Raw genomic sequence first — 72,089 nt, 5'->3', positions numbered from 1 at the left:
CATGTGTAACCTGGGTGACTGAGTACACTCCAGCAAGGGCAACCAGCCTTAGTGAAGCTGAATGTATTTGCATTACTGACTGCAACCTCAAACCCCACTCGGTTGTGAATACTGTGCATGATTCCACAGGATAAGCAGCTGGTTGTGTGCTAAGAGTCTGCTTCTGCATAAAAAAATAACACCCCCTTTCCATCTAATGCAAATGTAAAATCACCAGAGCAATACCAAACAGCTTTCTGAGACCAGCAACATGTGTAACCTGGGTGACTGACTACACTCCAGCAAGGGCAACCAGCCTTAGTGATGCTGAATGTATTTGCATTACTAAGTGCAACCTCAAACCCCACTCGGTTGTGAATACTGTGCATGATTCCACAGGATAAGCAGCTGGGTGTGTGCTAAGAGTCTGCTTCTGCAGAAATAAATAGCTCCCCCTTTCCTACTAATGCAACTGTAAAATTACCACAGTAGTACGCAATAAATCTCTGCCTGTAATTCCTCTTTGCACACAGAGGTGCCGATCACGATCCGGTAAAAAATGTCCCCGTACGACTCGTATCGGGTCTTTTTACCGTACGAATCGTACAAGTGCCGTACGAACTGGCAATCACGATTCGCATGGTAAAAAGTCCATACGAACCGCACTGGGAATCATTCCCCACACGTCCTCGGGTCGGAAAATGTGTCCGACACGTCCTCGGACGATTTACCTTACAAACGTGAAAAGCCAAGTCCGACCGAGGAATCACGATCCATCCCGTGCGTCCGAGCGTACAACCGTATGGAAAAAACACCGTCCGCACCGAACACCTATAGCAACCATGGAGACATGTGCCCGCATACGCGCCCAACACTCCCCCCAGCCCCCGTACGTCCGACACGTACCCCCCGTATATGTATACCCCCACCCGTCTAGGTACACCCCAGTACGTTCCAGTCGTACCCCCACCCCAGTACGTGTCGTACCACCGTCAATGTACACCCCCCCACCCCTGTACGTGTCGTACCACCGTCTATGTACACCCCAGTACGTTCCAGTCGTACCCCCACCCCAGTACGTGTCGTACCACCGTGAACCTACACCCCAGTACGTTCGAGCCCCACCCCCACCCCAGTACGTGTCATACCCCCCGTGTACCTACACCCCAGTACGTTCCAGTCGTACCCCCACCCCTGGATGTGTCGTACCACCGTGAACCTACACCCCAGTACGTTCGAGTCCTACCCCCACCCCAGTACGTGTCATACCCCCCGTGTACCTACACCCCAGTACGTTCCAGTCGTACCCCCCCCAGTACGTGTCGTACCACCGTCAATGTACACCCCCCCACCCCTGTACGTGTCGTACCACCGTCAATGTACACCCCCCCACCCCTGTACGTGTCGTAGCACCGTCTATGTACACCCCAGTATGTTCGAGCCCCACCCCCACCCCAGTACGTGCCATACCCCCCGTGAACCTACACCCCAGTACGTTCCAGTCGTACCGCCACCCCAGTACGTGTCGTACCAACGTCAATGTACACCCCAGTACGTTCCAGTCGCACCCCCACCCCAGTACGTGTCGTACCCCCGTGTACCTACACCCCAGTACGTTCGAGCCCCACCCCCACCCCAGTACGTGTCATACCCCCGTGTACCTACACCCCAGTACGTTCCAGTCGTACCCCCACCCCAGTACGTGTCGTACCACCGTGAACCTACACCCCAGTACGTTCGAGCCCCACCCCCACCCCAGTACGTGTCATACCCCCCGTGTACCTACACCCCAGTACGTTCCAGTCGTACCCCCACCCCTGGACGTGTCGTACCACCGTGAACCTACACCCCAGTACGTTCGAGTCCTACCCCCACCCCAGTACGTGTCATACCCCCCGTGTACCTACACCCCAGTACGTTCCAGTCGTACCCCCCCCCAGTACGTGTCGTACCACCGTCAATGTACACCCCCCACCCCTGTACGTGTCGTACCACCGTCAATGTACACCCCCCCACCCCTGTACGTGTCGTACCACCGTCTATGTACACCCCAGTACGTTCGAGCCCCACCCCCACCCCAGTACGTGTCATACCCCCGTGTACCTACACCCCAGTACGTTCCAGTCGTACCCCCACCCCAGTACGTGTCGTACCACCGTGAACCTACACCCCAGTACGTTCCAGTCGTACCCCCACCCCAGTACGTGTCGTACCAACGTCAATGTACACCCCAGTACGTTCCAGTCGCACCCCCACCCCAGTACGTGTCGTACCCCCCGTGTACCTACACCCCAGTACGTTCGAGCCCCACCCCAGTACGTGTCGTACCACCGTCAATGTACACCCCCCCACCCCTGTACGTGTCGTACCACCGTCAATGTACACCCCCCCACCCCTGTACGTGTCGTACCACCGTCCATGTACACCCCAGTAGTTCCTGGCGCACCCCCAACACAACCTCCTAAGTACGGAGCGCACCCCATGCCCCAACATCACAACCGCATGTACGAGTCGTACAAAGCCACACACAAGGACATAATCGTACAACCAAATGGCCCATGTACACACCGTACACACGCTCAAAACGCACGTACACAACCAGGACATAACAAAACAACACAAGAATACACCATTCGAAAGGCACACAGCCACTAAACATGGCCAACAACCACTAAAATAACACAATCACTGACCTGCAACTGCCAAAAACAAACAGAAGCCCAATACACCACCACTCCTTATAACACACCCACCCAAAATTCAAACACTGCCACACCCACACATGGACCAATAAAAAGGGCCCACACACACAAACCATGAGCCTTTGCAACAGACTCACTGCTGCCAGACACCACAGAACCAGACTACAAGCTACACCACACCTTACACTTGCACACCTTCACACGACCACCCTCACAAACACCCTCTCATCACATTCACACACACACACAACCATCCACACCCCCCCCAACATCCACACACCCCCCACACCCACACCATCCCCACCCACACCCCTCACCATGCCCACTACCAAGAATCCAAAGTTCAGTCACCGAGAGTTGGAGGTCCTTGTTGATCAAATCCTCAGAGTCGAGCCACAGATCTTTGGAACATTGGTCAGAAGCACCAGCCAGGCAGCCAAAACAGCCATGTGGCAGACCATCGTCGATGCTGTGAATGCCGTTGCGGACACCAGGAGGACCAAGCAGGATTGCCAGAACAGGTGGTACGATCTGCGGAGGAGGGTCAGAGCCAAGAGGCAGGAGGAACACGACCAGGCCAACGCCACCGGAGGAGGGCCCTCCCGCAGAGCCGTACAGTACCATCCCTGGGAGGAGAGGGTGATGGCCATACTGCCGGTGGAGGCAGTTGAAGGAGTAGAAGGACTCCGAGACCCGGGTGAGTACACAAACAACGCACCTCACATGGGGGGAACTGCAACCACAACCAAAATTACTAACAGGCACGCAACCACCACAAGCCATCGCATGACTCAACCACACTCCATGAGCAGGCACATGCCACTGCTGCCACCATGCCCCATGCACCCAGCTGGACAATGTCAAGTCACAGGCCACAGAAGACAACAACACATGACACGGTAACCCGGATGGCGGGAGGCTGGGCACCAAAAATCACATAGTGCGACTCCAAAGCAGACAACAATGCCCTCTGCCCATATGGCCTAGGTCACAGCCAGACAAACACTGTGTCCCAACACAGGAATGACTTGCCAGCAAATGCATAAACACATGGGGGTGAAGGCACTGTTTTGCACATGACAGCAGCTAATGAACAGCCAACATTGTGAAAGAGTGGCAGCACACCCCACCACAGCAGCAGCGCACAGACACACAGCAGACAAAATGGGTGCCTGGAGATCAGAAACAAACTCACATCAACAGGCCAAGGGCCACTCAAAGATCTGCTAACAGTGTGTGCCCAGGAAGCTGGGCCAAGGTGACAGAGGGTGACACACGGAGGGAGGGAGAGGGGGACACATAGGGAGGGAGAGGGGGACTGAGAGGGAGGGAGATGGACAGAGGGAGGAGGCTGACACACGGAGGGAGGGAGGAGGCTGACACACAGAGGGAGGGAGAGGGGGACAGAGAGGGAGGGAGAGGGGGACAGAGAGGGAGGGAGACACAGGAAGACGGACAGAGGGAGGAGGCTGACACACAGAGGGAGGGAGAGGGGGACAGAGAGGGAGGGAGAGGGGGACAGAGAGGGAGGGAGAGGGGGACAGAGAGGGAGGGAGAGGGGGACAGAGAGGGAGGGAGAGGGGGACAGAGAAGGAGGGAGACACAGGGAGAGCAAATCAGTCCTTTGGTGTGTGGGAATGTCTGCTCGTCAGCAGGTGGACTGCGTGCATGTAGACAAGGGTGGCCAGTGCCAGAACCCCCCCTCTTCATCATGGCAAAACGCAGGGCCATGTCACAACCTGTACACGAGCACAAGGACAGCCACCTGCATCATATAAGTGTGTGGATCCACTCCAAGTGCACATGTACAGTGCTACAAGGAAGGCGCAAATGCATGGCTCGCCACACCTGCACACTCCACTGCTGACTGCAGTCACACTTGACGCAGCAAGTAAGACTGTGCCACACATAGTTAAAGGGGCCAAATTGGTGCCCAAGGGACACACCCATGCACAAGTGCACTGTGAGTGGAATGCAAGACAGATCCTAATTCCAAGAGGAAATGTGCCAACTTTGAAACGGATGAAACATGGATGTTGCATGGACCAAAATTTACATTTTCTCTCTCACACACAGGTCAACGTCGTGCTGCACCCCCCAACACTGGGGGGGAACACTCACAGGACCCGGATCTGCAGGAGACCGATCCCACCGGCAGCGACCACTCTCACCACTCTGCGGACGACCCCGACCGACCTGGCCCCTCTGGTGTCCAACCACCTGCAGCACCTGCGTCAGGTACAACCGTGCCAACCACCACCCCCACTCCTGCCACATCCCAGGAGACACCCAGGATCCCTGCCCCAACACCACAATGCAGCGAGGCTCGCCAGGAGGGACACAATGTCCCGGGCACCCAGGAGGAGGCAGGCGACAACGCCAATGCCACCCCTCAGGGGTCCCGGAGACCCGATGTGCCCACAAGTGCAGGCCAGACGCAAGTGGGCAGGGGTGGTGGGAGTGGAGGACGGCGGAGGCGCGAGCCTGACCAGTTGGCTGGGGATCCGGTATTTTCCCATGTCCGTAACATCCTGGACTCATACCGGCAGGACACCACGGGCATGGCCCAGGTTGTGTCCGTCCTCGAGGGGATCAAGGTCCAGCAGGCCCAGCAACATGCGGAGCTAATAGCCTGTCTACAGGTACACCAACGGAGGATGGAGGACAGACAGGCTGAGCAAGTGACGGCGTTCCAGGGGATTCACGCTACACTCCGTCGGATGGCCGACACCATGGCCGACCCTCCCTGTGCCAGAAGGCGGAGAACATCACCACCCACAGGGAGGGATCAGGAGGAGGAGGAGGAAACATCCGACGGAGCATCCCAGACGTCGTCACGGCCTGCTGCTGAGGTTCCCCGCAGGAAGCCGGGTCGTCCACGGAAAGGACCGTGAGGGTGGCTGCTACATCACCATCTCCCAGGACACCTGGCCTGGCACCTGGCCCACTGGAGCAACAGCATCACAGCATCAAGAGACATTCTCTGCCACATGGCCCTGCTGGTCACTGGCTGACCAATGTTGACAAAGACTGTGGCATGGACTCTGAGGATTCCCAATGGCAAGGACACCAACTCCCCTACTGAACTTTGGATTCCCTAATCCCGGAAAGCCCCTCACTTTGTCCCCCCCCCCCCAATAATAAATCACACTATTAAGAGTAGATGCCTGCTGGTAGCATTATTACCTAACATGTGTCTTGTACAGTCTAAACATGCCTGAGTCATCTGTTCACTTCAACCATCCACACCCTGGGGCCTGAGTCTGGCACAGGACACATGGGTCACAGTTTATTAGGCAAGACAGACATGGAGCACCATACACACCCGTGATGGGCAGAACCAGCTGAGGGGGTGGCCGAACAACCGTGCTGACAGACACATTGAGTACAGCAACAGTCATGCGCAGAGGTCAGGGATCCTGGCCAGTGTCCTGGGGGGCACCCAGGTATGTGTAGACAGGTGGCAGAACCATGTCCTGCAAGCTTGAGTCCGGTGGATGCAGAGAATGGGGTCATGGACAACGTTGGATGCATGGGGATGGCACATGTCACAATACCCACACAGTCATGGACATCATGCCCAATACACAGTCTCAGCACACACACACAGCTTGCATCTTGCCACTCGACACATTGACACATAGCCACAATCAGGGAATACCATGCCAGACATGCAGGATGCACCGTGCCAACACACCAGCATTGACTGAGAAGAGGCACCTTGGAGGCATAGGGACACCTTTATTAGTCATGTTTTTGGGATTGCAGAGGCAACTTGAAGTACACATGAACACATCATGTGGAGTAACATGTGGGTCCAACACTGGCACCCCCCTTCTGCAGCACAAATGCGTGATAGCCATGGAACTGGCACACAAGTGTCGGCTAACAGCTAAAACCCACAGCTGCACACGGAGAGCCTGACATACACCATAGATCCGCTGATGTGGAAGTCCCACGCCATGTCAAGACAATGTTAACCGTATGTGTCCGAGGGCAGTGTCACACACATTGATGCCATCATCACAATCCACTATCCCATCACTGATGACTGACAACCAGGCAGCCCATCTATTCAGGTGTACCCAGCTGCATGTCGTGTCCCATGGGGATGCCACATGTCTGCAGAGGACCCAAACCCCGACCGGGGCAGTGTGCACACATCGTGAACAACTGCCACACCCAATACACCCCAGATGCATCCCTTACCCCATGGAGACTTCCAAACGTGTCCGTGCCTGTAACGCTGAGTCAGCCCACGATGTCATGTCCATGAGGAATAGCAGTGCCACAACAATGCAACCAGCAAACGGCATGCGCAGGTACCTGGGGAAGAGAGACACACAAGAAGTCAGCCACAAAAAGCACAGCCACTTGCATGTGCATTTACTCGACACATGTATGGATGACAACATGCTAGGTCACAATTATGACTGGGGAAATACTGCCATCACTGCCACCATCACTCCAGTGACACACCCACACACACCTCTGACCCACGTGCCATACATGCAGGTGGAGACACACATCACAACGCATGCCACACGGGGACCAATGCGTGCACACTCAGACCCTGGTACTCACCACTAAGCAAAGAAGTCGCGTATGAGCCGAGTCCGGATGTCCTCTTGCGGCTCCACATCCTCCACATCACTAGCCCCATTGCCAAGCCCTTCGTCCTCCACGGGTGGATGGTCCTCGTCATGTTGATTCAGGATGAGTGGCACAGCTCTTTCAACTGCCATGTTGTGCAGCATGCAGCAGACCATGAAGATCTTGCAGACCTTCGCCGGGGCATAAGGGAGTGCACCGCCGGTCTTGTGGAGGCACCGGAATCGGCTCTTCAGCATGCCAAACGTCCTCTCTATCACTCGCCTTGTCCGGCCATGGGCGGTGTTATAGCGGAGCTGGGCCGGCGTGATGGGGTTGCGGAGAGGTGTCAGCAGCCAAGGCATGTTGGGATAGCCAGCGTCCCCTACATGGGAAGCACATGGACATCGTTAGAACTGGTGAAGCGGTCGTTCTGGTCGGCTATACAGAATACAGGACAGACAGACTGTACCCACCAACAACACATGCCCGTTCGTTGCGCAGCTGCATCATCATATCAGGCATCCCGCTACGCCTCATGATGTAGGCATCGTGTGCTGACCCTGGGAAACGAGCACAGACATGTGAAATCACCATATTGGACAGACACACCACAAGGGCATTGATGGAGTGGTAGTGCTTCCGATTGCGGTACGCCACCTCCCGTGCGTGTGGTGGTACCAAACCTACATGTGTCCCATCTATGGACCCAATGACATGGGGCATCCCTCCCAGGGCATAGAATCCACGCTTGACCTCAGTCATCTGTTCAGGGGTTGGGAACTTGATGAAGTCATCCAGGTGAATCAACATGGCCTCCAAGAAATCATGCAGCACACCGCTGAACATGCTCTGGGACATGCCACCAACATGAGCTATGGTATTTTGGAAGGTACCCGTGGCAAGAAAATGTAGGGCAGCCATTACCTTCAGCTGGGGTGTCAGTGCCGTAGGATACCTGTGCTGCGGTTGCAGGTGTGGTGCCAGTCTCGCCGTCAGCTCCAGAATCAACGGTTGGGTGAAGCGGTAGAGCCGGATCCTGTCATTCTCCTGCATGGTAGCCAAGTCTGGAATTCTTCGTGCAAGAGGCGGCGCTCTGCAGTAATTTGGAAGTGACAAGGAAGAGTGAGTGCACTACGAGAACAACTCATGTCTACTGAGCACATGTAAATCTGGCAATACACACATGCTACATAGGGAGTCAGGTATGTGCTACATGCCCAGGACACGTATGGATGCAAGGTGACACTCCTTCCAAGACCCAGCTACACACGGTGATTGAGAACCTCCCCATGCCACGCCATGGAAATAGCTGTGTCCCAGTGCAAGTGCACAGCCCGGCGCAAGACAGGAGTGACATACACCCACACATCAGCAGAAGTGGGATGCCGATTGCAGAGACTGGTAGCGGAACACTGGAGCCACAGGTCACATGACATTACACTAGTCCAGCCCACACACCTTGCCATGAAGGTGCACATGTCATGACTCACCACACATTCCTTGTGAGGATGCTGACATGGCCTTGTCACGCTACTCCGTGTCCCATGCATACATGTGCACCTCACATCCGATAACACATGTGGCATGTTGTGCGGAACAGTGTGCAATGACAATCTACACACAGCCACATGTTGGTTGCTGCAACGGCTGCAGCTTTTGAGGGTGCTACAACATCAACCTGATGTAAATCCCGGACACATATATGACATAGTCACATTGTGCACTGTGGGTAGTGACAAGTCATGTGTCATGACCCCTGTACCGGGCATCATGGGACACTTCCGTGTGTTGGTGTCCGTGCCATGCCAGTGACGCTCACCCCAAGTGCGCAGTCCCACATGCACACATGTCAAAGGAGTCAAGGGCATGCCTGGCACACATTGCACCCTCACACAGTACACCTGTACACATCTCATCATACATCTGGTGCCTTCTCCACTCAGGAGGCATGTTCCACATCACAGCCTGTGACACCTGTGCCCCACACATGTAGTAATGCACAGACGATGCCTTGATGTCCATTCCTGGACAAGTATGTCCATCCATGGACAAGTATGTCCGCCCTATTCCTACCTGTGTGTCGCCTATCACCACAGTGATGTGTAAAAACCGCCGTACTGCTGCTGAGAGGGCCTGTGCATGTTCCCAAATCACTGTGGGAGTGCTGCCGTATGTGTACCCATCGTGATGGCGAGCGTACAGCCATTTGTACGGTCCGTAGCACTACGAGTACGCATACGCGTGCAGACCCATAGTGATAGTGAGCGTACATGCAAGTGTACGGTCCGTACCACTACGGGTACGCATACGCGTGCAGACCCATAGTGATAGTGAGCGTACATGCGTGTGTACGGCTCTATCACTATGGGTCTGCACGCGTATGCGTACTCGTAGTGGTACGGACCGTACACACGCATCTACGCTCACTATCACTATGGGTCTGCACGCGTATGCGTACTCGTAGTGGTACGGACCGTACACACGCATCTACGCTCACTATCACTATGGGTCTGCACGCGTATGCGTACTCGTAGTGGTACGGACCGTACACACGCATCTACGCTCACTATCACTATGGGTCTGCACGCGTATGCGTACTCGTAGTGATAGTGAGCGTACATGCGAGTGTACGGCCCGTACCACTACGAGTACGCATACGCGTGCAGACCCATAGTGATAGTGAACGTAGGCATGCATGTACGGGCCGTTGCCATGCATTTGGGGTGCCCTAGGGCCCCGAAACGCACCGTACCTGTGTGTGATGCTCCAAATTACATAGGGGACAAGTATTAAGGCCTACATGCATGCTGGTTGTCATGGAGACCAAGTTCAAATTTCGAAATTGTTCTGGAAGGTGCACAGCAGAAGTCAGTTGGAATTCTTCTACTTTGTTGCAATGTGTTTGTGGGGCTGACATCATGCAGGAGAATGAAACCGATAGAGAACCCACAGACTGCTAGGTTTGAAGGGATTGGTGGAAACATAGGATGCAAATGTGAGTGACCAATCACTCTGTACTCCTGTGCATGAGACTGGGCAGAAGGGCACATATAAGGCAGCCAGGTCCCATGAGGGAGCACTTGCCTGCACATCTTTGCATTCGTCGACCCAGCTGCTGCTACTGATTCCCTGGAACCATGTCAAGGGCTGTGGAGAGGACACAGCCATTCACCCTGGAGGAGAACATGGCTCTGCTGGATGTGATCCTCCCACAGTACTCCATGCTGTATGGGCGACCAGGGTATCAGGTGAGTGCATAGGCCACTGCCACAGACTGTCCCTATGTTGTGACTGTGACTTCTGCCATTGCGTCCAGGTGTAACACACATGCCATGTACTGTCGGGGGGGTCCCAGGGGGGGGGTGCCTGATGTCTCCCAGCAGTGCCCTGAGACAGGAGGGGTGGGGGACTATCACTCACAGCAGTGCCCTGAGACAGGAGGGGTGGGGGCCTATCACTCACAGCAGTGCCCTGAGACAGGAGGGGTGGGGGCCTATCACTCACAGCAGTGCCCTGAGACAGGAGGGGTGGGGGCCTATCACTCACAGCAGTGCCCTGAGACAGGAGGGGTGGGTGTGATGCACAGTGTGAGCCTTGATCATTGATTGTGACATTGCCATCATTCCACCTGTGTACCCACTGTGGCACGTACTGCTTTTTCCCTCACCAGGGGATGATGTCCCTATGACAAAGGTGCAATGCGTTGGCTGCATGACATGCCTTGTTGTAACCAGCTAATTTGTACTGTTGCAGGGATTCTGCTTATACACAGAACTATGCGTAGAACCCCAGGACCTCAGTAAGTTGTGGTGTACCAGAAACTCACCTCAGAACCCAGAACCCAGTATCCGGCTAGCATAAGTGTCCCATTCGTTATCCGAGATTTAGCTCGGCGGTCCCAATGAAAAGACAACCCAGAACACGCGACTCAGTACATACTCAGGAATGGTGGGAATCGGAAATACCTGTTCGTATATTATTCTCACATCAGTCCACAACAAGAATCAACAGAGACACGGTGAAAATAAAAAGAGTTTATTTTTATAGACCACGTGTCCTAATATGCAGTACTTTGGCTAATACAAGCAGACAAATGATTACAATCAAAACCATTAACATAGTTACAATTCCATAGAATATAAAAGGGGTGATCATGTTATAATGACAGTGGATACTACCACTTTCCCTTTACTCAGAAGCTAATATTATTATTAGTCTAACAGAAGGTCTCTTAGGCTTGAATAGGGGACCCCATACCTCAAAGATCAGCTTAGTGAAATCACATCACAGGAGCATCAGGAGACTTCTCGCAGGAAGGCTCGTCTTCGGTCTGAATAATAAACATGATGTCCGTGATATTAAAAGCACCAACTTTCAGGTATGTGCAGCTGCTCGTGTGTTATGGCTAAATAGTGGGTCGATCAACCTAGAGTGGAAAACATGCATTGTCTAACAACTAAGACTGTTTGTCACATCGTGTGCAGACCAAGGTCGCTTCGCAGAGCTCGGGATGGTAACAACAGATTGCTCTCGTGTGAGGCAAAACTCGAGTCAGCAGTTCGTTTAAGCAATAACATGTAAATGCAGTGTCGTGTGCAAAAGCAGCAAGATGGCTTTCTAACTACTAACGCGGTTATGCTAACTTAACAATGTATGTACGTATTAAGGGAGTCCTTACTACATGCCCCCTTGATCGAAGCACTACTTAGTATGCAAGAAAAGAGAGAGAACGCAGAGTTCAAGCGCGACAGAGCAGAACAAGGCGTATCCAATCGAAAAAGGAACTGGTCAGTTCAGGCAAAGTTCGAACAGGAAAAAACCTCAAAAATAGAGAGGAAAAACAAAAAAATTCAAACTGGAATCGGGGAGGTGAAAAAAATGAAAAAACGCCTCACCGGGCAGAAGTGCAGACGTACTGGGGCAGTTCAAGACACGTGAGGAAAACACTGTGGACGAAAGTTCACTTAATCCATAAAAGTATATGCAGCATATGTGGCCACTGCTTCCAGCAGAAAATCATTGGCACGGCCACTGAAGGTTTCAGCCATCCAGTTAAGTAAAGAAAAGGAACATACGTGTTCTTCTATCAGCGGAGCCTCTAGCACCATCAGAGGGCAACCAGCATGTACTTCCAAGTAACTCATATTCAAGAAGTCATATGCCGCTCTCACGATGTCCCAATTACCCAGGATACCATGTGCCGCACCGCAGGCCATAATCCGAACTCCAGAACAGGAAGACTCGTGAGACACTAAGGGCCTCATCAGCCGATCAAAATCCGGGTCCGGAGACACCATGTTGGTTAAACACAAATCCATAGGCCATTCAAAGGGACAATCTAGGCAGTGGAAGACAGGTTGCACACAGGTGAAGTAGGAATACCGGAAGGATAATCCATATGCCAGGCTCAAAGTCGCCAACGGCAGGACACCATAGTAATCAAGCATCCTGTCACGAAGAAGCTGCAGACGGGACAGGCTGACTTGTGGCACAGAAAGAGCAGCCATTCCGCAAGATGAAAAGTAAAAGTAGCACACCTGCCACTAGAGCCAGAATTAACGGGATACCTCCAAAGACGCTGGAGAAAATAGAATGAAAAAATGCCGGAATCACACCAAAAATAGTTTGGAAAGAGGTCACGAGGCCCGAGCCCACAAGCTTAAAAAAATGAGCCAGGCCAGTCGTGGACGAGGCATTGAAAATTGTTTGGATCAAAGCACCAAAATGCAGGGGGAGGTCAGTATTCAAAAGCGCCTGTACCTCGGTGCGCGTATTTGCTACGTGAAGGACAAATGTTTCCCGGGAGGAAGTCAATGGCACCTCCTTTTGGGACAATAGCGCTCTTATTCTGCTCATTTTGTCGAACTCTGCTTTCAAGGTTGGAATTGAAGGCCAGATAGAAGCATCCAGCCTCCCATGCGGGGGTGGAAACAGGACGTTATTGCAGCAGACAACCCTCTGTGTTACAGTTACTATATACGGGATCCCTACTAACATCCCGCAGCAAGCTTCATTGTTTAAAATCAAATAACTACCGTTTGCAAGCAGCGTGAAAGATGGCGTAATCACTGGTACCGGGATACCTTTGAGGACGCAGGCCAAATTCGGAGCGTGTACATTACAAGCACCGTGTAATTGAATGTGCCGACATACAACAGAATGATCAGGTGACGTTGTACATTCTTCACCCTTCAGATAAACCTCAGTACCGTCCCTTGTACATCTATACGTAAAGGGGAGGGACCAGACTTCATGTATGAAAGCGGTACCCAGCTGTTCATATCTACCCAGAGCATAGTGTTTCATACAAGAGGTAAACTTAAAAAGCGCAAACGGTAGACTTATCAATCCGTGTAAGAGCCACACAGCGGAATCGACTTCCGCGACAGAAAAAGGTAACGGCTCCAATTTCTCAATATGGAGCAGGGAATATGTAGCATCTTTCATGGACATGAACTGCTGTTTGTCAGTAAGGTTAAAGGGAAGAAATAACGATGTTGTATTCAGATAGTCCCAAGGGACCTTCCCTGCCTTCAATGTTTGTAATGTCCATGCAAACTGCATAACAGAACGCAACTGGTTTTGACCATGATACAAAACAGACATATCATCCTGCACAATATCAACAATTGAAGATACAATATTATCTAAGGTATAAATGCGAGAAGAAAGAGTGTTGATGCTGTTATCAATAACTGCTAATACTTTTTCCATATTAGCCTGATCAAGAGCTCTCAATCTTGAAGCTGCCTCAATTTGCGACAGTTTCCATACTTCGTTGTAAATAGCATACGCCCATCTCTTGGATCTGCCACCCACAGGATCTTTAACAAAATCATTCAAATCTATTTTGTCATGTAACTTTGATAAATGAACTTTGACAGATGCCAAGGTGGAATGTCGCAGCCAGGACTGACATAATTTCCCTACAGAGTATGTAGTTACTGTATGTGACGACTCAAACCGGGGGTCCACTCGATCTTGAGTATACCCCGGTTTCAGTCCTAGAAAACGACGTTGACAGGTATCAGAGCTGCTTTGCCAAATTAACCATACCTCACTATCAAATTTCGAAATGTTGAAGGACGAATTGGAAACCAATAACTGCAAAGCAGGAAGGGACAGATCTGTGTGATTATCCCAATTTGGGTAAGCACCCAGATCCGGCACAGAAGGCGAATTTAGTTTTTTAGAAGTGGCCAATCCGAAACAGGTGGTTTGGAAGATGGTTGCATTTAAAAACAACATATGATTTGGTACTAGACAGGCACGGTGTAAAGCTTCAGTTCCCTGAACCTGCCACGGTTTGGAACCCCAAACCGACTTAAGATCAATAGTAGCCTTCCATAGATCATAACATTTGATTGACAACTCATCCATAAAGGACTTAGAATATAGCAATTTGGTGTGTGTCAGTCTAACCTTGGAGGCAGACTCAGGCTTAACTTTAAAATAAAAGGAAGCCGGGGCCGAAACACTGAAATCAGTAAAATAAGTAAACTTATCAACTAATGTGTGTGAACTGCCAAATGAGGGGGTGGGACAATGTTCCCACTGGGTAAAATTTACAAAATTTCTAAACGAATTTGATTTATGCAAGAAGTGATTGCCATAATGTTGAAAACAATACTGTTCCGCATAATTAGCCGCATTTTCATACAGATCCTCTGCATCAAAGGCGGCATAATATTTCAAATCTGAAAACAGTGCTTCAATGGCGTGTACATCCCAATCATCAGAACGTATGTTCTGTTTAACTACATCATCCATAGAAACACGAAATACATTAGGCACATTAATGACCTCTGTAGGCCCATGAATTTGAAATTTAACAGCATCCCATGCGATTCCATCCAGGACGGGCCAGGCAGTAATATTCACAAAAGTCTGGTCCCTTTTCATGATGTGGGATGAGGAGTGGGGGGCCAAAGTTCCATTGATAAGTCTAATTGTCGATCTCTCTTTGAGATAATGTCCATCCACCAAACGGAAGAACACTACAACAAATCCAATGGACATGAACAAAAAAATACCAAAAAGCATCAACCAGATGTATGTCCAAGGAGCTATCAAAAAATGCTTCCTAAACCAGCCCACAAAAACAGCAATGTTTGATGGGGGAGGTGAGGGCAAAGAGTTAATGTCAAAGGAAAAACGGGACTGGCCAAGTGCTGTAGATTGTAAAACAGGCGAAGGTCCACGTGTAGGATAAGCATACTCAGTCTCATCGGACAAACCACCAGCCGGTCGTATCAGCAAGGGATCAGTAACTGAATGCATCTCGATTGCAACATCAGACAAGGTGGTAGTAGCAGGAACCATCATTGAATTTCTTTGCATTGTCTGGCATGAAACTGCCGGAGTCATACTAAGAAGTATCGGCCACTCGCTGAAGTTTGACATTGTCAATAGAGATGTACCTGTTTTCTTTGCGACCAGGAAGTGGAGGTAAAATGACTGTTCTTGTACCCTGCACTCCAAGCACTGGATCTGGTGCTCGATAAGAGGGGCCGAACTCCTTCTTGTTCTCCACCTTCTCACGGACCAGATCACCAACTCGGGGTAGCCAGCCGACTACCGGAATCTGAACCTCAGCTTCAGACGTGGAGGGCAAATGTTCTTTCGAAAGAGAGTCTCTGGCTTCTTGTAGAGTCTGCAAAACAGCACAGTGATCATCTACGTCAAAGGGTGCGGTCGACGTCGCAATGTCTAGACCATCAAGGTCTGGAACAAACATTCTGATTCCGAAGAGCATCATGTACGGGGTCCGCCCACCCAGAGACCTTCTAGGGAGATTATTTAGTGCACGTTGAACGTTATACAAATGGGCTAGCCAGTTCCGGCCTGTGCCTAAAACACGTGCTGTCAATGATTGCTTTAAGTCACGGTTCATTCGCTCCACCACACTATTACCCTCAGGTCGGTAGGGAGACGAAAATTTGACAAGGACCCCCAAATTTTTCATAGCCTCCTTGTAAGCCTTATAGGCGAACGCAGGGCCCTGATCAGAATGGAAGGTACCACACGCAAAAGTTCCCACAAAGACACGCAAATCCCTGATGACAGTCCGCGAGTCAGCACTCCTTTGTGGCCACACCCATAGAAAACGTGTGCACGAATCCACTGCAACCAAGATGTACTTGTACGCAGTATCAGAAGAAAAAGGACCGCAGTGATCTAAATAAACACAACCAAATGGCTTATTAGAGATGTACAGCTGTGTCTGTGGTGGGCGCGCAACAGTAGAAGGTTTAATCTGTTGGCAAATGTCACAATCAAGAACATAAGCGCGCGCTTGTTTATATAAACCAAACCACCAGTAACGTTGTTGTAGCAGAGATATTGTAGCTGACACACCGGCGTGGGCAGACGCCAACCCCTCATGTGCAGCCAAGATCAGTGCTGGTCTGCAGTCCGCGTTGGGAATTATTCTATCACCAACGTCGTTAATCCTCACTAACGGGACGTTATCAGGACTTAAATGGTAAATATACCGAGAGGGAAAACCCTTCTCTGTAGCAGCAATAGCTGCCAAGATGTCATCATCAATCTTACTTTTGGATCTTGTAACTGCTGCCACTAAGTATGTAGCCACTGCTGTTTTCGCTGCCTCGTCAGCTAAGCTGTTGCCGACAGCATGGACACCAAGCCGCTGGTGACCAAGAGTGTGTATAACACTTACGAGTGGGAGACGGTCTTTAAAGTCTGCCACTCGAACCCAAAGCGTTTTATGCTTAATTGTGCTACCTTTAGTGTCACGGTAATCATTCTGAGACCAGAAGTGTAAATTGTCATTGTAGGACTGGACACAGTAGAAGGAATCACTCACTATAAGAGTAGTGACTCGGGGATCAGCAAACTCCAGTGCAAGCACTAGAGCCCGGAGCTCCGCCAATTGCGCGGTACAATCACCCAATGACTGCGTATGCACTGCATCAGATTGGAATTCACCATTTACGAATGTACCTACGACAATTGCGCAAGCCGCTGAATAAGCGTGCTTCGATCCAATCGCGGGTTGCGCAGACCCGTCAGTGTATATGACACAATGGTATTCTTCGAGCGGGCGCAAAGACAGAGGTGCCGGATGAACGAATTCATACTGCAAGTACTCTTGAGTCTGTAATGAGGCATCAAAGATGTAAGTGACGTCTGGCGACGTCAGTGTTGTAGCCCATTGTATCCACCGTGGATGCAAAGCTTTAGAATTTGGTACACTTGCTTTTGTCACTGCCTCTAAAGCAGGATATGGTGTTACAACCAGAATCTGTTTCCCATGCGACAGTGCGCGTTCCTTGAGGATCGCCATCTGCACAGCAGTCAGAACTTTTTCGACCGTGGAAAAACGTAATTCAGCAGAGGTGTGCAAGTGGGATTTGTACGCAATGGGGACTGTGTCGCCCTCATTAAACGTCAAATACGTGAACCCCACGGCGCCTGGTACTATTCTTATTACCAGGTTAGTGCGGTTATCACGTGTCAGTAAGTATTGTGAAGCAAGAAGGTCAGCCTGTAAAGACTGTAAAATAGCAGAGTGTTCTAGCTGCCAGCTAGACTTCGAAAATGAAGGCTGTACCAAGGCGTAAAGCGGCTTGATACGCTGGGCATAATCAGGAATATACGTACGGCCGAAATTCAGAAAACCCAGCAGAGATTGTAATTTCTTCAGTGTCGTAGGAGCACTCAAGCGTGCACACTTTTCCAGAAAGTGGGGGGCCAACCCCTTACCTTCATTGTTGAGCTCGTAGCCCAAAAACAACACCGTATATTCTGCGATGTGTGACTTCGCAAAATTGAATTTGTAGCCATAGTCTGCAAAACTCACGACTATATTGTCAACGCGTGACAGATGCGGCAACAGCTCATCATCCGTAAGATAGATATCGTCAACATATGAGTATGCTTCGGGGTCTATTCTTTCTAAAAGAGAAACCACGCGAGCAGAAAAGACGCCAGGGCTATTTTTGTAACCCATGGCTAATCTTGTAAACTGTTTTTGTTTTCCGCCCGAAGTGAACGCTGTCCACTGGCTACTCAGTGTGGACAGGTTGTGGCTAAAAAAGCCATTGGAAATGTCAAGTGTCGTTTTAAATCTTTTACGCACGAGACTGTCGACCAAAGCCGAACTATGTGTATTTTGTACCGCGCAGGTCCGGCAGTGGGAGTTTAGGTGCCGGTAATCCAAAACTAAACGGTACGAGCCGTCAGGCTTCGTTACAGTGAATAAAGGGTTATTCATAGGGGACACACATGTTTCAATAACACCCTGATATTCCAATTGTTCAAGGATTGCCGCGACGTGAGGTCTCGCCTCACGACGCATAGGATATTGGGGTTGAGGCTGGGGCATAGACCGCAATGGAATCTCATGGCAGGGGGACAATCTGTCCCATCCCACCTGAGTGCGATACACCGCCGGCGCAAGCGCAAGCGCCCACTCCTCAGCATACACTTCAGCTTGGTCCTTAGGCACTGTGTGCGCAAAGGACGGGAGGATTACTTCCTCCCCTCTAGGAGCCTCTAAAATGAAAGCTGGGGGCCAATCTGCCTCCGCTAGGAGGATATCATAGGTGGTGGTCAGATTATCCCAAAAAATCCCTTTTATTGCACGTTGTATGTCACCCTCAATTAATAAGACTATTTCATAAAGTCTATCAGGGGGAGCCACTCTGGTGTCAGCTGTTTCCACAGTAACCGATATATCAGTTGCTGTCACCGCCAGAAATGGACGCAGAGCTTGACGGACTATGGTAATTTCCGCTGCGCTGTCCAGGAGCGTCAGCGCCCATGTCCGGTTCCGAAGCTGTGTCCGCACTATCTGAGGCATACCTTGCCGTCAGAGCCGCCACTTTCTTCTTCTGAAATGGGGGTCTTTGTCGTGCAAATTCGTCCTGCTTGCCTTTACCCTCAGTCTGTCGGGGCTGGTCACGCTGTTGTGGAGCACCCCGACCTTTGCCACCGCCTCCGCCACCGGACTGTGTAGCCGATGTTTCCTGTGAAGAACGAGGAGAGCGCTGTTCAGAAACCTGAAATCTATCAGGAGACTTTATAGCAGCACGATCGCGCAGATCATAAGTGCGTTCACTACTAGACTGTACGGGAGAGGCAGGCCGAGAGCCCTGTTTCTGCTGCTGCTGCTTCCCCTGTTGTTTAACCTGCCATTTTTGTTTAGGAAAAAAGGGCCGGTCGTCCTTACCAGACGTTTCTGCCTTACCCTGCTGCTTTAGATCGGGATTCTTTATGACAGGCTTAACTCCTAAAGAGCTACGACCCAAATCCCGATATGCCTCTGCGATTATTTTCGCAAATTCCTGCGGTTTGTCCTCATCAGGAATTCGTTTCAGTTCATTACGAACCTGGAAATGCAAAGCATCACCCTTCAGGTTACCAATTATCATGGTAGCCACCAGGTCAAATTGCCCGAGGAGCCGCATCCCTAACTCTATCGCAGACTCCGCACCATGGTTCTCTTGAACTCTTTTGATTACGGAGGGCAGCTGCAACATAGACGGAGTGCCATAGCACTGCGCGTATGTCGCTGCAAAGACCTTGCCCCAATTTGTACAATCGTCAATGTGTGGGACCAAGTCCTTAGGCAAACTAATGGTGAGGATCCTGTGTTTCTCCACAGGTGAAGTATTCGGGTAAACCGCTTCTATTTGGTCAAATTTCTCAGCAAGCCAAAAGGGGAAATCATCCCTAGTAAGGGGGCGCTTGCCCATAACAGAATTGACCATAACAGGACTAATGACCACCGCGTGATGATCAGTAGGCTGTCCCGCAACAGCAGGCGCCCCCGCCTGCATATTGCGCGACACATACTGCACCAACGCCCTATATACCGTAATGAGGGCAGTGTGTAGTACACGCAACTCAGCCACCGTCACCGTGAGGTAACGGGGATGAGGCGTAAATCCGGCTAGTACCGGCCAAGTGGCCCCTGCAATTGACAAAGGGCCCATTCTCGGCGGTATAACCACATGGGGAAAGGCGCCATTAAACCAAATAAGATGCTGCCAAGCAGATATTGGTATTTCCTGTGTCCTATACGGCGTAAAGTTCGCCGTCACTGCAGCGGCAGTGTAAGAATGAAAGGTGTCATCATCCCCCGCCGCTGGAATCGTCACCCAAGAGTAGAACAACTCATATGGATGAGCCGCATCGGCTCCCACCACAAAGATGACGTTCATACCAGTGTCCGGTACCCCATACTGCGTCAAATGACGTTTTAGAGCCGCTCGGCTATGCGCCGCAATATCCACCGACATCAGGACAACACACGTGAAACTATCAGTAGCACAAGGGTTCACTAACCTTTTTAATTATCAAGCTTGAAAGAACCTATATCAATAGACCTAGGTAGGTTTAAATCCGTCAGACTTGTTATCCGGAAACAAGAATGAGGGTGTTGTGGACAAACGCGAGCACTACTAAGGCACTACTAAGGCGTTTCAACTCATAGACCAAACGTTAGGTGCGCCATGTTGCAGGGATTCTGCTTATACACAGAACTATGCGTAGAACCCCAGGACCTCAGTAAGTTGTGGTGTACCAGAAACTCACCTCAGAACCCAGAACCCAGTATCCGGCTAGCATAAGTGTCCCATTCGTTATCCGAGATTTAGCTCGGCGGTCCCAATGAAAAGACAACCCAGAACATGCGACTCAGTACATACTCAGGAACGGTGGGAATCGGAAATACCTGTTCGTATATTATTCTCACATCAGTCCACAACAAGAATCAACAGAGACACGGTGAAAATAAAAAGAGTTTATTTTTATAGACCACGTGTCCTAATATGCAGTACTTTGGCTAATACAAGCAGACAAATGATTAAAATCAAAACCATTAACATAGTTACAATTCCATAGAATATAAAAGGGGTGATCATGTTATAATGACAGTGGATACTACCACTTTCCCTTTACTCAGAAGCTAATATTATTATTAGTCTAACAGAAGGTCTCTTAGGCTTGAATAGGGGACCCCATACCTCAAAGATCAGCTTAGTGAAATCACATCACAGGAGCATCAGGAGACTTCTCGCAGGAAGGCTCGTCTTCGGTCTGAATAATAAACATGATGTCCGTGATATTAAAAGCACCAACTTTCAGGTATGTGCAGCTGCTCGTGTGTTATGGCTAAATAGTGGGTCGATCAACCTAGAGTGGAAAACATGCATTGTCTAACAACTCAGACTGTTTGTCACATCGTGTGCAGACCAAGGTCGCTTCGCAGAGCTCGGGATGGTAACAACAGATTGCTCTCGTGTGAGGCAAAACTCGAGTCAGCAGTTCGTTTAAGCAATAACATGTAAATGCAGTGTCGTGTGCAAAAGCAGCAAGATGGCTTTCTAACTACTAACGCGGTTATGCTAACTTAACAATGTATGTACGTATTAAGGGAGTCCTTACTACAGTACCCATATGTCTCTCTGTGACATGTGGCTGGTGTATTGATGTGGTGTCACTTGTTCCTCCTCACAGGTAGGCGCCACTGCCAAGGAGCAGATCTGGCTGACCGCCGTCAGTGCCGTGAGGGGTGTGGATGGTCGGAGGCGGAGCCTGCCCCAGGTGAGGAAACGCTGGCAGGATATCTGGTGCTGGACGCGGAGGATTGCACGGCTCCTGCTGGGGGACTCACCTGAGAGCCACAAGAACCGCGGCCGCCGCCGTCTGAGCCACCTCCACAGGCGTGTGCTGCCGGTGGTCTTTCCAGACCTGGAGAGGCGCTTACAGGCGATGCAGCAGCCGGAAGGGGGTAGGTACATGTGTGTTTGTTGTGTGTCACCGGCATTTGTAAGGGCACAGTAGCATGAATTCACTGGCAGGGTTTAAAGGTGCTGTGCAGATCCTGTTTGCCCCAGTATAGCGCTGTGCCCCTGCCACCCTTCCCCTCCTTGCAATGTGTTCCCTGGTCTGTGTGTAGTCACTCCTTCACAAGGTAATGTAGGCTGGCGCTTTGTCCACGAGAACAATGACTGTAGCATCATGTGTGGGGGTGGTGTGTAACAGGTTGTGGGACCTTGCCTGTGCACTGTCAAGTTCACTGCATGTGGGTTCCATGTCAGTTGGCACTGATGCTGACTCCAGACATGGGAGTTGGTCTCTCATGTGTCATGCCTTACAGCGCGCATGTCCTATGTAGTGGCCTGTGACATGATGTGCATGAGTGTGCTCTGTGCCATTGTCCCCTGTCACCATGTATATAGACGTGCTATTTTGTACAGGTGTCCACTGTGCAGCCTGACCTGATTGTCCTTCTTCATACTCACAGTTGCCAGTGCCTGTGTGTCTTGTTATACTCATCTGAGGATGGGCACTGGTACCTCATTATTTGTACAGGCGCACCTTGGCTGTTTGGCGTCCAATCTTGCTTTTTGCCTGCCCCTGTGTGTATCACCCAGACTATGAGATGTTGGTGCCACCTGTGTCTCAACAATTTGCCTCGTGTAGGGTCTTGTTGGGGCGGGCAATGCCTATGTGTTAAATCCTGATTTCCACTTGCTGGGTCTGGGCAGTGTGTGATGTGTCTGGACACACACGCAATGTGCAGTGACCGAGTCATGTTGTGCATGTTTTCAGCATTACCTATGCAGCATGTGTCTCAAGTTCATGGATATGGTCCCTGGTCATCGGTATTTTCGCCAACGCTGTGTGGTGCAGATGCAGTGCTGGATTGTCCCCAGGGCCTGGGTGCTATGTCAGACTCCGTTTCCTGTGTTTAGCTATTGTCTCATGCTCTCCATGGTATTTCAGTGGCATGGTGGCTCAACCAACTGTGTGTTTCATGCCCTACATCGGTACCCTGTTCAGTAGATGTTAGGGATCTTCCTTTTCAGGCCATGCAATGTTACCTATGTAGATTGGACTCATGTGACAGATGTGTACAGGTGTCTGATTAATTTCTGTCTCTCCACCCTGCCCACAGCATCGTCGGGGGACACAGAGGGAGACATGGACACAGACCAGGCGGAGGGACCGAGCACCAGTGCCAGCCGTGACATCGGGTCTGGCACATCGAGTGGGACAGAGGCGGAGGAGAGTGTGGCCGAGGACCTGTCGACTGGCACATCAGACTACGAAGCTGACAGGTCCGAGGAGGATGTCTCCGAGTGGGCGGAGGCTGCACCAGCAGCTGACAGCGGAACAACACCTCGCACCGCCCCCTCAGTTTCCACCAGCCGCCTCCCACTTGCTCGTGTCCCTTCCCAGCGTGCCCGGTCACAGCATGTCTCCTTCCCGCCAGGCACCGCACCCCCTGCCCCTGTCTCCACTGCTGCCGCCAATGCAGAGTCTGTGGACATCCAGCGGCAACTGCAGGTTGGTCAGGCTGCGATCCTTAATGTCCTCCATGCCCACGGCAAAACCCTCACCAACATCGAGGCTTTCTTGGAGGGCATTCATTCATCGCAGGCTGACCAACGCAACTTGCTGAGGTCCATAGACTCCACACTGACTGCAGCAGTGGGTCTCCTGCAGCGCGACCTCCCCCCACCTACCCCTGCCCCATCCACACTTCCCACTCCCATGCCTGTCCCACGTACACCCAGACGTCGGCATGCACCCACATCAACGGACACGGGCACCACACCAGCAGGGAAGTTCCACCGCACTCCTCCTGACACGCACACACAGGGTGAGGTAGGCACACCCACTGGGTCGGGGGGCAAACGTGTGACACGCAGCCATAGTGGGAGTCCGCATTCCACCCAGTCCACTCCCTCCAAATCCCCTCCCCTCAGCTCTCCTGGCCACATCTCCCCCAAGGACTCCTTCATGGCCGCTCTGTCCCTGAGCCCCACAGTTACACCACCACGCAAGCGGTCAAGGAGGTCCCCGGTCAGGGTGGTTGAGTCTCCCCCCCTGTCTCCACCCTCCCCCGGTGGCGCTGCGACCCATCCCTCTGACCCCCCCCCCTCCTTGGGGCCTGAGGTCCCTTCGGGTGCAGGGGACTCCCTGGCGGACCTTGCAAAGGTGTGTAGTGCCATCCTGGCCTCCGCCTTTGGCACTGACCCACCCCCTGTGGTGGAGTCCTCCATCCCTGCACCCACAACGCCGCCCCTTTGCCCTGATGTCCCGGCGGTGCCTGTTGCTTCCCCCCCCCCTGATGCCCTCACCAGTGTGGAAGACGATGCCATTTGACTGTGCAGGCAAGGTAGGGGACACGCATCCCACTGTGTACCCCATCCAGCTGAGAATCATTGACTGCCCTATGGGCTTTGTGAAGATTGAACTGCCTGCGATCCACGGACATTGTGCTCATGCTGAATAAAGCTTAATTTTGTTTTCATTATCACACTACTGCTATGCTGGTATTGGTGTTGGTGGGGCTGCTACATGTTTTTGGGTGGTGTGTAAGGGTTTGGGTGTGTGGGATATGTAGTAGTGTACTGCTCATTGGTGGGACCCTGTGATCTGTGTGCCATCACAAGGTGTTGGCTAACTTTCTTTGTTCATGTAAGCAGTTACTGCATGGTGCACTTGTCCCAGGGTGTATTCCTTCCTCTGTGTACCCAGCTTTCTACCCTGCAGGGTGTTCCCAATGTTTAGCGCAGAGCTGTGTCTACATGAGCTGTGTGTGTGACGGAGCCCTTCTACTTTGGCCATGCATGCAGGGCCATGTCTCCACCTGCAACAATCGTGGCATCCTTGGTGATCACTGTACTTGTGTGTGGAGTCTGTTGACATGAGTTCATGGGGACATGTTCCCTTGTAGCCAGTATGCATGTGGATAATTCTAGCCTCACACACATGTGTTACACCCCTCCTGTCTCAGGGCACTGCTGGGAGTGATAGGCACCCACCCCTCCTGTCTCAGGGCACTGCTGGGAGGACTCCACACCCACCCCTCCTGTCTCAGGGCACTGCTGGGAGGACTCCACACCCACCCCTCCTGTCTCAGGGCACTGCTGGGAGTGATAGGCACCCACCCCTCCTGTCTCAGGGCACTGCTGGGAGGACTCTGCACACACCCCTCCTGTCTCAGGGCACTGCTGGGAGTGATAGGCACCCACCCCTCCTGTCTCAGGGCACTGCTGGGTGGACTCTGCACACACACCTCCGATTTCAGGATATGTACGCTTGAAACATACACGGTGGGGGTACGCTCAATGCATTCGAGGTGAGGGTACGAGTCTACTTACACTGGTGTGGTGGGGGTACGCTCCATGCATACGCGGGTGAGGGTACGGGTCGAACTTACACTGTTGGGCCGGGGGGTACGCTACTTGCATACACGGGTGGGGGTACGGGTCGTACTTACACTGTTGGGGTGGGGGTACGCTCCGTACGTCCGCGGGTGGGGGTACGGGTCGTACTTACACTGTTGGGCTGGGGGCTACGCTCCATGCATACGCGGGTGGGGGTACGGGTCGTACTTACACTGTTGGCATGGGGGGTACGCTCCATGCATACGCGGGTGGGGGTACGGGTCGTACTTACACTGTTGTGCTGGGGGGTACGCTCCATGCATACGCGGGTGGGGGTATGGGTCGTACTTACACTGTTGTGCTGGGGGGTACGCTCCTTGCAAACGCGGGTGAGGGTTCGAGTCGTACTTACACTGTTGGCATGGGGGGTACGCTCCATGCATACGCGGGTGGGGGTACGGGTCGTACTTACACTGTTGGGCTGGGGGGTATGCTCCTTGCATACGCGGGTGGGGGTACGGGTCGTACTTACACTGTTGGGGTGGGGGGTACGCTCCTTGCATACGCGGGTGAGGGTTCGAGTCGTACTTACACTGTTGGGCTGGGGGGTACGCTCCTTGCATACGCGGGTGGGGGTACGGGTCGTACTTACACTGTTGGGCTGGGGGGTACGCTCCTTGCATACGTGGGTGGGGGTACGGGTCGTACTTACACTGTTGGGGTGGGGGTACGGTCCGTGAGTCCGCGGGTGGGGGTAGGAGTCGTACTTACACTGGTGGGGGTGGGGGTACGCTCCGTACGTCCGCGGGTGGGGGTACGGGTCGTACTTACACTGTTGGCATGGGGGGTACGCTCCATGCATACGCGGGTGGGGGTACGGGTCGTACTTACACTGTTGGGGTGGGGGGTACGCTCCATGCATACGCGGGTGGGGGTACGGGTCGTACTTACACTGTTGTGCTGGGGGGTACGCTCCTTGCAAACGCGGGTGAGGGTTCGAGTCGTACTTACACTGTTGGCATGGGGGGTACGCTCCATGCATACGCGGGTGGGGGTACGGGTCGTACTTACACTGTTGGGCTGGGGGTACGCTCCATGCATACGCGGGTGGGGGTACGGGTCGTACTTTCACTGTTGGGCTGGGGGGTACGCTCCTTGCATACGGGTTGGGGGTAGGGTCCGTACATATCCGTCCCCACGCTATGTGATGTTTGTGCGGCCCGTACCCAGGCCTTTGCCACGTGGGTGCGATCTGTCCTGCCATTGTTGGGGTGACGTGTGTGGGCGTGGTCCGACTCGTACCCACGCTCTTCAGGCGTGGGTACGGGACGTACCTGTCTGGTGTGTTGCCGGTTCGCGTGGTGACGGACTTCCGTTGTGGCGGTCGCTGGCTTATCAGGACACGCCCCCACCCCCTCGTGGTGACCAGGGCATGGGAGTCAGGTATGTCCAGGCCATGTGTGGTGTGTGACTTATGTGGTTGTTTTGTGGCCTGCCCTGGTCCTGCCACCCCAACCCCACCCCACTTTCCCCCCTCCCTTAGTTATTCTGACCTTCTGCGGCGTCTGCGTCGTAACCTGTAGAGGAGGTGGACTGCTATGAGGGCAGGGATGACTCGTAGGTTCGGGTCCATGTCTGTCCGTCGCGTACTGGTACTCCTTGCTCGCGTCGTCCTGTCGCGTACGGGTCCTCCTTGATCGCGTCGTCCTGTCGCGTATGGGTCCTCCTTGGTGGCGTCGTCCTGTGTGTCCGTCACGTACTGGTCCTCCTTGTTCGCGTCGTCGTCTGTCCGTCGCGTACTGGTGGTCCTTGTTCGCGTCGTCCTGATTTCCCGGCAGTTTTTGGCTGCCGCAAAATATTCACCGTGCGGGGTGACGTCGGTGCGAATCATGATTCCTGGGTCGTGAATGGCTGGCTGCGAGCGTCCCGACGTCAGGTCGGCGCTTTCCCGGATCGCATTGGTAGGTGTTTTTTGGTTCGGTCGGGCTTTTTTACGATTCGTACGGTAATGGTGTACCCGTGCGAATCGTAATTCCTTGTTTGTAAAAATTGACGACCGGGTACGCGTCGGGCGGAGATTGTGCTCCGTCCGACGGTTTTTGCCGGATCGTGATCGGCACCAGAGTCATGTTTTCATATTAGTCTGAAAACGTAATTTCTTTGCCAATTTGAAACCACACTTACTACTCTTTTTTTTGGCAAGTGATAAATACTTTTACAGTCTGACACATTTTAAATCCACTTTTCAGATTCTTAAAAAAGCACATGTCCAAACTGCTTTTTCAGACCAGCAACATGTGTAACCTGGGTGGCTGAGTACACTCCAGCAAGGGCAACCAGCCTTAGTGATGCTTAATGTATTTGCATTACTGACTGCAACCTCAAACCCCACTCGGTTGTGAATACTGTGCATGATTCCACAGGATAAGCAGCTGGCTGTGTGCTAAGAGTCTGCTTCTGCACAAAAAAATAGCTCCCCCTTTACATCTAATGCAAATGTAAAATCACCAGAGCAATACGCAATAAATCTCTGCCTGTAATTCCTATTTGCACACAGAGTCATGTTTTCATATTAGTCACAAAACGAAATTTCTTTGCCAATTTGAAAGCACACTTACTACTCTTTTTTTTGGCAAGTGATAAGTACTTTTACAGACTGACACATTATGAATCCACTTTTCAGATTCTTAAAAAAGCACATGTCCAAACAACATTTTCAGACCAGCAACATGTGTAACCTGGGTGACTGACTACACTCCAGCAAGGGCAACCAGACTTAGTGATGCTGAATGTATTTGCATTACTGACTGAAACCTCAAACCCCACTCGGTTGTGAATACTGTGCATGATTCCACAGGATATGCAGCTGGCTGTGTGCTAAGAGTCTGCTTCTGCAGAAAAAAATACCTCCCCCTTTCCATCTAATGCAAATGTAAAATCACCAGAGCAATACCAAACAGCTTTCTGAGACCAGCAATATGTGTAACCTGGGTGACTGACTACACTCCAGCAAGGGCAACCAGCCTTACTGATGCTGAATGTATTTGCATTACTGAGTGCAACCTCAAACCCTTAAAGTACTCCTTATTTATACCAGTACACCTTAATTTATCGTGAAAACATAGACCATATTATTTTACATGTTCCTCACATTTAAATTTCTCCAAAAACAGAAAATGATAAACACAACTTCAACAAAAGGAATTCCAATTCTATTATTCATTTCTTAATTTACCATATACATCCCCTCTCAAACTCTAAACTCACCTTTAAAATTAGTTAGTTGTGAAAGAAATGTGGCACTCAAACAGCAGATTATCAGAGCCAGGATCTCTGTTCTGTACACCTCTCTCCTCTCAGCAGAACCAGATAATGGCAATGTTTCCCTCTTTTTTTCCACACATATACATGTTAATTTCAAATCTCAGTGCTTCCCCCTTTTTTCAAATGTAATCACACATTTCTATTGGTTGAAAACCAACCCTTTTCCAAAAGTACCCTTCCCCCAACTTGACTTCAGCCTAGTACCCTTCCCCCAACTTGACTTCTGCCTGCTAACATAGCAACAGCTCTTGAAACACTGCTGTTTAGAGTTAGGTCAGAAGTTCACCACACAATGTTTCATTTCCAAAGAGCAGGAGTGCTTGACTTTTCAAACCTAACAGCAAATCCATAGTACTGTTCTTTGATAACACATTTTTCTGTACCAATACAAAACATGCTTCTATAAATTTACACATACAGCCTAGTTTTTATTGTAGAATGGTATGAAACAGCCAATCAGTTCTTTTTTTTATAAAAAAAATATGTATGCCTCCATTTCCAAACTGTCTTTCATTTCTTTTTACCATTCTACTGAATTACACCTCCTGAGTGCATCCAGTTCTCCTTTGAAGATGTTCACAGTGTGGATTGTAGGGCACAGCTATGTCTTCTGGAGTGAAAAGTATGCAGAGAAAACAGGTATGGTGAGAGACCTTGCTTTGCCAAATGTAGACATTAAATGGATTGGTCAGAGAGGGTTAAAGTGGCACCAATTGATGCCATTGGTGAAATCCTTCATGCAAATCCAACACCCTGACCTCATAATAGTGCACTGTGGTGGCAATGACCTAGGCACTTTGACTGGGGTAGGTCTGGAAATGCTTATGAAGGAGACCTTTGCACAACTGTTTTCACTTTTCCCTAAAACTGCCTTTGTGTTTTCTAACATATGCCAAAGGCAAAAATGGAACTGGTCCAATCATTTTTGTCCACAGATTGACAAAGCAAGAAAGCACGTCAACAAATCTGTTTCTGCTTTCCTCCGTGACTATGGTATGGGTTCCATTTACCACAACAACTTGCGTTACAACATGCAAGACATTTATAGAGGAGATGGTGTACACTTCACTGATGAAGGGAACAGAGTCTTCCTCTTGAACCTTAGACTCTGCATCGGTACTTACTTGTAGGTACCACTAAAAAATCACTTATTAAACACAACGGCTCTTTTTAGAGCCCCCTAATATCTAAACACTTAAATCTGCATTACATTTCTTTTTTTTTTTTTTTTTTTACCGTACGCTTACGGTGAGCTTACCGTACGCGTACCCCGCGATTTTTTTAAAAATTAATAAATTTTTTTTTGTACTTTTCTGTCCTTCTTTGACCCCCTTTCAAATGTTATGGGGTCTGTAACTCTCTTCCTTGCCCCCTTTTCTAGTTATCACCCTTTTTTTCTGAGTGAAACACACAAAATGGCGGCCGCCGCTTCCTGGTTATGACCGATTCGAATGTTTACTAAGATCTAACAGCCAATCAGAATCGCGCTCGCGCACGTCACCATACGCGTACGGTAAGCGCACCGTAAGCGCACCGTAAGCTGGCTCAGATATATATATTGATTTAAAGGCTATTTTCTCAGAATCTACTGAACAGATTTACACCAAACCTACAAAAGGCACTTCCTTGACCTGAGGACTACCTCTCTGCCAAATTTCAAGTAACTCTGTTCAGCCGTTGGGCTGTAGCTGTGTCTAAAGGTCCTATGGAAAAATGCATGGGAAAAACACATTTTGGGACCCCCCGTTTATCTCAGCCCCCGCTTGACGAATCCCCCCGAGACTTTCAGGGTAGGAGCGGAGCGTAGCGCCCCACCTCTTTTGAAAATTTCGCGAGGATTCGTCGACCGGCGCAAAAATTATTCAAAATAGAATGTTGCGGTTTTCCTATGGTAAGAGGGTCCTAACTATAACTACCTACTGGCGACCGCCAGTAGGTAATAAATATGCAAACATATATATATTCACTGAAAAAAACATAGGTTTCACACACGTTATAGTTAGGAATTAGCATTTAAAAAACCTTGCAAATTCACTTAAAAAACCATAGGTTTCACACGTTATAGTTAGGTGGATATTTCACTCGTAAAAAACCAATGAAATTCCCCCGTTATAGTTAGTTCAGATAACTATAACTCGCGCGCCCGCAATCCTGCTCATGACGTCACATATTACATCACTCATGACAAGGTCAGTGGCATCACTGATGACATCACTGATGACATCATCCTTGTGATAGAGTGGCAGTCGCGCGAGTTATAGTTATCTGAACTAACTATAACGGGGGAATTTCATTGGTTTTTTACTAGTGAAATATCCACCTAACTATAACATGTGTGAAACCTATGGTTTTTTAAGTGAATTTGCAAGGTTTTTTTAAATGCTAATTCCTAACTATAACGAGTGTGAAACCTATATATTTTTTAGTGAATTTGTACGGTTTTTTAAATGCTAAGTTATGTTTGTATTATTTTTTTTTTAATATATTTATTTAACAATAAACTACGTGTTAACATTTTTATTTTATTTCTTATTGTTTTTCACCATGCGCGCACCCCTGCGATTTAAAAAAAAAAAAAATTAAAATGTTTTTTTCTGCCTTCGGGGTCCTTCAGGGACCCCCTGACAAAGGCTAGGGGGTCAGGAACTCTCTACCCTGCCCCCTTTTCACATTCGCCACCTTCCTTTTTCACTCTCGAACTGAAAACAAACAAAATGGCGGCCGACACTTCCTGATTTCGACCGATTCGAACGTTGACTGACATGTAACCACCAATCAGAATTACGCTCGCGCACGTTAGGGTGCGCGCACGGTGCGCGCACGGTGCGCGGCTATAGTAATGTATGTGCTTTTAAATGCAATTTTCTCAGGAACTACTGAACAGATTGACTCCATATATGCAAAAGGCACATCCCTGACATGAGGACTACCTCTTTGCCAAATTTCAAGTAATTCTGTTCAGCCGTTCGGGCTGTACCTTCGACTAAAGGTCCTATGGGAAAATACATGGGGAAAACGCGTTTTGGGACCCCCCTTTTTTCTCGGCCCCCGCTTGACGAATCCCCCCGAGACTTTCAGGGTAGGAGCTGAGCAGAGGGCCCCATTAGTTTTGAAAATTTCGTGAGGATTCGTCAACCGGCGCCAAAGTTATTCAAAATAGAATTTTGAGATTTCCTATGGAAAAACGGTCCTAACTATAACTATCTACCGGCGACCGCCAGTAGATAATATGTATATTTATGTGTGTATGTTTATGAAAGTCTATATTTATATATAGTATAAAGTTGTACTTAAATTTATGTATTTTACGTTATAGTTATGTTATATATGAAATTATTTCATATCTATTATTTTAATCTATACATTTCTATTAAAAATCAATATTATTGTTTTTTTAATGATATTAATGTGAAACAATACTTTTTAATGATATTCTTGTACTTACCTTTATATGTATAGAAAAACAATATTTTTATTATCAAACTTTTTGACGTGATATTTATATATTACAATATTTACATTCTCGATATTAGGTCAGTGAACTATATCTTTCAGTAGGGTTGTATAGTTGTGTGGAATGGTATGTGTTTGGATCAAGATGCGCAAGGGGTGAACATGTGTTTCCAAATACATGTGCCTTGGTGAATGGCTGTATCGATTTGTGAGTAAATGGATAGAGTAGTGGATGGTGGTGGGAGTTGGAGGACTATTGGGTAAGTGGGGGCTGGAGGGGTCGTAGATTTATGTTTTGAATAATGCTGAATTTGTGTGGACAGATAGAAGTGTAGATGCATGGAGCATGGAGATGGAAAACGCATGTGAAAGGAAAATGTGAATTAATATTTATTTTGCTATTTACAAGGATATTTGATGGTTGGTATGGATGGATTAAAGGTCATTTTGTGAATATGGTAATTATGTATGCCTCTTGTGTATACATGGATTTGTCTATATACTGATGGGTCTTATGTGTGAGTGTGCTCAAATGGGAGTACATGAGGATGTAAGTATGTAAATCACCTTAATGCTGCTGCATTTGAGAACTGGCCCCTTTATGCATGAGTTGAGCTGTAAAAAGAGGCTAATGACTTAGAAAGGAATGCACCTGCTAGTCATTGAGGCATGCGTAATTTCTTGATGGGGAAGCACTGTTCTCATTGTTCTCATCAAGAATCATGATACTGCACAGTGGCTGGTAGTTGTCTTCTGTGCACTTAGATGTCAGTAATAGAAGCTACCATATTGACAAACATGCATTCTTTGATATGGCACTGTGGTTTGGCTACTGCTGGCTGTAAGAGCAGCTAATAACAGAAAGAATAGCAGTGAGTCATCTAAAGTGATATATAATATGCTGTTGACATGTACGTTCCAGTTCTAAGGTCACACATGCAACTTTGACTTCAGCAATTGTGTTGACTATATGTTCCAATACATCTGAACATTCCATATGTACAGCACTTCAGAATGGCACAACATAAGAACTAACCCCCATAAGAAATAGTTGTTGGGATGCTAATGAACAATCGGTAATAATGTGTACCTATTTGTGCTGCTATTTTCAGGGTAGATATCAAACCATTACAAACACTGGACTTGTAACACCCTGTCACATTGCAAAGATAGTCTGCAGAACCTAAGGAAATCTGGCGATGCAGCGCTAAGGGCTTTGAAGACCCAACTTGAACCTTTTGACAATGAACAAAGAGGGATTTTGTTAGGACCGAACAGGGCATGAAGATCCTAATTGAGATACTTCTCACTCACACAAGGGGATTGACTAGAGGGAAACTGAGGCTGCATCGTGGAAAAAACATAATTTACCAGCTGATTTCAATTTCTGAAGCACTCTATTCCCAGCAGGCACTGCCTTCCAACTCATCTCCAGAGCTCTCAACCGTGTCCCATCATGAACACTCACCCACAGCTGAAACACACCCAGATGCCTAGAGGTGATTTAGTTCACATAAAAGAGTCATATGAAGCATGAAAAAAATCACAGAAGCACAACATATGGAAAACGTTTCATACTCTTAGGGAACGCAGGATTAATTAAAATGTAATGTAAATAGGGACCTAATCACTGGTACGGATTATCTCAAGGTTTTCTATATTCAATGTTGGGAATTTAAGAATTGTTTTTTTCCTGCAAAATACATAAATTTAGGACTCAATTGGGACCCATTTAAATTTTTGTTGGACAGGGGTCCAATTAGATCCGTGCCCTCAACTCTACCTGTGTATCACACACATATTCATAAATCAGTCTGCAATCCCAGTTTCAGTCTTAAATGTGGGCAAGCTACTGAAATCTCAACCCAGATGCTTGGATCTGGCCCATATTTAGGTCATCTTGGACCCTCAAGGACAAAACAAACTAAGCTTCTACGTGACCTCTGTCTGTCTCCATGTTCTAACCTCATGCACCATGAATTAGCATAAAAACAGTGACTTTTGATATAAAATAGATAGAGATATGGATAACCATCTAGTAGATGTACTGCACATTGAGAAAGGAGAACATTTGGGGCAAATCCCAGCTTCCTCACTTGAACAAATTCTGCTACTATAGGCACATATTTTATTTCACAGATCCTCCTTATTCTTTATTATCACAAAATAGTATAGTCAAATGTGTGAGTTCAGGAAGCGTACTGCACAAAAACCACTTGTTTGATTTAACTGTATGTTATGTTGCTTAATCTATTATAAGAATCTAGGAAATACATGACACTTGACTAAGCCTGGGCAAAGCATTACGCTACGCTCGCGTAGTTTGCGAAGTTTGCGCTACTTCGCACTACGCGAATTGCACGTCGCACAGTGCGAACACGCGTAGCGTAGTGTTGCGTAGTGCAGCGGTCATTTTTTGCTTGCTCGCGGTCCTCAATGTCAAGTTGGCGACCGCGAGCAAGCAAAATGACATCCCGGCGAGACTTTTTCCTCGTTCGCGATCAGCAACATCAAGTTGGCGATCGCGAGCGTGGAAAATAAACCTCCCGGCAAGATTCTCAACGCGAGGAGGTCAGGTTTCTCATTGCGAGTGGTCGCGTATGCTCGCGACCGCTCGCGATGAGAAACTACCAGTCCGCGTTGAGAAAGCTGCCGCTCGAGTAAAAATCTACTCGAGCGGCAGAAAACTACAGCTCGCACTGTGCAAGATGCCGTTTTCAATGACTGCACAGTGCCGGTTGCTTGTCCGCACTGTGCAATCATTGAAAATAACATCTTGCACAGTGCGAACAGGGTACTATGCAGTTCGCGAAGTGCTACGCCTGGCTCGCGTAGTGCGAAGTGCACTTTGCGTAGCTTCGCATAGTGCTACTTCGCGAACTATGCCCAGGGTTACACTTGACTTGCCTCCTATTTCATTAGCGGCATTGCAGTCAAGGCAGGGGAGGGCATCCACATGTAAAAGAAATATACTTTTTTTAAAGCAACTGCATCATGTTTTTAAATTATGTGTGTTGCATGGTTTACATGTTACAACATGTGCAGCAGCAGCTAAACATTACCCAACACACAGAATAAGGAAAGGGACAGTTGGAGAAGCAGTAGGGATATTGCATGGCCCTTTCAAACATACAGTGCAGGCAAAATACAAGTGGCAAATACCTTAGAGAAGAAGTGGGAGGAGTTAAAAGACTATTGTGTGCTTTCTGAAAACATATAGTAACATACAACAATTATAATAGTCCTGGAGGAAACAGGCAAACCTCTTATGAAATTACCATAACTTTCATGCACTCTCAGAGGATGATGAGCCCTCACCTAGTGTGGGATGCTAGTAATAATTGATATGTACCTCGTCCAGTACTTGGAACCATCCAAGAGTACTACTATTGGCTGGTTGTACAGCTTCCTACTTATTGGTTCCCTAGTTTGCATGAGGTTCTGTCCTTCAAGTCAACGTTTTTGTTCTCCCCTTGTTACACTCAGATCTAAAGTTAAAGTTGTGTGTGATTGACCTGAAAGTATTTTTACTGGTATATCGTAACTACAAGATTAAAAACAGAAGGGTTAAAGAATTGACTATGATTCTCTTTTCTATCTCCATGTTTTGCAACTCAAATATTGCCCTGTAGGGAAAGGTGCCTTTTTTCAAGGCAAAAGGTCTTGGTATCTCACATCAAATATTTTGAAACAGTCCCTGGCTCATGGGCCATGATATGCTAGTATATTTAGAATGTTATTTATCTGTGTTCGTAAGATGTAGCTACCGGAATTGATAGGAAGCTTCTTCATTGAACATGGATATCTTGTCCAAAAACAGTGTAAGCTTCACTGCACAGTTAGAGCAGTGGCCACTGCAGTTAGAGCAGTGGCAGTGCAACCTTTTCCCATCACAAGACACATGCACATCCAGCAGTGGCAATTCAAGCTTTGTTTCCTCACAGAACAGGTACTGTATTGCAGCAGCAAAATGAGCTTCCTTCTCCCTTAGGAGGAAGCAAGTACAATCTTCCATTTCTTGCGGAGCAGTTTCAGCAGAACAAACTAGTAATAGTGTACATCGCTCACAAAACATACACAGTGAAAGCATGAGTGACATGTATGTCACAGACAGATCTCTAGAGCAGGTGCTTAACTCATTGAGAGGAATGTATTTGTGGATGAGTGAGGTACTATGTGAGTGCCAACACCATTCTCACTTAGGCAATATTCCACCTCAGCATCCAGAAAGTCCTGCCACTGTCAGTCACCGTGCTGCTATCACTGCTGTAACTCTTAGTGCCATAGCCTAATGTCCTGTAGCTGTCAATTTCTTTAGATCCAACTGCTGCCAGTCACATGCACATTTGTCAATGAACCTTAGATCTCAAAGGCTGGGTTCTTACCAAACCAATACAAAGACCTTCCCTACTTGTGTTGTGAAAAGGGATGGGGGGGCGACATGTGTCCAGTATTCTCTGTCACTCCCTTTTTATCTCATGTACACCTCTTTGCTTGAATTTTTATTTCCTCTCAGTCTGTTCTTGTTCTCTCTTGTTTCATCTTCATTTCTTTTTTATCCTTTTCAGTTAAGCTCTACACTCTAAAACTCTTCATTCATACCGGTATTTCCCTCACACTCTTCTATCCCAATGTAATCTATTATATACCTCTGTCACATTCTTTTCATTTTTATCACTCTCTCACCACTCTGTCTATCACATCACTCATCTCTTTCTTACTTGTTTTTACTACTTCCATCACTGTCTGCATTTCTTAGAGCCACAACAAGGATTTTTGCCATCACTAATTCAAGGTCTATATTTCTGAACAACCCATTCTAACAGGTGTCTCATTTGTAGCTTGTTCTGGAAATATGATAACCCCAACTTTCTTCGAAAGTGCCCCTTCTCTCAGGTGTCTCATAGTATCGTGTCTTCTTGCTGTGTCTTGAAATTTCAGTAATCAATACCCTCCATCTATTTCTTAAATGCATGCACCTCACACTTTCTCTTCTCAACCCTCCCCCTCCCTTTCTCTAGATGACATACTGTTCTCATTCACACTTGTTGCTTGAATCTGATTTTACCTTAAATAAATGAAAACAACAAGAGGCGTTTGGCAAAACAGGAACAAGTTGGTTTAATTCAACACAGCAGCCGGGAGAGTATTGACAGAGGCGCTTCTAAAAACAGCCTTGCAGTGCAGACGTTTTGGCCGCACATATATACATTTTGTGGGTACAATAAAACATTTCGACATTCTTTGAAAAGCATCCTAGTCATAAATAACAAGTCAAACCTTCTGATAAGGGGAACACAGATGGCTCTCGACCTCATGGAGAGCTAGTGTGGGCCAGTGTGTGCGTGTCCAGATTTCTGGAGTGGTGAGCTTATTGTGTCTTGATTGGCTGGGTGTTCCTAACTATATATGGCATCTAACTATGGGGTATTTTGGGAATGCACACCTTTGGCCAAACATACTTTATTGGAGCCAATCTCCCTATAAAATGTTGCCTTACTCGTGTGGGAGGCCCAAGTACCCGTGACAGGCAAGGGCCCAAAACGTATTGAGGCAACATCAAATTTGCCTATTTCAAAACAACCTGGTTTTGCAAAGGGGGTAACCTGGGTTTTTGACCCCGTGCTCGGCGGCCATCTAGGGAAACCCACCAAACCCACACATTTCTGAAAACAAGACACCCGGGGGATTCTAGGAAGGTATGGCTTGCATGGATCCCCCAAAGTTTCCTTAACCAGAATCCCCTGCAAACCTCAATTATGATGTTGCCTCAATACATTTTGGGCCCTTGTCTGCCGCGTGTACTTGGGCCTCCCAAACGAGTGAGGCACCATTTTTATCGGGAGACCCAGGGAAACGCTGGGGGGTAGGAAATTTATGTCAGCCTGGTGATGTCACAACTTTCCCACACAAAAATGTGCAAAAAAGTGATTTATTCAGATAAATTTGAGATTTGCAGGGGATTCTGGGTAAAGAAACGTTGGAGGATCCACGCAAGCCATACCTCCTTGGAATCCCCCGGGTGTCTAGTTTTCAGAAATGTGTGGGATTGGTAGGTTTCCCTAGATGGCCGCCGAGCACGGGGCCAAAAACCCAGGTGACCCCCCTTGCAAAACCAGGTTGTTTTGTGATAGGCAATTTTGATGTCGCCTCACTTCATTTTGGGACCTTGCCTGTCGCGGGAACTTGGGCCTCCCACGCGTGTGAGGTGCAATTTCGATTGGAATACTTGAAGAAAGGCGGGGGATAGGAAAGTTGTTGTTTCTTTCTGCAGCATGTACATTTTGGCACAATAATGCAAGGAAAATGTGACAGACATTTTGAGGTTTGCAGGACATTGTGGGTAAGATAACGTGTGGGGATCCACAAGAGAGACATCACCATGTACTCCCATGGGTGTTTAGTTCACGACAATATCTACAGTTGGTAGGTTACTCTTAGATGGAATGTACACCTTGGCAGAGAGACTAAAAAGACAAAGATTCCTGCACAGCCATGTATTCCTCAAGCACACACACAAAAATGAAATGCACTGTCAATAATTAAAAGGACAAAAAATGAACCAGTAACTCACAGCTCGTGAGCTGTAAAGCCACGGCAAGGCACCAACCGCTTTACAGGCCGTTCAGACACCTTTCATATGTGATACACACAACACCATTCACACCACCAGGCACGAAACCAACACATTACAACACTAACAAAAGGGGACAAGGTACACCCTGCTTGAGAAAGACAGAAAAGACAAATATTTCTGCACAACCCCCTATTCTTCAAGCACACAGACATACTGGTTGGATTTGGCATGAGGGTGAGTGATGGTTCAGTATATACAGTTGTATTAACCAGAGATTTCACAAAAATGAAATGCACTGTTAATAATTGAAAGGACGAGAAACTGAACCATTGACTCACAGCTTGTGAGCTGTAAAGCCATGACAAGGCACCAACCGCTTTACAGGCCATTCAAACACCTTTCATACGTGTGACACATACAAAACCATTCAATCCACCAGCCGCGGGCCCAGCACATTACAACACTCACACCAGCAGACAGCACCATTCAAGGGCCCATCACTTTCACATGCCCACATTCCTGACACAGCAACCACACCAGCTCCCGGATTGCGTGGAGTGGCGTTTAGCTAGCAGTGTGTGTAGTGACCAGCAGCAAGTCACTACTCACACACCACCAGCCAAGCGCCTGCCCACGCACACTGCCAGCCAAGTGCCCATCCACGGACACTGCCAGCCAAGCGCCCGTCCACGCACACCGCCAGCCAAGCCCCAATACACGCACACTGCCAGCCAAGCACCAATACACGCACACCTCCAGCCAAATGCCAGTCCACTCACCGCCAGCCAAGCACCAGTCCACGCACACCGCCAGCCAAGCACCAATACATGCACTCCACCAGCCAAGCACCAATCCACACACACTGACAGCCAAGGGCAAATCTACACACACCGCCAGCCAAGTGCCAATCCACTCACCACCAGCCAAGCTCCAGTCCATTCACTGCAAGACAAACGCCAGTCCACGCACACCACCAGCCAAGCGCCAGTCCACACACACCGTCATAAATCTTTTTTAAACAAGAAAGAAAACACAAACAAATTGCAACTAAATACAAAACTATAACTACAAAAACAACAGCAGTAACTGAAGACATCATTCTATTGCCAAACATTAAACTGAACTATATAAAACCATACAGACCAGGCAGTACACTATTAGACTCATGGTTGCTCCCAAAAACTCTTTTGAGTGTGATACAATCTGAAACATGTGGGCACACACAGCCCAGGATTAGAAGGACAATCGGCACAGTGTATATGACTCTCCTTCTGCACACCTCTTCGCAAGCATCTCTTACAGGGATTGTTTTTTTTTGGGCGTGGGAGGAATTAAATCAGGAAAGTGGTGATCTTTCAATATAGCCACTCCTCCATTACTGCAACTCTAGGAACACTTGCCTGTTCCACAACAACAAGGCTGCCTATCACAGACTCCTGAAACTGAACAAAAGTCTACTTTGACGCAGGAGAACACTCCTTGAACACAACAAAAGTATTGAAAGTTGCTAAATTGAAGAGATGGATGGCCAACTTCTTATACCAATTGTAAGCCTTACGAATAGCAGTGTAAGGTTCCAACCTCTGATCTACTCTGTCAACACCACCCATGTGATTATTGTAGTCTAAAATGCACACAGGTTTGCGCACTTCAGCAATCTGACCCCAAACAGCCACAGGTGAAGTACTCTCATCATGGATGGTAGTCAGCATGTACACATCCCTCTCGTCTACAAATTTCACAGCTAGTAGTTCATCACTACACAAGGAACTGCACAGTCCCCTCTGAAGTTTTTTGCAAACAAGCTCTTTTGGATAATCATTACGGTTAGAGCGGATTGTGCCACAAGCAAAAGTGTCCACTTTGAACAATTCCTTAAACAATTGCACAGCAGTGTAGAAGTTATGAAGGTACAAATGGTGGCCTCTGTTAAACAGTCCTCTAGCAAGATCCCACACAATTTTCTCTGAAACTCCAAAAATGTACGGACAAACAGGGGGGTCAATGGTGGAATCCCTACCAGTGTACACACGGAAATTAAAAACATATCCTGTCCTACTCTCAGACAACATATACAGCTTAATTCCATAACGTGCCCTCTTGCTAGGTATGTACTGCCTAAAAACCAAACGGCCCTTGAACAGGACTAAAGACTCATCAATAGATATTTCTTTCCCTGGAGTAGAGATCTCTGAAAATCTATCTACAATGTGATCAAGAACAGGCCGAATCTTAAAAAGACGGTCACAGTCAGGGTGATCTTGTGCCAACGCCAAAGTATTATCAACAACATGCAGCATCCGAAGCAAAAGTAAATACCGATCACGAGTCATAATTGCAGGAAATATGGCCTTTGCCATCAAGGGACTGGTAGACCAATATGAAGCCATGGACGTCTTCCTTATCAAACCCATAAATAAAGTCAATCCCCAAAACTTCTTAATCTCTTCCAGATTTGAGGGAGTCCACCGGGTAGCTCTAGAGTGGGGCCTAAGTCTGGCACTGGTGTCCCTCAAAAACTATTCAGCATACAAATTAGTCTGCTCAACAATCTTACCCAAAAATACATCATCCATAAACAACTTAGAAAACTGTATAGGCAAAAAAAAATCACAGTCCACTCTACACCCTGCGTCACCACTAAAGGCAGGCAATACCGGCAGCAACCTGTTTGGATCAACCCAGAGTCCAGCAATTCCAGTAAGAAGCCTAGCAGCCTCAGGCTGCAATCCAGATGCCTCTTGCACCATCGGCACAACAGTGTCCTCCTCTAAAACAGGCAGCTTCATCCACATCGAGAGTAGCTTCATCCGCACTGAGAGTAGCTTCATCATCCGATGATTCCATGTGGAGAGAAAACTCACTGCCTGAATCTTCCCCTCCCTCCTCTCCCTCAGACGCACTGTCAGTCTCATAATCCTGCTCAGAGGAAGATTCAAGAAGCATACCAACCACCTTCTGAGCAGTCATTCTACAGCTAGCCATAATGCTTACTAATAAAGGTAACTTGTCAAACAAGTCAACAACAACAAACCATTTGTAAAAAAAGAAATAAACAAAATGTAGCTTTATTACAAAAGCCTATATACTCCAACACTATACCACTCACTTGTCAGAAGGAGCTAGACTCACCACCACCTACTCTGCACAGATACAGTAAGGATCAACAATATCCCACTAAAAAAGAAAAAGAAAACAAAAATTACACATAAGACAATGCAAAATACATCGCAAAGAATTTCATGCTCTGAACACTAACAAATATGCTGCCATTATGACACCACTTACAAAAAAAATCATTCATGCATGGCAATAATACTCATTTGGAGTAAACACAACAAAAATGTTTTTCTTACCAAATAAATGCAATTAAACAAAACTGCAGAACTACCACTGCCGTAACCGCAAACAGGAATCAAAAGCTTTACACTAGAATACAAAGGAAAAAAAAAAACATTACAATCACATACTCAAATAATGCCCCAGTCCACACACAATCCACCAGCTAAGCTAAGGGGTAGGTGGGCCTAAGAGTATAAATAAAATATTCACCGCTGTAAAAGGGGAGCATTCCTTGTCCTTGAGGACACTCCCCAATTCAAAAAATTAAAAACCCCTGTTGTCTAGTGGCTTCTGCCCCCCTTGGGGGCAGATGGGCCTAAAAAACATACTGCTGCTCTGCCACCCAAAGAGAACAGAAATGGCCACAATCATCCTCCCATAAAGGAGAGCGACCATTGCCCAAGGGGCCACTCCCCACAAACTAATCCCTGGTGGTCTAGTGGCCCCAAACATGACAAGCCCTAGTCCACAAAGGAGAGCGACCCTTGCCCAAGGCGTCACTCTCCCCCCCAAAAATCCCTGGTGGCCTAGTGGGCCCTAGATTTAAAAAAAAAGACGAGATCTACCCCACCCCCCCAATGGGGGCAGACAGCCAAAAACATAGCCCCCGAAGGGGAGTGACCCTTGCCCAAGGGCCAACTCCCCACAAATTATTCCCTGGTGGTCCAGTGGGCCACTTTAAAACAAATGGCGAAATCTGCATCCCGGGGGGGCAGACAAAGCCAAAAAATATTGCCCACATAAGGGGAGCGACCCTTGCCCAAGGGGCCACTACCCACAAACAAATCCCCGATGGTCTAGGGGGCCAAACATGGGGTGACACAGCCCCCAAAGGAGAGCGACCCTTGCCCAAGGGGTCACTCTCCCAAAAACAATTCCCTGGTGGCCTAGTGGGCCCATGTGGGCAGACAACCATAAACATACCCCCAAAGGAGAGTGACCCTTACCCCAGGGGCCACTCCCCACTCATAATGGACTCGTGGTCCAGTGGGCCAATTTTTAAAATAAATATGCAAAAATCCGCCCCTCCAGGAGGCAGACAAAGCCAAATACTCATGCCCCCATAAACGGAGCAACCCTTGCATAAGGGGCCGCTCCCCCAAACAATAAATCAATTTAAGTAAAAAATAAAAACATATCCCTGGCTCTAGTGGGCATTCCTGCTGCACGATCGCACAAGGGCTTCCCATGCCTTCCCCGGTGGAATCGTGAAGATCGACGTCCCAAGGGGGAGCACCAGCGCTTCCCCCGTGGGTGGGTGCCATGACGGTTAGGAGCCGTCAAGAGCACACGCCCACTGTGTGTCATGACGGCTCCCGGCCATCATGAGCATGGTAGGGGTTAAAGATTTGAACACCAACAGTTCAATCCTACTGGTAAATGTTTATAATAGGTTCACTTCACAACATCAAGACTCACATTGCACATCTAGATGCATTCCTTGAGAAGGACAGGGCATACCATCATCTAGTCTTAGCCGGGGACTTAAACGTAACATTTGAGTCTCTCGAAGCAACTAAAAGTATCACTGACGAGGAAGATTCTGAACTAGTTATCCCATTGCTGAGTCATGATAAACCAGCGAAGCATGTGAAAGTAGCTCTCCAAATAGCATCCTTCACCTACAAACAGGGGTTGAGGGCTGTGAATGGCCGTTCCACTTCCGATTTTTAACTACATCACACATATAAGAGGGCAAACAGTAAAATTAGAATATATTACTTCTTGATTGATGTCTATTTATGGTCAATACTAGTGGACATGTTGGTGATAGAAAGACAAGACAGCGATCATAATGCTCTCTCTCTAGAACTAAAAGAAGCATTATGCTCACCTCAGCCACCAATGGAACCCAAATCACTCAATTGTATTATTACTAATAACAATAGGAAGAGGGTTAAATGGCCACAAATAGAGAACAGTGCAGAGACCCTGGCACATATCTACAGCATAGTTAGTGACTCCTTGGAGGCCCTAGAGATTGATAAAGTGGAAGAGCAAGGTAAGGTAGACACATTCAAAACCCTAGTCTGGCCAGGGAGATATTATAGCCATGAAAAGGAAGGCCTATAAAAAGGAACAAAATTAGGTTAATAGGAACTGGCATATAGGGCTATGGCAAGATCTACTAGCCGCAGCACACACTAAAAATAGTAGAGAATTCTGGCATTTAATTGCGAAAGGATCAAGACTTCAGGTTGTGGAAGAAAATTTCCAGAATTCTCCCACAGACTTGGGATGCACTCTTCTCCAACCTATATGTATGCCCAGTGGACAATGGAGTAATGCCCATAGAGTCCTTTGTTCCGGGACCAGTTAATGATTGCTTATTTTTCTCCCATAGATGAAACCTTGGATGCAATTGTAACCGTGCAGAGGGGGAAAGCCCAAGGTTTAGATCTGATCCCGGGGGATCTCTATCTATCAGAACCCCAAATATGGAGTGTTGTTCTTTACTACACATACAATGCCATATTAAAAGGGGCAGAAATACCAGATTCCTGGCGAGGTGCGGAGGTCGACCCCATATACAAAAAGGGAGATAAAAGTGACCCGCCAAACTACAGGCCCATAAGCGTTATAGATATCACCCCAAAAATATTCTTCCGTCAATTGCTGGGGGGAAAAAGCAATTGGATAAGGGAGGGGGATCTACTTTCACCGCTGCAGGCAGGTTTCAGAGGGAAGACTAGCACCTTAGATCAGCTAATTTGCTTCCTCCTGATACTATGAAAATATGTAACAATCAGGAAGGGCCCCTTATACATGGTATTTGAGATCTCTGCTCTGCATTCGACCTAGTGCCACAGGAGTTTGGGCAGCTTTGAATAAACTAGGGATCCCAACCAATCTCCTTCAAATCACCATCAGATTACATACAAACAACTATGCTCAAATCAGATGGGGGAAGGAAGGAGGGCTAACAAATCGGATAGGTACCAACGTTCTTTACACTTTACATAAACGGTATAATTTCTACACTAATAGGCTGTAAGGGCGATCCACCCAAGCTCACAGGTCAAGAGGTGCCTGCATTACTCTTTGCGGATGACACCCTGCTCATCTAACGAACGCCAATTGGCCTCCAAAACCTAGTAGATAAGTTTGGGAGGGCCTGTACAGATCATGGATTGGAAATTACCACCCAAAAAACTAAATTCATGGTATTTAACTACCACAAGTCTTTTAAGCTCAAGATAATATTGGTCTCAACCACATTAGAAGAGGTGAATCAATTTGATTACCTAGGGTTGCGGCTCTCAAACACACTATCATGGTCACCACAACTAGTGAAAAGCCAGTTGTCACTGCAACATGTGGGAATAGCTTTAAATAAAAAACTAAGAAAGTCAATCTATAGACCACTGACCCACGCAATTCAAGTATATCAAGCAAAGGGACTAGGGGCTGCACTTTATGGTGAGGAACTGTGGGCACACATCAATGCAACCACTATCGAAAAAACTGAAAATAATTTTATTAGATCTGTTCTGGAGCTTCCCTAAAATCCCCCACTAACACCAATGCGCTTAGCTTTGGGTATGAAGAGTGTTGCCCATGCAATTGACTTATGGCCTTTAACCTTTTGGATGCACATATGGGTAAACGAGTCCCCATTGCCAATTAATGAATCGTACAAGAAATATTATTGCTGGACACTAAAGGTAGTGTCCAATGTCTCAAACATATTAAGCAATGGTTGGGCAAACTCGGCATGAGTGACCTATGGCTATTCCCTCGAAACATAAAAAAACTTGGTAAATCTCCTCAAAAATAATACTGGAGCCAAGTAGAGGACACCTAGTTAAAAGGGAATAAAAAAGGGCCATTAACAATTTCATTCTTAAATATAAAAGATAAAATGCAGCAAGAAGAATTCTTTAACAGAATAGAGCCACCACTCGCAAGATCACTCTATTGTATGTATGGCATGCTTCCGGTTAACAGTTTTGCTGGCAGCTGGAGGGGTGTCGACATCTCACCCAGTTGCCCAGGGTGCTAAGGTGTTCTTGAATCAGAAGTCCACTTCTTGTTTTTCTGCCCTATGTACAAGCAAACAAGAATGACCTGGTTAATTCCAATCTTTCGCATTTTGACAGCCAACCGCTTTGCAGAGATTGTTAGAATCTTGAAAAGCAACAGTACAGAATATCTAGTCTTTGGCCTGTCCAGATATTTGCTCTACGCGTGGACGACATGAAGCAGAGCATTAAAAAACACCGAACAACCAGGGTCAGGGGAGTGATTTTGCTGATTGCAGAGATGACCTAATCTGTGTAGGGATGAGCAACATTCAAGGGATGGCAATATAAAGAACTATGGGATATATTAGGCCCCTACTATCCAGATTATACATCCCAGATACTTTTTCCTCTTTTTCCATCTAATGCATCCCTGTACAAATGCCATGATGTGATTTTAGCATGTGACGGCTCAAATAATGATGCTGCTATTTTTATGATTATCTTGATGTTTTTATGTACTTGTTATGGAAATATTAATTAAACTATGATTTTATTTTATATACTCTAATTTTAACATGACTGCTTATAGTTGTGTTATTGTAAAGGCACCCGGCACTTTATTAATAACTCTTTAAGTTCTATAGCTAATACATGGCCCACAGTTACATATAAAGAAATAGATAGTGGGGATAGCTATCATGAATGATGGATAATGGAAAGGTGTCAATTATAATGTATCTGACATCCCATCATTCTAGAAACACCTGTTGGGGAACTTGCTTCTCTTTTTCCTCTCCCCACTACCTGCCTGAAAATGTATTGCCTAAATGCTTATAAACGGTGTGCTTTTATGGTTTTGATAAAGAAAATCGAATAAAGATATGTACTTACTTAGTTACTTATTGAAAGTTAGCTGTTACATTGTAGTTCATTGTTATTTGGAGCAGATCAGACACTGCCTAAGTAACTATGGGTCAAATTCTTGGCAGAGAGAGAACTACATCCCAAAGGCAATGGAGTTCCCTCCCCACCAAGACGATGGTCCGTCCACCTGATTTTGATGCTGGCAGACCATTGTTTGACAGTGGTGGAGACTATTACGTTTCACCCCTGGGCAGAATTCTCCAACAGCCCGATGGAGCAAGGGTCGGTGAAGATTTGGCTATTTGTCGACCCCCCTAATTTAGATGGGTGGACATATAGTTGTTTTTCAATTCCTGTCACAGCCAGCAAACGCCTGGCAGTAATGGACACTAAAAGGTGTTCAATGCCCGCCTCCCCATGAGAGGAACCTCCCAAGCCAAAGAGAATTTTATTTTTTAAAGAAAATGCAGCTTTGGGATTTTCATTTAGAAAATAAAAAAATTGAACTTTGCAGGACAGCTCCATCATGTTTGATGGAGATGCCAAGCTACAACACCAGGAACCTCCTTGATAGTGGCTCCTGTCAATGCTTGAAATATCAATCGGATCGATGGACATTTCAAAATTTGGTGGTCGAATCTTCCGTCAGGACAATGGAGTAATTTCCTATGTCACCCTGGCAGAAGACAGGCTGACAGTCGAAATATGAATATGTCTCTATGTTCTAGACAAATGCAAAAAGAACAGATAATGGACGGAATGCTGAATCAATCAAACATTCACCCCCAGTCAAATATCTGGGTTAAATTAATCGTTTTTTTAACACCACACCATTCTAGTTTAGACCTAGTCATATGCAATTCAGTCTTCACCCTGGTCCCCATGGGAACAGTCCAGCCCGGACTGCCAGGCCAGGTCCTCCCTGCACCAGAAACAATCATCCAAGACCGCTTTTGGGGTTTCACCCCTCATCAGCCAGGATAGCTTGAATCTGGTGGTGTAGCGAGAACGGGACTCATGACTGGCATACCCAACCCACTTAGGGTGTGTTAGAAATGGGATTTCTGGCTGGCTAAGGTGTGCGCCAAAGTCAGGCAGAAACCACCACTCTAGTCAGGGCAAGGAAGTTAAACGCCAAAGATAACCCCTGCTCACCCCCTTAGTAGCTTGGCATGAGCAGTCAGGCCTATCCCGGAGGCAATGTGTAAAGCATTTGCGCACGCACACAGCAACAACATCTTAGGCCCACCACAAAAGAAGCTCCACACAAGGTTATATATACAAATAGTCTTTGTATTATCATAACACATTAGAATTTGTAAGCACATATTATACAGGGTGCCACATGGCACTAGGTCATATTTACAAGGGATTACTTACACATGACAGGGCCACCTGGACCACTGTCGGAATCATCACAAAGTGAACTTAGTAAATGTAGAACTTATCATAAACATAGACCACAACCAGTAACTACTGGTAACCACTGTACTTAGCATCAGCCTGTAACATAAACCACATTATGCACAGTATCACTTTAGGCGCCAAACGCATTGTACGCCAACCTCATCAGCATAAAGACATTATGCTATTCTCTCACAAGTCTAAACACATTAGACCCTAACCTCCTAAGTATAACTACATTTAGGGAATAAATCTCACTAGCATAAACCATAATATGTGAACCAACCTCATAACCATAAAACACATTGAGAAGTATCAACACAGGTGCGCAAATCATTCTACATGAATCACATTGCCTAGCACCCAAAATCACAGTAGGGCCTTGCGCCCTATAAATCTAACAATCCCCCCTGGCCAACGGGCCATCCGAAAAAGGGGCTCAAATGCCCTATGTCCCAAGAGTCAGGGCTGCTGCCTAGGCAGCGAAAGTCAAGGGTGCGCCACTGCGCAAACCTAAACTTTGCAGCTGCCAACTACTTGCTGGGCAGCTCAGAAAGATGGGGTGAAGGAGTGCGTCTCACTCCTGTCTTCAGACCTGCCCCTAAAAAGAAAGACCTAAACGGTGCAGCTGCCCACTACTTGCTGGGCAGCTGTGAAAGTTAAAATGCGGCATGGGCTCTCACTGGCCATTGAAATAAATGTGCCAAACTTTGGAGCAATCAGGCTCTGAAAATAAACATGTCCCCATAGCACTGGGGAAAGAACATGGGCCCCTCTGGCCCTGTAAATAAGTATAGCCAAATGTTGGAGCCATCTGGGCTCTGGAATTAAGTATGGCCCAAATGTTGGAAAGAACATGGGCCCTTCTGGCCCCCACGGGACCTTCCAAATAACTTTGCCCCGGGTTGGAGTGGCCCACTCCCTGGTGGGACCACTCAACACCACTTATCTACAGTGCCACAGTCGGCAGGAACACAGCACCTATGGAGCCCCCCAGCCCTTCCTAACTTACCGGGCTGCTCTCTGGGGACTCCTCCGTCTGAGGGCAGGGCTCTGTCTCCTGGGCTCCCCTCACTCATGGGAGGCCATCATAGGCTGCTTCTGGGGAGCGACATGCACTGGAGAGCCCCCGCTCCTCAGGGACTCTCTCTGTCCAGTGGGACACGGAGGTCTCTTCCTCACCCGCGGTGGGGGCAGGCACCGTCAATGTGCCTCGAGCCCCCTCCGCCTTCACGCTTTACTTGCTGGTGCCCGCGGGGCTCTCCCTCAGCCATGGGAGCCCCACACAGGCAGGTGCCAGGTTCCTCCCTCCGGGCAGTTTCTTCTCGGCGGGCGAGACTTCCCGCCGTACTCCTCTTCCTGCTTCCGTCCGCAGGCCCTGCCCACAAGCAGGCGGGCCACGGTTCGCGGCAGCAGGGATTCGATCACCAAGGGGTAGGCTCCCTCTAATTTAAGGATAAAATAGCAAGCGGGGTGGGCACCCGCTCAATCCAGGAGGGCAAAGTCGGGGGTGGGCACCCGTGCATCAATTAAAAATACACGCCATGACGCAGGGTGGGCACCTGCTTAACTGAAGAGAAATAAGCGGGGTGTACACCCACAAAAGCCCCCAAGGAGGGGGGAATACCTATGAGGGGGATTTCCTCGGCAAGGGCAGCAGCGCTGTGCTGCTCAGCCCCCAGGCTCTCCCTCACAGGACAGGCCAGGGACATCAGACGCACCACAGGAGGCGGAGCCAGCATTGTGAAGGGAAGGCCCAGCCCCATTCAAGTCCCGGGTGCAACTCCTTCCTCCCATCTACATGCAGATCTCTCCATTAACCACCGGGCAGACTCACCCTTGCTCCTGGAATTCCCCAGCCCTCCCAGCTCCTGTCAATCACAAGCCAGACAGGCAATTCACATCACACAGCACACAGACATGCCAACTTCTAGAAGGGGCACTTCTCCACCAGTCACAATAAATCTGCGCACACCATTGCGCAGCATTTATTCTCACGAGTTCGCACATACCAAACTCACCCCTGCACTCCTCTCACATCAGGAACTACCATGGACACACATATCCCCCATGCATTCCTATGGGAGGGCAGGCCAGTCTCACTAAATGTAACACAGAGCGCACGCACTTTACACTGGGACACAGTGCTAACGTGCCTAGAGGCCTAAAACTACTAACACTACATAGGGAAAAAGGCCAGGATAAATGCAAAACGTTTAGGGGTGAACCTGCCAAAAAGGGCCAGGTCCAACACAGTGACAAATGCAAAAAGAACAGAAAAGGGATGGAATTCTGAATCAATCAAACATTCACCCCTAGTCAAAGATCTGGGTTAAATCCATAGTATTTTTGCATGCCACGCCATTCCTGTTTGGACCCAACCATATGCAAATCAGTCTTGATCCTGTTCCCTATGGAATAGTCCAGCCCGAACAGTCAGGGCAGGGCCTCCCTGGACCAGAAACAAGCATCCTAGGACCGGTTTCGGGGTTTCACCCCTCATCAGCCAGGATAGCTTGAATCTGGTGGTGTAGCAAGCACTGGACCCATGCCCGGGCATACCCAACCAACTTAGGGTGCCAAATGCAAAAAGGACAGATGATGGACAGAATTCTGAATCAATCAAATATTCACTCCCAGTAAAAGATCTGGGTTACATCCATAAATTATTTGCATGCCATGCCATTCAATTACCCTGAAACCGGTCCCAAGATGCTTGTTTCGGTCCAAAGAAGACCTGGCTTGGCAGTTTGGGTGGACTGTTCCCATTTGGCACAGGGTCAAGACTGATTTGCATATGGCTGGGTCGGAACTGGGGTGGCGAAGTGAGCTAAAGAACGATGATGGATTCAACCTAGATCTGTGACTTGGGGCGAGTGTCAGAAAAGTTTCAGCACTCCATCCATCATCTCCTTGTGTTTCCTATGTTCTAGACAGGCACACAGGTGCCAAGCCCTTCAAAATTGTTCAAGTGTGCACACCCCAGGCACCATGCAATCCCAGCATCAGTGATACACCTGTTCTAATTGTTGAGGGCTTCCAGTGCCCATATCCATAATATGGACCGAGAGCAAAGGCAAAGGGTTTCCCTCATTTGCATAAGCCAATGCTCCATGCAAATGACAGAACATTGCTTTAAGATGGCACTGGTGCTGTATGTGTACCAGTACTGTCTGTATTACAGAAGGAGCAGCTCAAGCATCTACTGCTCCTTCTGTAACACTACACTGTCCCCGGATTTTCAGAAAATGGGTATACGTCTGTTGTCCCTCACTGCAACAGTGTGTAATATGAGTGCAGAAGTCTAAAAGGTTGGCAGCCATTGTAATGCAGTTCGTGCTGATTTGAGAGCGTGAGACATGATCCCATTGCTAAAAAAAGGTGAGCAGAGCGATGGACCACAACTTTGCCACTCGTGGAACTCTGCTGAATCTGGCAGAGTTTTTGGGTAACTGTGTGGAACTCCAGGGAGTGAGCAGGCCTCATATTCAGCTCACTTTCTGGACAAGTGGAAGGACACTTAGAAGACTGCCTGCTGATATGGCCTGCTGTGTACTTCACAAGACTGCTTTGCTGGACCTGGAAGGAGTGTTTTGATGCCTGCAGCCTGTCTTTAACTCTCAGAAGCCTGCCCTGCTGCTTGAGCCCTGTTTCGTCACCTGCACCCAGGACTACCAGAGTGACTCCAAGGCCAAGTTGGTTTGCCTCCTGTTCAGAGCCTCAGGGACAGAAAAGACTCCCTCCATCTTGAACCCACACCTCGACCCAGCGTTAGTCAAGTCGTGGGCCCATGTAGGTGGCTCTAAAGGTGCCCAGATAGACAAAATTCAAAACTTGGGACTTAAAGCACTTTGGCTAAAAACTGGTCTGAGAACTGAGCATAGACAGGACCAACCTGATCTTCTATTCTTATTGTAATAACCCAGTAGCACTTTGTGGTGTCTCATAAACCTTTCAATGTGACTTTCAGGAATCATTCCCACCCTTATTTTTCAGCACTCCCTTCTCTTTATGGCACAGGATATCTCAGGAATGACTGTTTCACGATGGCAATAAGGTCACTCTGACCTTCTCTGCTATCTGGACTCTCTAAGCCCATTCATAGGCTTGTCCATTCTAATAATGTGCAAATCTTACTCATCAAAGCCAGATTAAACCTATGAACTTATCTATTGTCTCTCTTTCACCTGGGAAGAAGGAACCAGCGTATGGTGTCCTGCACCATAAGCTCTTTCTCACTAAAAGTTTTCATTGGCAAACCAACACCCACAAACTCCAACATAGTCCAGCTCAAAACATTTGGTGCCAAAAGCAATGGAATCACCAGGAATTCAATGACAACTTATCCAACTTTGAAGCGTCCCCAATAGCTATCATGAATGATGGATAATGGAAAGGTGTCAATTATAATGTATCTGACATCCCATCATTCTAGAAACACCTGTTGGGGAACTTGCTTCTCTTTTTCCTCTCCCCACTACCTGCCTGAAAATGTATTGCCTAAATGCTTATAAACGGTGTGCTTTTATGGTTTTGATAAAGAAAATCGAATAAAGATATGTACTTACTTAGTTACTTATTGAAAGTTAGCTGTTACATTGTAGTTCATTGTTATTTGGAGCAGATCAGACACTGCCTAAGTAACTATGGGTCAAATTTAAGTCTTGGCAGAGAGAGAACTACATCCCAAAGGCAATGGAGTTCCCTCCCCACCAAGACGATGGTCCGTCCACCTGATTTTGATGCTGGCAGACCATTGTTTGACAGTGGTGGAGACTATTACGTTTCACCCCTGGGCAGAATTCTCCAACAGCCCGATGGAGCAAGGGTCGGTGAAGATTTGGCTATTTGTCGACCCCCCTAATTTAGATGGGTGGACATATAGTTGTTTTTCAATTCCTGTCACAGCCAGCAAACGCCTGGCAGTAATGGACACTAAAAGGTGTTCAATGCCCGCCTCCCCATGAGAGGAACCTCCCAAGCCAAAGAAGATTTTATTTTTTAAAGAAAATGCAGCTTTGGGATTTTCATTTAGAAAATAAAAAAATTGAACTTTGCAGGACAGCTCCATCATGTTTGATGGAGATGTCAAGCCAAGCTACAACACCAGGAACCTCCTTGATAGTGGCTCCTGTCAATGCTTGAAATATCAATCGGATCGATGGACATTTCAAAATTTGGTGGTCGAATCTTCCGTCAGGACAATGGAGTAATTTCCTATGTCACCCTGGCAGAAGACAGGCTGACAGTCGAAATATGAATATGTCTCTATGTTCTAGACAAATGCAAAAAGAACAGATAATGGACGGAATGCTGAATCAATCAAACATTCACCCCCAGTCAAATATCTGGGTTAAATTAATCGTTTTTTTAACACCACACCATTCTAGTTTAGACCTAGTCATATGCAATTCAGTCTTCACCCTGGTCCCCATGGGAACAGTCCAGCCCGGACTGCCAGGCCAGGTCCTCCCTGCACCAGAAACAATCATCCAAGACCGCTTTTGGGGTTTCACCCCTCATCAGCCAGGATAGCTTGAATCTGGTGGTGTAGCGAGCACGGGACTCATGACTGGCATACCCAACCCACTTAGGGTGTGTTAGAAATGGGATTTCTGGCTGGCTAAGGTGTGCGCCAAAGTCAGGCAGAAACCACCACTCTAGTCAGGGCAAGGAAGTTAAACGCCAAAGATAACCCCTGCTCACCCCCTTAGTAGCTTGGCATGAGCAGTCAGGCCTATCCCGGAGGCAATGTGTAAAGCATTTGCGCACGCACACAGCAACAACATCTTAGGCCCACCACAAAAGAAGCTCCACACAAGGTTATATATAAAAATAGTCTTTGTATTATCATAACACATTAGAATTTGTAAGCACATATTATACAGGGTGCCACATGGCACTAGGTCATATTTACAAGGGATTACTTACACATGACAGGGCCACCTGGACCACTGTCGGAATCATCACAAAGTGAACTTAGTAAATGTAGAACTTATCATAAACATAGACCACAACCAGTAACTACTGGTAACCACTGTACTTAGCATCAGCCTGTAACATAAACCACATTATGCACAGTATCACTTTAGGCGCCAAACGCATTGTACGCCAACCTCATCAGCATAAAGACATTATGCTATTCTCTCACAAGTCTAAACACATTAGACCCTAACCTCCTAAGTATAACTACATTTAGGGAATAAATCTCACTAGCATAAACCATAATATGTGAACCAACCTCATAACCATAAAACACATTGAGAAGTATCAACACAGGTGCGCAAATCATTCTACATGAATCACATTGCCTAGCACCCAAAATCACAGTAGGGCCTTGCGCCCTATAAATCTAACAATCCCCCCTGGCCAACGGGCCATCCGAAAAAGGGGCTCAAATGCCCTATGTCCCAAGAGTCAGGGCTGCTGCCTAGGCAGCGAAAGTCAAGGGTGCGCCACTGCGCAAACCTAAACTTTGCAGCTGCCAACTACTTGCTGGGCAGCTCAGAAAGATGGGGTGAAGGAGTGCGTCTCACTCCTTTCTTCAGACCTGCCCCTAAAAAGAAAGACCTAAACGGTGCAGCTGCCCACTACTTGCTGGGCAGCTGTGAAAGTTAAAATGCGGCATGGGCTCTCACTGGCCATTGAAATAAATGTGCCAAACTTTGGAGCCATCGGGCTCTGAAAATAAACATGTCCCCATAGCACTGGGGAAAGAACATGGGCCCCTCTGGCCCTGTAAATAAGTATAGCCAAATGTTGGAGCCATCTGGGCTCTGGAATTAAGTATGGCCCAAATGTTGGAAAGAACATGGGCCCTTCTGGCCCCCACGGGACCTTCCAAATAACTTTGCCCCGGGTTGGAGTGGCCCACTCCCTGGTGGGACCACTCAACACCACTTATCTACAGTGCCACAGCCGGCAGGAACACAGCACCTATGGAGCCCCCCAGCCCTTCCTAACTTACCGGGCTGCTCTCTGGGGACTCCTCCGTCTGAGGGCAGGGCTCTGTCTCCTGGGCTCCCCTCACTCATGGGAGGCCATCATAGGCTGCTTCTGGGGAGCGACATGCACTGGAGAGCCCCCGCTCCTCAGGGACTCTCTCTGTCCAGTGGGACACGGAGGTCTCTTCCTCACCCGCGGTGGGGGCAGGCACCGTCAATGTGCCTCGAGCCCCCTCCGCCTTCACGCTTTACTTGCTGGTGCCCGCGGGGCTCTCCCTCAGCCATGGGAGCCCCACACAGGCAGGTGCCAGGTTCCTCCCTCCGGGCAGTTTCTTCTCGGCGGGCGAGACTTCCCGCCGTACTCCTCTTCCTGCTTCCGTCCGCAGGCCCTGCCCACAAGCAGGCGGGCCACGGTTCGCGGCAGCAGGGATTCGATCACCAAGGGGTAGGCTCCCTCTAATTTAAGGATAAAATAGCAAGCGGGGTGGGCACCCGCTCAATCCAGGAGGGCAAAGTCGGGGGCGGGCACCCGTGCATCAATTAAAAATACACGCCATGACGCAGGGTGGGCACCTGCTTAACTGAAGAGAAATAAGCGGGGTGTACACCCACAAAAGCCCCCAAGGAGGGGGGAATCCCTATGAGGGGGATTTCCTCGGCAAGGGCAGCAGCGCTGTGCTGCTCAGCCCCCAGGCTCTCCGTCACAGGACAGGCCAGGGACATCAGACGCACCACAGGAGGCGGAGCCAGCATTGTGAAGGGAAGGCCCAGCCCCATTCAAGTCCCGGGTGCAACTCCTTCCTCCCATCTACATGCAGATCTCTCCATTAACCACCGGGCAGACTCACCCTTGCTCCTGGAATTCCCCAGCCCTCCCAGCTCCTGTCAATCACAAGCCAGACAGGCAATTCACATCACACAGCACACAGACATGCCAACTTCTAGAAGTGGCACTTCTCCACCAGTCACAATAAATCTGCGCACACCATTGCGCAGCATTTATTCTCACGAGTTCGCACATACCAAACTCACCCCTGCACTCCTCTCACATCAGGAACTACCATGGACACACATATCCCCCATGCATTCCTATGGGAGGGCAGGCCAGTCTCACTAAATGTAACACAGAGCGCACGCACTTTACACTGGGACACAGTGCTAAAGTGCCTAGAGGCCTAAAACTACTAACACTACATAGGGAAAAAGGCCAGGATAAATGCAAAACGTTTAGGGGTGAACCTGCCAAAAAGGGCCAGGTCCAACACAGTGACAAATGCAAAAAGAACAGAAAAGGGATGGAATTCTGAATCAATCAAACATTCACCCCTAGTCAAAGATCTGGGTTAAATCCATAGTATTTTTGCATGCCACGCCATTCCTGTTTAGACCCAACCATATGCAAATCAGTCTTGATCCTGTTCCCTATGGAATAGTCCAGCCCGAACAGTCAGGGCAGGGCCTCCCTGGACCAGAAACAAGCATCCTAGGACCGGTTTCGGGGTTTCACCCCTCATCAGCCAGGATAGCTTGAATCTGGTGGTGTAGCAAGCACTGGACCCATGCCCGGGCATACCCAACCAACTTAGGGTGACAAATGCAAAAAGGACAGATGATGGACAGAATTCTGAATCAATCAAATATTCACTCCCAGTAAAAGATCTGGGTTACATCCATAAATTATTTGCATGCCATGCCATTCAATTACCCTGAAACCGGTCCCAAGATGCTTGTTTCGGTCCAAAGAAGACCTGGCTTGGCAGTTTGGGTGGACTGTTCCCATTTGGCACAGGGTCAAGACTGATTTGCATATGGCTGGGTCGGAACTGGGGTGGCGAAGTGAGCTAAAGAACGATGATGGATTCAACCTAGATCTGTGACTTGGGGCGAGTGTCAGAAAAGTTTCAGCACTCCATCCATCATCTCCTTGTGTTTCCTATGTTCTAGACAGGCACACAGGTGCCAAGCCCTTCAAAATTGTTCAAGTGTGCACACCCCAGGCACCATGCAATCCCAGCATCAGTGATACACCTGTTCTAATTGTTGAGGGCTTCCAGTGCCCATATCCATAATATGGACCGAGAGCAAAGGCAAAGGGTTTCCCTCATTTGCATAAGCCAATGCTCCATGCAAATGACAGAACATTGCTTTAAGATGGCACTGGTGCTGTATGTGTACCAGTACTGTCTGTATTACAGAAGGAGCAGCTCAAGCATCTACTGCTCCTTCTGTAACACTACACTGTCCCCGGATTTTCAGAAAATGGGTATACGTCTGTTGTCCCTCACTGCAACAGTGTGTAATATGAGTGCAGAAGTCTAAAAGGTTGGCAGCCATTGTGTTGCAGTTCGTGCTGATTTGAGAGCGTGAGACATGATCCCATTGCTAAAAAAAGGTGAGCAGAGCGATGGACCACAACTTTGCCACTCGTGGAACTCTGCTGAATCTGGCAGAGTTTTTGGGTAACTGTGTGGAACTCCAGGGAGTGAGCAGGCCTCATATTCAGCTCACTTTCTGGACAAGTGGAAGGACACTTAGAAGACTGCCTGCTGATATGGCCTGCTGTGTACTTCACAAGACTGCTTTGCTGGACCTGGAAGGAGTCTTTTGATGCCTGCAGCCTGTCTTTAACTCTCAGAAGCCTGCCCTGCTGCTTGAGCCCTGTTTCGTCACCTGCACCCAGGACTACCAGAGTGACTCCAAGGCCAAGTTGGTTTGCCTCCTGTTCAGAGCCTCAGGGACAGAAAAGACTCCCTCCATCTTGAACCCACACCTCGACCCAGCGTTAGTCAAGTCGTGGGCCCATGTAGGTGGCTCTAAAGGTGCCCAGATAGCCAAAATTCAAAACTTGGGACTTAAAGCACTTTGGCTAAAAACTGGTCTGAGAACTGAGCATAGACAGGACCAACATGATCTTCTATTCTTATTGTAATAACCCAGTAGCACTTTGTGGTGTCTCATAAACCTTTCAATGTGACTTTCAGGAATCATTCCCACCCTTATTTTTCAGCACTCCCTTCTCTTTATGGCACAGGATATCTCAGGAATGACTGTTTCACGATGGCAATAAGGTCACTCTGACCTTCTCTGCTATCTGGACTCTCTAAGCCCATTCATAGGCTTGTCCATTCTAATAATGTGCAAATCTTACTCATCAAAGCCAGATTAAACCTATGAACTTATCTATTGTCTCTCTTTCACCTGGGAAGAAGGAACCAGCGTATGGTGTCCTGCACCATAAGCTCTTTCTCACTAAAAGTTTTCATTGGCAAACCAACACCCACAAACTCCAACATAGTCCAGCTCAAAACATTTGGTGCCAAAAGCAATGGAATCACCAGGAATTCAATGACAACTTATCCAACTTTGAAGCGTCCCCAATGGATTCCGGCGTGTACCTTGTGGTACTGGAAGATGTTGACCTCTAAAAAGTAGACTAAATCAGAAGGTAAATATTTTTATCTGGACAACCTAGACCAACAGTAATAGACTAATAGGGTTGGTCTGAAATCGTATCTGGGTCCTGGTTAACCACAAACTAAAATATTACATTTTGTACGTGCTGTTTGCCTTAAACATTTATAAAATCTTATTTCTGGTTCCCATTATCTGACTTTGATGTTGTTTCGCTTATTAATTTTTTTCTGTTTTTCTAAATTCATTTGGGTGTATTATTGTGTTGTTTTCTTGATTTGAAATTGTTGGAACTCTTTGGACTTAACATGCGTTTGTCTGGGAATTACCTGTGGGTTTTGTGAAATTCTCTTAGAACTGTATTTCGACTTCTGCACCTTTTGTTTGTAAGTTAGTAGCAGCAACCCCTCCAAGATAAATAACCTAGTTTATGACATCAGTGATTAGTGGTGGGCTAGGATTTTGTCTTGCAGTTATGTAAGACCTGGGGTCTCCAGGCCCTAAGGGGGTAATGTGACACGAGCGGCTGGGCACCCAAAGGCTTGTGTGTAAAGCGACCATACAACACACGCATCCTCTGAAGCAAGGAACGCACACAATAAGGGACGCCACACTGTAGAGATTTATGCAAATAACTCAAGTTTATCCAAGCAGTTCGAGATAAATGCAGTTCATGAGATAACAATGCAACTCATAAGATATAAATGCACTTCATGAGATGTAAATGCAGTTAATGAGATATAAATGCAGTTAATGAGATATAAATGCAGTTAATGAGATATAAATGCAGTTAATGAGATGACAATGGCAAGCTTCACTTATATTAGCATGGGGTTCGCCAGCACCATATTCACCATCATGATATTCACCAGTAGGATATTCACCAGTATGATATTCACCAGTAGGAAATTCACCAGCATGATATTCACCAGTATGTTGCCTGAAGGCTCTAGGCCACCCTCGTGTTTCTCACTCCCCGTGGTAGGGTTTGGGAAGCGCAGCGCCACTCCTGGGGGCGTGCAGGGACCCAGGGCAGACCTCGCGGGCCTACGGCTACCTTGGTTGCCTGTAGCGCCTCAGTGGCGATCACTGCGCTCTACGCGCTAAGCGGGCCTTGTACACCTCGGGACAAATCTGACGAACACAGTACTACTCGTAACCTTTAAGCAGGAAATACTTCAGAACGGAGCATTTAGAACAGAGCGCTACTCATAATCAATAGCAATGAATACTTCAGAACGGAGCATTTAGAACAGAGCGCTACTCGTAATTAATAGCAATGAATACTTCAGAACGGAGCATTTAGAACAGAGCCCTACTCGTAATCAGTAGCAGTGGATACTTCAGAACGGAGCACAACGAGTCTTATGGCGCGAGCCTCTCGTACTCCGGTGCAGTTCGTGAGACACAAAGTTTCTGAATAGTCAGTGGGGAACAAGGGGCGAATCCCTCGGAGGGGTCTCTCTGTCGTGGTGACCAGGGGACTCCCACGGAGAGGAAACCCGGGCTCGGGGTGCGGTGTGGCTCCCTGCCGGTAGGGGGCGCACCGGGATCAGTCCCAAGCCTCCGGGCTTACGTTGCTCAACGTTGGGAGGCATCCACACCGGCTCCGAAGTCCGCAGGCGATCCTGTTGCGACGGGGGCCGGCCACGGCCTCACGCACCTTCACCACAGCTGCGATGGCAGCGACGGAGGCCCGGGCTTCTCCTCGGGCCTCGCGACGATGAGGGGCACTCTTCCGGCCTTTGGGCCGTAGCGCTGAGCACGCTTCAGCCTCCACGCCACAGGGGGGGCTCAAATTAAGCTGGGGAGCTACGCGCTCAACAGAGCACGCTGCCGGGGATCCCAGGCCAGGTCAGGGAGCGCAGGGGTCACAGCGCTAAGACCTGGTTGATCCTCAGCGATACCACAATCGGTTAGGCATGTAGTTTCAAGGTTCTGTCTGGACACGCAGTCTCAGCATTCAGTTCCTGCAATCAGTTGCTCTAGAAAGTCTTGATGGCGCAGATGTATCTGGCGCCCTTAAGGGGTTCTGTTACAGGGGGGTAGGGAGTGAGTTGGCGACTAGGTCCTTCCTAGTCAGGCTGGGCAGAGGTTCCCTGGGTCCTCCTACTGCAGGGCAAGATCAGTGGGCTTTACAGGATCCCTCACTCACTTAAGAGGCAGCACCTAAATCCTGTCACTCTCAGAGGCATAAGTCCCTGGCTAGGCCCTACCGCCTACACTCCTGCATGGATTCTCCAGCTCTGCTTTACCCCACTGGCCAACTGACTAGAAAAAGTTCCCTCCCTCACTTAAGTAGCCCTAGGTCAGGTGACCTCTAGCCAAGGCGGCAAAAGTAAAACCACACCTCCCTTCTAGAAGGTTCCAGCACATTCCAGGAGCTTCCCCATTCTACCTATGGGACAAAAAAGGCGGGTTGGTGTCACAACATTGTTGTGGGGTCTCAGCCAGCTCCTGGCAGCTAGGGTGCTAATAAAGACCACTCTGCAGTAGCAGGGGTCTGTGGCAGCCATCTTGGGAGAAGGGAGCACCTGCACCTTAACACTGATTGGCAATGAAAAGGCGCCCGGAGACCTAAGTCCAACATCAAAATGAGGGTGGAAAAAATGAGGCACGATCAAAAATAGATGGGGAGACCACCCTAGGGCTGACAGGTCCAACACGCGTACCCCCAGCCAAAAGAGGGGAGAGCTACCCAACCTCTAGGGAGTTCTCATCGCTAAGGCGGAAAAACCTGGAGAGACCGTCAGCATTGGCGTGGTCAACTCTGGGCCGATGTTCCACCCGAAAGTCCATCCCCTGTAGAGAAATGGACCACCTCAACAACTTGGGGTTTTCGCCTCTCATCTGCATGAGCCAGCGAAGAGGGCGGTGGTCGGTGGTCGGTCTGAATGAGGAAGTGAGTTCCAAAGAGATATGGCCTCAACTTCTTCAGAGCCCAGACCACCGCGAAGGCTTCTCTCTCAATGGTGCTCCATCGCCGTTCCCGAGGGAGGAGTCTTCTGGATATGAAGGCCACTGGTTGATCTTCGCCCTCGGTGTTGAGTTGCGAGAGCACCGCACCTATGCCGTGCTCTGAGGCGTCGGTCTGCACAATAAATTCCTTGCTGAAATCTGGTGTTGCTAGTACTGGAGCGGTACACATCGCATGTTTCAGCGTGTCAAAGGCTTCTTGGCATGCAGCTGTCTATATGACCTTGCGAGGTTGCTTCTTCGAGGTCAATTCCGTCAAGGGGGTTACGATGGTACCATATCCCTTGACCAACCGGTGGTAATATCCAGTGAGGCCGAGGAAAGCTCGGACCTCTGTTTGGGTCTTGGGGGGCTCCCAATCCAAGATGGTCTCTATTTTGGCCTGGAGGGGTTGCACCTTACCTCCGCCCACCAGGTGTCCCAGGTACACGACAGATCCCTGTCCAATCTGGCACTTGCTGGCTTTAATTGTTAGGCCAGCACGTTGCAGCGCCTGCAATACCTCCTGGAGGTGTTGCAGATGGTCCTCCCAGGTGCCACTGAAGACAGCTATGTCATCCAGGTAGGCCGCTGAGAAGGACTCCAGACCAGATAGTACCTGATTAACTAACCGCTGGAATGTGGGCGGAGCATTTTTGAGCCCAAAGGGCATCACTCGAAACTGGTAGTGGCCCTCGGGGGTTGAGAATGCTGTTTTCTCCCTTGCTCCATCGGCCATGGAAATCTGCCAATATCCGGATGTCAGATCAATGGTGCTGAGGTACCGGGCTGCTCCCAGCCGGTCCACCAGCTCGTCTGCACGTGGGATGGGGTGAGCATCTGCCTTCGTGACAGAGTTCAACCCCCGGTAGTCCACACAGAACCGAAGCTCCGGTGTCGTACCCGGTGGGGCCGCTTTCGGCACCAACACCACTGGACTAGCCCACGGGCTGCTGGAAGGTTCTATCACCCCCAGCTCCAACATTTTGGCTACCTCACGCTGGATGCTATCCCTCACTCGGTCAGAGAGCCGGTAAGACTTGTTTTTCACCGGGGGGCTGTCCCCTGTGTCCACATCATGGGTACACAGATGAGTGATTCCAGGCGTGAGGGAGAACAACGAGGCGAACCGTCCCAGGACATGGCGGCAGTCCCTCTGTTGCTCTGGGGTCAAGTATGGGGAGAGGACTACACCTTCCACCGAACCATCCTTCTCTTGTACCGCTAGAAGGTCAGGAAGAGCTTCACTCTCTTCCTCTTTGCTCCCATCCGTCACCATCAGGAGAGCAAGCTCTGATCGCTCATGGTGCGGCTTCAGGCGGTTGACGTGGAACACCCTGAGGGGCTGCCGGGGGGTCTTCAAGTCCACTACGTATGTGGTCTGGCCTCGTCGCTCCACAATGTCGTACGGACCAGTCCACCGGTCCTAGAGGGCACAAAGCTCCCCAGGTTCCATGACCCACACCTTCTGTCCAACGTCCAACTCGACCGTCCGAGCGTTGCGGTCATACCATTCCTTCATCACGGTCTGGCTAGCCTCCAGGTTCTCTGAGGCCGCCTTCCACAGCTTGGCCATCTGGCTGTGGAACGCCAGCATGTAGCTGACAATGTCACGGGGAAGCTTCTGCGAAGTCTTCTCCCACCGCTCTTTCACTAAACTGAGGGGACCCCTAACGGGATGGCCATAGAGCAACTCAAACGGGCTGAACCCGACTCCCTTCTGCGGTACCTCCCGGTAGGAGAATAACAAGCAGGGGAGGAGGACGTCCCATTTATGCCTCAAGCCCTCTGGCAGGCTCCGGATCATTCCCTTCAATGTCTTATTGAAGCGCTCTACAAGTCCGTTAGTCTGGGGGTGGTAAGGAGTGGAGAACCGGTAGGTCACTCCACACTCCTTCCACATGGCCTGCATGTAGGCCGACATGAAATTCGTGCCCCTGTCCGACACCACGACCTTGGGGAATCCCACTCGGGTAAAAATCCCCAATAGTGCCCGCGCCACCACCGGTGCAGTGACGGTCCTCAGAGGAATAGCCTCTGGGTACCTAGTGGCGTGGTCCACCAAAACCAGAATGAACCGGTGTCCCGCTGAGGTCGGAGGGTTCAAGGGCCCAACAATATCAATACTGACCCTCTCAAAAGGGGTCCCGACCACGGGGAGTGGTTCCAATGGGACTTTCAATTTAGTCCCAGTCTTGCCACTTGCCTGACAAGACTTACAGGTCTTACAAAAGGTGTCTGAGGCAATCCTCATCCTGGGCCAATAAAAATGAGGGACCAACCGTGCAAAGGTTTTGTCCTGACCCAGATGTCCGGCTAAGGGTATCTCGTGCGCTAACTCCAGCAGGAAGGCCCGGTAACATTGGGGGCCCACTATGGCCCTCGAAGATCCATGTACCGGCACCCTGGGCTCACTGTATAGGAGACCATCCTCCCAATACACATGATATCCTCCCATCTCCTGACTGGCCACTTGGGCTTCGGCCTGTCGCCGCATGCCTTCAAGCGCGGGGCACGCCCTTTGTGCCTGACAAAATTTCTCCCGGGTAGGCCCTCCTCCCACATGCCACTCAGCAAGGGTCGCAAGTCCTCCACGGGAACAACATCCACCTCCACGGACTCCGGGGGCACCTCTGCGGCCTCCCCATCCATCTCACGGGGCGTGTCCTCTACCACCTTCTTCTTTCCTCTTCTGGTGTTGGGTTGGTCCATGATTCCAGGCTCCAACCCAGGGTGAGTTCCATGCTGGGCAGCCATGGACCGCGTGACTACGCAAGTCCACCCTGGTAATCCCAGCATCTCGGTGTGAGCTCGAAACTCGACATCTTTCCACTTGGTGTGCTCCAGGTCGTTCCCTAGCAAGCACCCCACAGGCAAGGCAGGGCTCACCGCAACTCTTAGTAGGCCTTTGACTCCTCCCCACTCAAATGGAACACGAGCCACTGGATAGTGACCCACACTGCCATCAGCCAATACGGCCGGATGGTACTCCTCGGGGACTACTTGGTCTGGGGACACCAGCCGCCTCACTACGGTGGTCATGCTGGCACCTGTGTCCCTCAGAGCCTCCACCTCCTCCCCGTTAATTCTCACCCTCTGCTGATATTTAGCAGTGTTCGGGGGCAGGGACACTACGTGGACCACCTCTCTATCCCCGAGTGAAACCAGGGTCAGGCCTGTCCACTCTCCTTCCCTATCTAGGGGCAGCTCCACCCCAAGCGCTATACTACTCACCCCGGGACTTTTCCCGCCTGTTGGGGCTGGGGGTTGCTTGCGACACTTGGGATCTCCCTTGTAGTGTCCAATCTCCCCACATTCGTAGCACCGCACAATCCTTGGCTGCTGACTCCTGTCAGGGTAAGTGGGTCTTGTGGAATTGGACGGGGGTGGGGTTCCTACTCCCTTCCCAAACTTATTTTGGGGGCCTTTAGAGAACTACACCTTTTTATCTCCCCCCTCCTTCTTCTGGGGGAAACCCTGTCCGCCTTTCAGGCCATCTTCCCCGGGGCCCTTGTGAGACACCCGGGTGCTCACCCAAATATCTGCCTCCTCCGCAAGCTCACGGGGATCCATCAACTTGCGGTCCACCAGATGTTGGCGCAGCTCCGGAAAGCACTTATCCAAGAGGTGCTCCCGTAAACAAAGATCGTATACCCCTTGGTAGTCCTGCACCTCGCTGCCACGCACCCAACCATCTAGTGCCTTTCTCGCATAATCAAAAAAATCCACCCATGTCTGTGTGGACAGCTTATGGCTGCCACGGAACTTTTGCCTGTACCTCTCGGGGTTAAGACCACATTTTTTCAGTAAAGCCTCTTTCATGGGGGCATACCTGACCTGATCCGCCTTGGCCAAATATAGCAGGGTGTCCCTGACATTGGGAGGTATATACCGATATAAACCACCTCCCCAATTACTCTCGGGCACCCCATGGGCAGTCAAGGCTACCTCGTATGCCTCCAACCATTTAGCAATGTCGTCCCCCACTGTGTAATTGGCAATGACTTCCTTAGGTAGGTAGAATTTTGACTCGTGAGATTCTTTAGGTATGCTGCCACCATTGTCCTTATTGGACGCATTCAATTGGAGGGCGCGCAGCTCCAACTCTTTCAGCTGAAGCTTGTGCGCCAGCTTCTTTTCCTCCATTGCCCATCTCTTGTTCTCTCTTTCATGTTCCAATTTCGCTAGCTCCCACTTTAATTGCCTCTCTTCCCTTCTGTCCTCGTACTCCTCTGGAGACGCGCTCCTCCTAGACCCTGTCCTACTACTGGCCCCAGAACGTCTCCCTGGGGGAACATTTTCAGACATATCCACATTAAGTATGTCTAGTACTTCTTGGGCGCTCTCCTCCTGAGGTGCATCTGGCGCCTCCTGTCCCTCATCCTCTCTCCCTTCTGGGTGGGACTCTACCCATGCCCTTATGGCGGTACGGAGTTCCGGTTCTTTGGCCCTCCGCACCCCAGGCACCCACATCCCCTGCCCGAACTCTCTCAGTTGCTTCACCGAGTACCCCTCGAGGTCAGCTAACCGGAATTCCATCTTGACAGGTGGGGACCTAAATACTAAGGAAGAAATTCCTAGGATATGGGTGACAGTTACCAGCTAACCAGGATTCTTTTACACTCTCAGCCTGGACAGTGGAATCAATAAATACAGCAAATATTAGTTGCAGAGCTTTGAAACAACAGGCGTTTAATTGTGGCGCCCTCCGCTTCACGGAAGGGTGCTGTATGGTCACAGGTCCTAATATCCCACCGCTCGCCAACAATGTAAGACCTGGGGTCTCCAGGCCCTAAGGGGGTAACGTGACACGAGCGGCTGGGCACCCAAAGGCTTGTGTGTAAAGCGACCATACAACACAAGCATCGTCTGAAGAAAGGAACGCACACAATAAGGGACGCCACACTGTAGAGATTTATGCAAATAACTCCAGTTTATCCAAGCAGTTCGAGATAAATGCAGTTCATGAGATAACAATGCAACTCATAAGATATAAATGCACTTCATGAGATATAAATGCAGTTAATGAGATGTAAATGCAGTTAATGAGATATAAATGCAGTTAATGAGATATAAATGCAGTTAATGAGATATAAATGCAGTTAATGAGATGACAGTGGCAAGCTTCACTTATATTAGCATGGGGTTCGCCAGCACCATATTCACCAGCATATTCACCAGTAGGATATTCACCAGTATGATATTCACCAGTAGGATATTCAACAGCATGATATTCACCAGTATGTTGCCTGAAGGCTCTAGGCCACCCTCGTGTTTCTCACTCCCCGTGGTAGGGTTTGGGGAGCGCAGCCCCACTCCTGGGGGCGTGCAGGGACCCAGGGCAGACCTCGCGGGCCTACCGATACCTTGGTTGCCTGTAGCGCCTCAGTGGCGATCACCGCGCTCTACGCGCTAAGCGGGCCTTGTACACCTCGGGACAAATCTGACGAACACAGTACTACTCGTAACCTTTAAGCAGGAAATACTTCAGAACGGAGCATTTAGAACAGAGCGCTACTCGTAATCAATAGCAATGAATACTTCAGAACGGAGCATTTAGAACAGAGCGCTACTCGTAATTAATAGCAATGAATACTTCAGAACGGAGCATTTAGAACAGAGCGCTACTCGTAATCAGTAGCAGTGGATACTTCAGAACGGAGCACAACGAGTCGTACGGAGCGAGCCTCTCGTACTCCGGTGCAGTTCGTGAGACACAAAGTTTCTGAATAGTCAGTGGGGAACAAGGGGCGAATCCCTCGGAGGGGTCTCTCTGTCGTGGTGACCAGGGGACTCCCACGGAGAGGGAACCCGGGCTCGGGGTGCGGTGTGGCTCACTGCCAGTAGGGGGCGCACCGGGATCAGTCCCAAGCCTCCGGGCTTACCTTGCTCGACGTCGGGAGGCGTCCACACCGGCTCCGAAGTCCGTAGGCGATCCTGTTGCGACGGGGGCCGGCCACGGCCTCACGCACCTTCACCACAGCTGCGACGGCAGCGACGGAGCCCCGGGCTTCTCCTCAGGCCTCACGACGATGAGGGGCACTCTTCCGGCCTCTGGGCCGTAGCGGTGAGCGCGCTTCAGCCTCCACGCCACAGGGGGGGCTCAAATTAAGCTGGGGAGCTCCGCGCTCAATGGAGCACGCTGCCGGGGATCCCAGGCCATGTCAGGGAGCGCAGGGGTCACAGCGCTAAGACCTGGTTGATCCTCAGCGATACCACAATCGGTTAGGCATGTAGTTTCAAGGTTCAGTCTGGACACGCAGTCTCAGCATTCAGTTCCTGAAATCAGTTGCTCTGGAAAGTCTTGATGGCGCAGATGTATCTGGCGCCCTTAAGGGGTTCTGTTACAGGGGGGTAGGTAGTGAGTTGGTGACTAGGTCCTTCCTAGTCAGGCTGGGCAGAGGTTCCATGGGATCTCCTACTGCTGGGCAAGATCAGTGGGCTTTACAGGATCCCTCACTCACTTAAGAGGCAGCACCTAAATCCTGTCACTCTCAGAGGCATAAGTCCCTGGCTAGGCCATACCTTCTACACTCCTGCATGGATTCTCCAGCTCTGCTTTACCCCACTGGCCAACTGACTAGAAAAATTTCCCTCCCTCACTTAAGTAGCCCTAGGTCAGGTGACCTCTAGCCAAGGCGGCAAAAGTAAAACCACACCTCCCTTCTAGAAGGTTCCAGCACATTCCAGGAGCTTCCCCATTCTACCTATGGGACAAAAAAGGAGGGCTGGTGTCGCAACATTGTTGCGGGGTCCCAGCCAGCTCCTGGCAGCTAGGGTGCTACTAATAAAGACCACTCTGCAGTAGCAGGGGTCTGTGGCAGCCATCTTGGGAGAAGGGAGCACCTGCACCTTAACACTGATTGGCAATGAAAAGGCGCCCGGAGACCTAAGTCCAACATCAAAATGAGGGTGGAAAAAATGAGGCACGATCAAAAATAGATGGGGAGACCACCCTAGGGCTGACAGGTCCAACAAGTTACAGTTTAGTGTTTACAGATTTGGAGTCAGAAATACATGTTTTAGTTTTATTTAGCAAGAAGTGTTTTCAATTCATTTTTGGCATATTTTGTATTTTGTAACTTTTTATGAAGTGCTTGCACCTTGACATTTTATGGATACATGGAGGTTGATCTGGCTTCCCTGTCTGGCCTAATGTTTGCAGAGATGAAGGCCATGTGCAAAGAAAGAATGTTGTAGATGGTTAGAAGGCCAGGAAGGAGGGCTATGACATAGCCGTCTGACTTGGGAAGAGGCCAACCTGGCACACATATCTTCAGATGAGAATAAGGATGAAGAAGCTGAGGTGACATCAGTGATGAGAGAGGACTTACCACCATGACCACATTCACCTTTGTTGTCCAGGTCTGTGAGCAGTGTGCCCTCCTCTTGCAGTCTGTTCTCATCTAAGCTTCAAATTTGAAAATTCGTAAAGGACAAAAAGGTTAATAGAGATGTCAAATTGAAATTGGCTACCCTTGCCATGGAGAGGGGAAATTCTTCCATGGCTCTTCAAGGGAAAAAGAAGCATCTGCACTACTTGCAGATGAGAAAAAGTACATAAAGAAGAGTAAGTGGATGGTGTGTGGAGGCATACACATGCCTAGGTTAAGAATGACATACCAAGGTGTTAGAACAGGTTCAGTATGGACCCATGATAGCCAACCTCTTTTGCAAGTTTAGTCTCACTCATGAAAACTATTGTACGAAGTTTAGTGCCACCCCAAATGTGTCACAGCAGTCTTTGGAGGATTGTGTGGCTGTGTGATTGAAGGTAAGGAAAAGTTTGGCAAAGGGCAACAAACTACAGACTACGATGGGATGCTTTGGTCGTTTATGCAAGAGCACATTTTGGGTCACTGTTTTACAGAGTTGAGATAGAAAATGATTCATTATAAACTCGCTGTTCCACTGGAGCTTGGAAAACAAACTGACCTCTAGCTCAAAAAGAGAATGTCTGAAATGGAGCTAGGAATGACTACAATAATATGGGATTGAGTTCACAGCAGAATACTAAAGATATGGCCCACATCAAGCCCCACACCTCTGAAAAAGGCAAAGAGTTCCTTCCTATATTAGGGAAGCAGGGAGGGGGGCTAAAGGAAGGAACATATTTATAAAAAAGAGCAAGTGTTGTGATTTTCATCAGTCAGGTCACAAGAAAGGAGACTCCTTGTGCCACAGAAAGGCACCCACTAGTGGGCATTCTTCACAGACAGCTAGTGTAGAGCTTGGTGGAGGAAGATACCAGAAGGAGAGGATAGAATGTAGAGTAGTGCCCCTTAGTTGGAAGGTGGACCTAAAAGGTAAGCTAGTGTTGTCAGAGAGCTCATGGAAATATCTCCAGAGGATAGCAATGAACGGGGGTCCTGTTTACTGCTCTGTGGGATAGATACCTGTGCTAGTCACTTTCTGGTGGTAGAGTGGTTGATATCCCCAGAGAAGAACTTCCAATTGAAAGATCTAAAAGGTAGGAAATACCCTGGGTGGGGGAGTATGACTGGCTTATGAGGAGTCAATAAAAGAGCTCAAATAACTGCAATCTCCAAATCATGAAAAAGCAAAAATCTATGAGTTAAGGGAGTGAAGGAGAAGCTCAGTTCAGACCAAAGGATATAGAACTATTGATGCTCTTAATTGTAATGCTGTCTACCTAAATTGGAGTAAACAAAATAGTGATGCCTGGAATGCTTTAATTAATCTTAGTCACTGTTAATTATGTGTACCTGCATCCCAGTTCATCGTTATTTTGCACACCCTGCCACCTCAGTTTGGACACAGCCATATGTAAATAAGTCTAAACCCTAGTCCAATGGGAACAGTCCAGCCCGAACTGCCAGGCTAGGTCCTCCCTGAACCAGAATACAAGCAACCCATGATAGGTTTTGCCATAGTTAGGGCTCATCAACCAGATATAGCTTGCTTACAGTAACACAGTGTGCATAGGACCCACTTCTGCGCATACAAATCCCACCTAGGGCAACATACTAAAATATACAAAAAGGTGATGGTTGGAATGCTTGAATTAATCTCAGGGACTGGTAATTTCTGCCGAACGTATCCCAGTCCATTGTTATTTTGCACACCTTGCCACCTCAGTTTGGACCCAGCCATATGGAAATCGCTCTCAACTCTGCTCTAATGGGAACAGTCCACCCTGACCTGTGAGGCCAGGTCCTCCTTGAACCAGAATTTAAGTTAGGGCTCATAAGCCAGGTGTAGCTAGATTCCTGTGACACAGTGTTCATGGGACCCATGTCTGGGCATAGCCATCACACCTAGGGTGACACAGTAAAGTGATCAAAATGCCTACATTGGAACAGCCCAGAATTAAGTTCAGTGCTTTGCAAGAGGTTGCTTTCCCTGTGCAACGTTTTGATTCATATGCGAACTAGCTACACTGCTCTGACAACATATTAGGCACTTCTGTACACACAAATTTGAATACTTTATCAATCAATGTGCTGAAAATATTTGTCCTGGGATGCTAAGGTTTTCGGTTTGTTTAGTATCTTATTACCCCGTATACCTACAATTCTAACAGAATCTGACATTGGCAAAGGCAACAAAAATGTGTCATGGTGGCTGATTATTATTTTTTTAGATATTTCTTCACATCATAATTGATGCAGCACCCAAGATTTGTGGAGAAACATTCTTAGTTATGTTTAAAGCTTGAACATTCTAGCCCAACTTTGAAACATGCATGGGTATCTCGAATGAATATGCCTTTTAAGCAACCGTGCATCTTTCACAAAAACGTTTAGAGATTGGATCATGCAAAAATAGGTCTGTTAGCGAGAATTTTTCTGCACAAACGAGTCTCCTGCTAGCATCTCACAAGATATTTTGCAGCAGGTGTTCCCTCACTGAAAAGAGTTATGTGTAATTGCATAATGCCAAATTTCAAGAAATTTGACATAATGCGAAATTCAGGAATTTCATAAATCTCTCCAGAATAGTTCACATTTTGTCAAGGACTAGTGAAGGGCTTCTTAAATGGAGAAGTGTATTTTTGAACTGCTGCAAAAGAAAAAGGCATGGCCACATTTGTGCTTGTTTTACATAAATGCCAGCGTGTCTTCAGCAAATTCAGCTATGCAAGGATTTTCCTGTGATCAGTGAAATCAAATACACTGAACAGCAAGGGTCAGTACAGCTGGTGCCCATTTTGTTCATGACACGGCAAGTATGCCTTTCAACCTGCTCGTTTATTTCTCCCACTGTGTTCTTTATGTCTTACTGGGCATAATTTGCTTTCATGGGGAAGGTACAACAGACTAAACCAGTTAAGGAATTTAGGAAATGTTATTAAATGCACAACTCTTAATTACACAATGCCTGGAGAGAATTCGGGTTTTAATATTAAAAATGCTTTTACTTTTTAAACGTTCCTTAAGTCAAACAAGCAGACGTATTCTGCC

The sequence above is a fragment of the Triturus cristatus genome, chromosome 7 (assembly GCF_964204655.1).
Source record: "Triturus cristatus chromosome 7, aTriCri1.1, whole genome shotgun sequence".
NCBI classification, from domain to species: domain Eukaryota; kingdom Metazoa; phylum Chordata; class Amphibia; order Caudata; family Salamandridae; genus Triturus; species Triturus cristatus.
This window is presented reverse-complemented; position numbering follows the sequence as displayed.